Source organism: Clupea harengus, chromosome 22 (genome assembly GCF_900700415.2).
Source record: "Clupea harengus chromosome 22, Ch_v2.0.2, whole genome shotgun sequence".
Taxonomy (NCBI): domain Eukaryota; kingdom Metazoa; phylum Chordata; class Actinopteri; order Clupeiformes; family Clupeidae; genus Clupea; species Clupea harengus.
In genome coordinates, this window is record NC_045173.1 from 15,848,776 (window position 1) to 15,918,706 (window position 69,931).

A 69,931-nucleotide genomic window follows, 5' to 3' on the forward strand; every position below is an offset into this window, starting at 1 on the left:
TAGAAAGATTGACTACATATGTGTGAATATCTTTCCTCTTTTGCTTCACCTACTTCCTTTTGCAGCTTGTGAGAGGTCTTTTCAGTTCATTTTGTTTAGAGCAAAGACAACACAGAGAAGGTGGCCAAGTCTAGAGGAGTGAAAAAGGCCTATAGGCATACATCTATTCCTATTCTTTGTCCTGGTGTTCACAATGGCCGAAAAAATTTAATGGATTATAACTTATCACCTTTTCATCATCTGTGTATATGTTTTAGAGCATAGGTGTGTGGATGATGGAAGGATGTAGCACTACAGTTGTGAAATATTACTACTCAAGAGAACTGTGTTATATTTCTCTTTTATGGAAACACATAAGAAACATAATCCATTTTGCGGCAATGGGCTCTTTCACATATAAATTGTTGCAGTCCCTCTCCACTTTTCCAGTAAGAATCATCCTCCCCCCACCTCCCAAACCAATTGTCAATACAGAATTGGTTTAATGTATTATTTATCAGATTGCTGTAATGGATTGGATTCTGTAGTAAAACTGGCTTATCAAGCCATATGAATAATCAGCCAAGTAAATTACTGAATGAATAGAGAAAACAGATGGTCAGAAACGTGTGTCAGTCAGTCTTACACATCAGCCATTTACACAGCCCCTGAACTCACGCCTGCGATTAGCCCAACACCAAATTTAGAAGGTAATGAATGCAGGACGCATTACGCTGGTTGTGAATGATTCTTGATAAGTTGGCAATGTCTTAACACTACAAAGCCAGTGACCACAACAGCACTGTATCAACCCCTCTTCTAATGGTAACGAGACTACATCGTAGGCTATATGACGATCGTCAACAATCACTTTCAGCATATCGGAAGCATAGTCAAAACACTGTGTTGGCTGATTGCATAGCGGAAGTGTGATCGTAATTTTAAACCCCACGATATATTTTTTTTCCACAGTAAAACAGAAACCTAAGTTCACCTAGCTCACTCATCCTCGGTTAATGTTAAAATGCACTCGTCTCTTTTCGAAATGAATCTTTCAGACTGATCTTTCAGTTGGGATTGCTTCTTCTCAAATACTACAATCTAAAGATAAAATTATTACAGGGTGGAACTGAAACATAAACTCACCTCGCTCATCCTTAGGCAGTATCAAAATGCACCCTTCTTCTTGCAAGATGGATCGTAGAGGATAGATCTAGTTGGGATAGCTCCTGGTCACGTATTAAGACGGAAATACACAATATCCTTCAGCAGGTGCACCTTTGCTGGCCGTTGATCATTGAGATAAACCAAAACTTGTTTTTCTGCAGCGCGGGAGAGACTGGCTCCAAAGTTTGACCCAAATCAGAGTGATCTCTCTCTCTCTCTCTCTCTCTCTCTGGTGAGGCGGGTGCAAGAAGGTAGGCAGAAGGCGCTAGTGGCACGAGTGTAGCTGGACCATCTAAGATTTCACTGCTTGATCATCTATGAACTCATTTCGTGATTATGGTAAGGGATAATGTAGCCTAGTCCGCCGGTCATTCTTGAATTATAAATCCCGACAGGACGAACAGGACCCTGAGCACAACGGATTATCCACAGATGATTATCAACAGATTATCCCGTTTATTATACCGTTACTTGTCAAAACCATTAACAATTATCATTATCCAAAATATGTCTTTTTTTCAATGATTTGTGTCCACTGAGAAAAAAAGTCTTCATGCAAATAGAACTTTTACATTTTAGGTGAGAGGTTATAATTGCATTTCAGTTACGATACGTGAACGGACTACTTGCGAATGTAATGAAGATGCTAATCAGAAGTAGCGGTCATTAATGTCGTTCAGAGGTCAAGAAATATCAAGAATTATAAAACAATTGGGTTCTATTGAATTATTTAGCTGTTTCTGATTGGACGAGAGACGTTCCATGAGTTGGAATATCCCAGGACATCCCAACTCTGACTTTTCACAGCTAATAATAAATCACTCCGCGATGAAACATTCTATAGCACGTTGATACAATTAAGCGATAACCGTTAATTCAAAGTTCTTATAATTCCAAAAGACGTTGACAATGGAACTATTTTTTTGTTGCGGAGAAACAATGGCGAAATAAACATTTTTTAATCAATAACTTCGTGTTTAAATGTTAATTGGTTGACTATAAAATTGTTTTATAAAAGCAATATAGTACTCGTGCGAGTGGGGTAGGTAAGGGATATTCCCACGGGTGTTGTTGCCTGCGCCACTCGGCCTCCGGCCTCGTGGCTACGGCCGAACACCACCCGTGGGAATATCCCTTACCTACCCCACTCGCACTCGTACTATATTGCTTAAATATCGGTGGGGATGGCTCATTCAGTTCAATTGCAGCATTCTGATGAGCGAACAATGCATCGTTTTGATCATTGTGATGACGCACCTTGGCATAGCACTTTATTGATATTTCGGAGCTGTTGGTGTTTTAACCCAAATAAATCGATCAAATGTGTGTGTGTGTGTGTGTGTTGCCTCTACCTTTAGCTATCAATAAGCTACATGAAGCATACATGTAAGACCCCCTGTGTACAGGACTGGAATTACTTCTGCCTCCTCCTAAATCGTCTACTTGTGTGTAGTCTACGTTTATGCTTATTTGGCTCTGTGCAGGCTATGTTTGACTCTGTGTGTGAATGACTGGGCCATATATTGAATTTACAAAAGAAGATTCTTGAAATAGCCTAAAGGACTTCCTACGCAACACAACCTGCCTGTCGCTTCGAGAGACCAGTATTTGTGCAGTGCTAAAGCATATAGGCTATGCTATATGCCCATAAACGTCTTCCCCCTTCTCTGTAGATCTCTCTTTCTCAATAGATTTTCCTGTATTTTATATATACGTCAACTCAACTCAATACAATATAACGTATTGGGCAGGATTATGACATGATCATTATAAGGATAAGGATTATAAGGATATGCCTATTATAAGAATAGGGAGTACAGATTTTAAATGATAAAGTGTTACTTTAAAATGTTGCGCGTAGTATACAACACCCGTAATCCATACATTCACCCTGTCTGACCAAATAGTCCACTAGGGGAAAAACTGCACGTGGGATGTGGTGTGGGGCGCAATAACATGCATTGTTTGTTTGGGTTTTAATTTAGTCAGCTACTTCCGGAAAAAGCACCTCGCTCGCCGGAAAAGGAATAGAGAAAGAGTGAGAGAGCAGTCAAAACAGAACAGGCACGGCTGCAAGCTCTAGCCGTCAACTACTAGTTTTATTTTTTTGAAGCTTGTCGATGTACCTGTTCCTCGTGTCGTGCAATTTAATATTCAGGCCTTCCATTCGAGGTGCCTGATTTGCAGATTGAGGACCAAAATCTGCGCAGAGGATTACAGTGCGGAGTCTTCGGGCCTACAGCAAACAGAGGTAGCCAGCTAGCACAACAGTTAGCTGGGTGCTGACAATACCTAGCATTAGATGGCTAGAGAACACGAGCCAGTTTGTGCGCGCATATGTGTTCAGGTAGCAAACCACGCAGTTCATGTCTGTTTGCAAGATCACTCTTTCGAAAATACAACAAGCGAACTAAATCGTTGCCCTGCAGCACTGCACGATATAGGATGAGATAGTTTAGCTAACGTTAGCTTGAGTAGATACGCTATCTGAAATCTTTTTGGCACTTAACAGTAATGTTAGGAATATTAAAGCCACTCCCCCTCCATTAGCGAACTAGCCTACCATAAACTGCCCTCTGTTTGCTATTTTAGACAAATGTCACATTGTGATGCTAAGATTAGTTAGCTTCCCACATAACGTTACGTAGTGCCTGACCTACACATTTACCATCAACAAAAGAGGAGATATGTTATTTAAATGGAATTGACAGAAATGGATCGCTTGTTGTCTCCCTGGACATTAAACGTGAAGTTTTAATCGACAGCTGTAGCATAATATAAAATTAACATACCTGTCAAGCTAATCTAACTGCATAGTTAGGCAATAGGCATAGTTAACTTACAAAGTATGACGTTACTTGAACTGGAAGGTTTCTGCCATGTTTAAACTGTTATTGTTCACCAGTCTGGCGTTACATTTCTTTAAATAGTTATCGATGGTCGAATGGGCCTAAGCTTTCTAGCGATAGGTCATGTATATATATACCTATGCTGGTGGGTTACGTTGCTAGTGTTACTTTGACAGTTGCGTGAAACTCACCGTTCCGACCATTGCTAGTTTATGGCTTGATGCACTCACGTCGACTGTCTACACAGCAAACCAGGCATGCTGTAATCGACTACCTGCATCAACAATGGGCATCAGACGTTGAAAAATAGACATGGGAAAACCTAATAAAACAGTTTGAATGTTAAAATATTTTCCTCTGTTTCTCATTCTGTTAACTTTTTTTTCAAAGCCTCTCTTCTTTTGGAGGAGAGACTTTGAAGGGGCGATAGGATGGCAGATGCAGACAGCAAATCCAGTGTACCAAATGGTAAGCAAACAGTAACTTATAACCTAAGGAGCCTTAAACTCCCTGATGAAACATTGACATTAATGTGTGTGTATTAGGTGGCACAGAGGACCCAGAGTCTGCCGAGGATAGAGGGGGTGAGGGGGACTCATCCTCAACTGCAGAGGTCCAGGCATGCCCTGACACAGGTTTGTGTTCACCCATTTTGTGAAAGAAGAATTGTTTCCCCTTTAAATCATGAATTGACTGATAGTGTATTGTGTTACAGTTGTGGTAAATGTAGGCCTTGGAAACTGATTTTTCAGTTCAGTTTTAGTTACATGGGCCTCCATTCATGTAGGATGGTTTGGAATTTTCTGTGTCATCAAATTGATTCAGTAGCCTGCAACTCCAGGTTTCGCATTATACAATATGCATTGTGTAATAGATTTGTGAGATTATTCAGGTGTTTGAATTTTTGTTTTTATTTTGCAAATTTCTCTCAGCTGCAGCAGACTCTAGCCCTGCTACAGGTTCAGGGGAGGGGGGTGAGGACAGACCCATGCCCGAGGCAGAGCGCAACAAGGAGGACGAGGAGGAGGACACAGACAGCATGGACGGCAGCGGCCTGTACTCCCTGACTGAGGAAGGGGAGCTGGGGAGCGAGGAGGGAGGCAGGAGAGAGAGGGCCAAGGAAGAGGAGAGTGGTGGCACCAAACGGACGGCCAGGAAGAGAAACCGGCCCGGTGGCGGTGGTGGCGGGGGTGGTGGTGGTGCCAGCATGGGTCGCCACTCCTCCAGCTCGGACGAGGACGAGAATGAGGAGGAGGACGAGGAGCTGGAAGAGGATCATGATGAGCAGGCCATGGAGGAGTGGCTGGGTGCGGAGGTGCAGGAGCTGAGTGTGCCGGTGTGGCGGGCGGTGCCCTCGCTGCGGGCGCGCGAGATCGGCTGGGGCTCGGGGCAGTTTGTGCGGCATGTGTGTGGCGCCCGCGGCCTGGTGCAGCGCCTGGAACTGCAGGGCCGGCTGGAGAGGCACACGGGCTGCGTCAACACGCTGCACTTCAACCCCTCCGGCACACGACTGGCCTCAGGCAGCGACGACCTGCGCGTGGTCATCTGGGACTGGGCGCAGCTCCGTGCCGAGCTGGAGTTCGACAGCGGCCACAAGAGCAACGTGTTCCAGGTGAGAAGGAGGAGGGGGCAGATGGAGGGCCATATGCTGGTGATTGACTGATAGGAGGAGAGAATGCCAGTGATCTGGACAATAGACTACCAAATTCTCTTCCTGAGTCAACCCTGTTTCTGTCATAGGATTGCATTACAATGCAGAACAGATATTTTGTCCCAACACATTTTTATACAGATTGTGCTCCCAGTTTTTTTTTTGCTTAGGTCAGTTATTCCCCACCTACTCCCTTCCCCCAAAAGACATGAATTATTGACAGGTATGCAATGCTGATGCTATGTCAAATGTAAGTAACTAACTAACCAACCAACTGAGAAGTTCATAACTGGGCAAAAAAAGTTAAATGATCAAACTGTACTATTACTGAGGTACAATATTTTCATGCTAAAATGTCATGTGAGTGCACATAAAACCATGACGTTTTTTTAGGGTTCTGATCCAAGGGAGGCTTAACTAAAGATGCATTCATCTCTCCTGCCCTATACCAGGCTAAGTTCCTGCCACACAGTGGAGACTCCACCTTGGCCATGTGTGCCCGTGATGGCCAGATCCGTGTGGCAGAGCTCTCTGCCACTCAGCGCTGCAAGAACACCAAAAGAGTGGCACAGCACAAGGGGGCAGCGCACAAGGTAAGCCAATCTCATTGGAGCTGCCTGCTCAACCAAGGGGAGGTCTGTGGAGATGCCATAATGGTCGGAATCTTGCATGTCTCAACAAACAACTGTTGGTGTGCAGTTTTGATAGTCATTCTTGTTCTTTCTTTCTTTCTTTCTTTCTTTCTTTCTTTCAATCTCCACCCTTTGTGTATCTCTCCTTCTCCTTCTTTCTGTGCATCAGTTGGCGTTAGACCCAGACTCTCGCTGCTCCTTTCTCTCTGCCGGAGAGGATGCAGTCGTGTTTGGTATCGACCTTTGTCTCGACCGGCCTGCAAAGTGAGTCTCACTGAACCTTGCATAACCGAGTACTGTGAGTCAGAGACCAGGATAGAAAAGAACATTTAATTAAATCCAATACAATATAAAAGTCCTCCCAGGTGTTTTGTGCTAGATGTGGTTTTAGCTAATTTAGCACACTTTTTTCCAATCAAGAGGTTGAACGAGTCGGGTGGAGGCAGCTTGATCACTGCAAGCTGTGCCTGCAGCGAAAGGGTTGTCGTATGTTAACTTTGTGAACCAGATGTTTGGAATATCGCTGCATTGTGTCTGGGTTAGTCATGCCAGCTCTGACATGCACCATATTGTGATATAAACACTGGGTCTGTGTGGGTGCCTGGGACATGAATATAAATTGTAAGTTAGGAGCTTTCCAGCAGCTTCTTGCTTCTGTACACTGCTTTTGTTTGTGCAAGGAGTGTTTAACTAGCTGGCTTTGGAATTCGTTTTTCAGTACCCAGTGATCACGTGTGTGTGAAATGGCGCGTTTGAAACTCACTTTAATTTTCTCTCTCTACTCTTCTCTCTATCATTCTGTCCCTGCCTCCAACTCTCTCTCCTTCTCTCGCTCTCTCTCTCTCTGTTTCTCTTTCTCTATGTCAGTAAACTGGTGGTGGTCAAAGAAGGCGATAAGAAAGTGGGCTTGTACACCATCTTTGTGAACCCTGCCAACACACACCAATTTGCTGTTGGAGGAAGAGATCAGTATGTTAGGTGAGACAGACATGGTTTCGATGAACCACACATGACATAGGTCACTTGCATTGCTGAAATCTGAATACAAATGGTCTGTCCACTCTCTTCTGCTAGGATTTACGACCGGAGAAAGATAAACGAGAACAACAACAATGGCGTTATGAAGAAGTTCTGCCCGTCACACCTGGTGAACAGCGAGTCCAAAACAAACATCACCTGTCTGGTTTACAGTCATGATGGCACAGGTAACACACACACACTAACTTCTGATGGCATGGACATGTTACGTACTGTTGGTTTAAGGGGGCAAATCCATCATTCTTGTCATGGACAACAGAAATGCTTTGAGGCTTGCAACAGTAATTGTGAAGGCATACTTTAAAAATAAAAAAAGTGTTGTGAATTATTACTGGGTTTTGCATGCATCTTGTTCACCTCTCACTGGCCTTTTACGGCATTTGTTTACATTTCTTTCCCTTGAAAATATAAACAAATGCATAAACGGACCTAAAAACAAATGATCCAAGATGCATACAATGCACGGGAATACTGCCAAACATGTCATTGTTCCTTCTGAACTGTATAATCTGTGTTACACAGAATTATATAATCTGTGGTTGGTCTATAAAGATCTCAACAAACATGACATATTGCACCTGTTAGGGTGTTTTCGAAAAGTGTGTATTAGTATTACTGTATTGGTAGTGTAAACCAGTCCGTTATACGATTCATAATGCTGACTCTCCTGATTGTGCCAAGCAGATTTGTTGTCTTCAGTTAATGCAGAATTTCTGATGTGTTTTCCAGAGCTTCTAACGAGCTACAACGATGAAGACATTTACCTGTTCGACGCAAACCACAGTGACGGTGCCGATTACCGCAGGAAATACAAAGGCCACCGCAATAATGCCACAGGTACATTTCCGAAAGAACATAAGTTGGCAGCAAGTACGGCTGGAATTAAGCAAGTACTTTTTTTCCCAGCACAATCAGTATAGTCTGTAATTAACCAGGCCCTTAATAGGAAAGCATTGTGTTTGTAATCTGATTGTGAGCGTGAATCTTGCTGAAGCGGTGTACTGAGGTGCTCTCTGCTGGCCTTTGTGTCTCAGTGAAGGGGGTGAACTTCTACGGCCCCCGCAGCGAGTTTGTGGTCAGTGGCAGTGACTGTGGACACATCTACCTGTGGGACAAGAACTCCGCCCGCATTGTGCAGTTCATGGAGGGAGACAGAGGCGGCGTGGTAAGAACAGAAGTCATGACGCTAAATATGTTAATTTAGAAAAAGATGATATTTGATCGTTTTTCATTTTTTGAAATAATAATTTTGCCCTTGTTCACCTGAGTGGAAGTATGCAACTTATGAGGTGTACAACTCCTCATTATTTTTGCTTTGTCATCTGTTATTTCAGGCAAAGACATGCAACCCATATGAAGCGCATAACCTCATTATATTTGCTCCCCATCTGTCTCTCTCTCTCTCTGTCCTCTCCCTCTCCCTGTGTGCAGGTGAACTGTCTCGAGCCCCACCCCCACCTCCCCGGTCTGGCCACCAGTGGCCTGGACCACGACGTGAAGCTGTGGGCTCCCACGGCTGAAACACCCACTTCACTGAAGGGCCTCAAAGAGGTAAAGCCTGTTGAGACTAATGAGTTTGTTGTGTTGTGACTGTAATGACTTTAATGTGAGTTTGTCGAGTTCTAACTAATGAGTTTAATGTGAGTTTGTCGCATTGTTACGTCTTGTTGATTGTGGCTGTCGATATAGCTGTAGATATGGCTGTAGGGGTGTGTTGATTGGCTGACTGTCTGGAATGATACTGCTGGTGTTTGGTCGCTCAGGTGATGAAGAAGAACAAACGCGAACGAGACGAGGACAGTGTGCGCCACGGAGACCAGTATGACACACAGCTGCTGTGGTTCCTGATGAGGCACATGAGAAACCGCAGGCCTCAGAGGGTGAGTGGGCACACCACGTACCCCAGCTCAGAGCCAACGCCAGGCTGCCAGCTGCTGACGTTTTTAGGGATGTGAAATGTTTGTGTTGATATGGAAAGTGACAGTGTTTGAAAGAGACCCAGTACTACCAGAATACCTTACTGACCTAGTAGGGAAGGGTAGGAGAACAGTATCTCTGTGATCATAAATTTGCGCTTCTTTGTAGTAACTGGAATGGTAAGAAATGAGTTACCCCAGGAATTATGCCATTGTACTAACATTACATATAAAAATATATCTCTTTAATGTCAGTATGGGGAGTGTCTGGCTGTTGAAATGAAACAACCATTGAAATGAAATGACATGACTGAATGCATTCACCCTTCTCTTCAGGCCCGGCGTGGAGAGGGAGGGGAAGGGGACACGGACGAATCCTGGAGCTCACCAGACTCCTCTGATGAAGAGGACGGCGGTCCTGATCATGTCCAGTGCATGTCCTCCTGAGCCACACACACACACACACACACACACACACACACACACACACACACACACACACACACACACACACACACACACACACACACACACACACCTGCATACACGTTTCTTTTTGTTTGTTTTTTTATTTTCGTTTTTCACTAATCACTCAGATCTTGCTACATCCGCATACACGTACACCCCATAGCCCCATATTGAAGCACACAGACACTGGAAACCCACTAGTACATGTGGTTACACTAAGAAGCCAGCAGCAATTGATCAAACAGACACACACACACACACAATGGGGCATCTCTCTCTCACACAAACATACACACACACACACACACACACACACACACAAAGTGAGTGAGATAGAGGAGCACAGACTGAAGTCAGTGCTGACAAAAATCATACCAGGCTTTATACACAAACATGACCCACATTCACGAGCCACTCTGCAACAACATACTTACATACCATTTAACACACACATATATAAACACACACACACACAAACTCACATTCATCCACTGCTCCCTCCTTTGCACCCATACACAAACACTTATAAATACATCTCATCAGCACACGCACACACTCCCAGTCACTCATGAGCAGATCTGATCCAACGTTTCCGCTGCCTTTTTTTTTTTTTAAACGTCTTAGAAGATTAGCTCCAGTTCAGCAAGCACCCACGTCCAAGGAGTAGTCACAGAAGTATTCAAGTCATAGTTGAGGATTGAGTCTTGTTGGCTGTCGTAAAAATCTGTTCCTGTCTGTGCGCGCTCTCTCTCTCTCTCTCTCACTCACTCACACACACACACACACACACACACACACACACACACACACACACACACACACACACACACACACTCAACACCTTTGGCCAGGTTATACTTGAGGTGTCACACGTGAGGCGGTGTCTTCTCTTTGTAAGGCGACCGCTCTGTGTGGGTGCAGTGTTTCTTCCCAAACCAGCATTGCTATAGGCTCCTGCCTCCTCTTTACCTGTCTGAAACATCTGTGAATGAGTGCTCAGATGCTTTGTATGGATTGTGAATCTTGCTCTCCCTCTCCCCCACTCTACTCTTTTTTTGTTTTGTTTTTGTTCTTCTGGCCACTGATCAGATGGACTTGGATGGGGACGGCCTTGGGCAGGCTTGCCCGGACTCCCCCTCTTGACGTCTCCTCATGTTTTGGGTGCAGTTTCACCGGCTGTTGCCGACCTGCTAGTGGTGAGGCAAACCATGCCCTTCCCCACTGGAGGAGCTAACCACAGGTGCATGCAGGGCAAGCTGGGAGACTGCGCCTGTGTCCCCCGACCCCCTCCTTTATCCCTCCCCTCCCAATCTTGCTGTGCGCTCTCCTCTGGTTTTTTTCCCCATGCTACTGAGTGCACTTTAATCAGGGATCTGCTTAGTTTGAGTCTGTAAGACAAGTGTGTGCGCGTAGGGGGCATGCAATATTTTATGTATTCAACTTACTGAAAGTATGCTTTTTTTTCTTTTGTCTCTATGTCTCTGGCTTTTTCTTTATTTCTGTTTAGAGATGAACAATCTAAAACTTAGTTAAGACTTGTTAATCTGAAATGAAGATTTGGCACCAGCTCTGTAGTTTGGTATTTGCACTTGTCAGGAGCCTGAAGACAGGGACTTCTTGAGTAAAACATGGAGAATCCTCTCTCTCTCTGCTCCCCCAACCCTTTTCTCCTGATATGGACTACCACTGGGATATTGGCCTCTCCAAAATATCGTTCCTCTCGCCTGTGCTTCACCTGAGACACCTGAGACTAAGGTCAGGAGAGCTGGCCAGCACCTCTCTCTCTCTTTCATGGGGAACGTCGTCTTCAAGGAGCCCCCCTTTGCTAAAGGAAAGCGCATGAAATGCCAAGGCTGTAAGATGGCTCCACTCAGTTTGGGATTCTGCTCACTCAGTCCCATCCCTCTTTCTTTCTTTCTTTTTCTTTTTTTTACAAAAAAAAAGTATTATTTTTTTCCCCCAAGATTGTAAATTTGGATTTGGAATTGAGAATCTAGAGAAGAATGACTGTTCTGAACTGTTGATGCTTTACGGAGACACTTGTTAGGGATTGCAAAGGGATGACGGTGGGGCTCGAAGAAGGGGGAAGCTGGGGGGGATCGGGTTATTGGGTTCACAGGAAGAAGAGGGTGACCTATGCCTGTTTTTTGTTTTTCACGTGGGAGGAAAATTAGCTCCAGCTCTTCTCTTTTGTATAAGTGAAATAAGTTAAATAAATGTATATGTATATAACTATATATAAATATATATAAATATATACTAAAATAAACTGTAAAGAAATCATCTTGACCAAATAATCTTTGAAAGGATGTCAATTGGTATTAATGCAGAGGTTTATATTATCAAGATGACAAAGTACTTTTGAAATGAAAAGAACACCACAAAGCAAAATTCTAATAATTTCTGATTCATGAACCTGAAGTCTGACATCAGCATTCAAGGTTTAATGTTGTTTTAGGTTTATTTTCCTGTCATTTTACTGCTTATCTGTTTCCAAAGACACTCCCATGAAATCCCTTCTGATGGCAAATTCATTTCTGGTATAGGCTAAATGTTTAGGTCTATGGTCAATGATTATTTTTTCCCACTGCTGCCTACTGTGTTCTACCAGTTCAGTTACAAACATGTACAATTTGTGCAGTAAACAAGATGAAAGACTTCTGTGTTTTGTTTTTCACTAAGACTGCCCTTTACATAAAGACATGCCAGCATTATTACACACACATACAGACACACATACATACAAACGTACTGTATTTACACATTATATAGCAAAGTTATAAATGTTATGAATTTTTGAAGAAAGCCTTTGTACAGGAATAGTGTTCCTTTTACTTCCTCTGTGCACTGCATTTTCTCAGTTACATTCTTCAAGAAAGTTTTGGCTGAATAATATAGACAAGAGAACTGAACAGTCTTTGATGCCATCAACTAACTTGATAGTTTCATTTGTCTTACATTATGTCATGCTCCTCTCTCTCCCTAGTGCTGTTGGTAGAAACCCAGTGAGTTGTGAATGGCACACACTTAAAATGATGTACCTTCTGAAGACTCTTGCATATTTATTGGCTGTCAACTCAAGAAATCATCAACTCATCAAAAAAAATCAACTCCTCTTCAGAAGTGCACTCTCAGTACTGTTCAGTACTGAAAAGACAAATAATCACAGAGTGATTTCCTGGATTACCTTTCCAAAGTAATGACTGCGTCTTTCATACTTAGAAATTGAATTACTGTGCCTCCATTAGTCATGTACTATATTTGCTTTAACCTGATTCCATCTTTAAGATACACTGGGTTTTTACTTCAGGAGACTAGCTGTCTTGTGTATTTCTACATTCAAAACCAGTAATATTCAACCTCAGTACTTACTGCAGGTTATAAATCAATCAATACTAGACTTTTCATTTCATTTTTCAGTTTCTCTTGAAATAAAACGCTTTAAAAAGCAGTCTTCATAAATCTCATTCAAGGACAAAATGGTGTGGATGGCATGGGAAATAAATACTGGAGAAATCTGCGATGTGGAAACATTACACAGTAAAACTCCTAAGTGAGGAGATACAAGGCATACAAATAACAGGCTATATCTGCAACCAGTGAACCAAGTCTTCTTTTTGGTAGATGCGTAGACTGCGAGCCTACCACTTATGGTCGAACATCATAAGCTCTGCTAACGACTCAGTTGACAGTACAATTGTTAAAGCTACTGAGATCTAATACAAATAATATTTTTTCCTGCGCGAAAATAATACATTTACTGTAGAAAAGTTATTAAGGACTCAAGCACAGGCCTGTTGTTGGTGTAGTTTATTTGGGAAACGCCCATATTTGATGATTGTCTCCTAAAAAGACCAATCGCCAGCAAGGTCTTTGTCAAAAACGCCCGTGAAACCCTAAATAGACGTATATTTAAGCCATTCATGGACCAGTATTGCGTAGTTTTATTGGTAGAGTGACCAACCAGGCATCGACTTTGAGAGAAGGGGCGGAGATTAAAGGCCTGCCTGTGCGCTGTCCCTGCGCCATTTCGTAAAGGGAAAACGCATGGCGTTCATTTAATGTACAGAGTCGATACTTGTGCCCACTACATAATTTGTAGATCCTTCCGAAATATTCATTTTAAACTTTAAGATTTTGGTGAGTATTTTTATTCAAGGTTTTTACACATTTTTGTTTTTCTGGCTTGGCAATATCTTTGGGATCTTTTTATGCATTATTTTTAAGAATGTGAAGCTAGCTATCTACGTTAGCTACTATTAGCTATTCATATAATCCAATAAGCACGCTAGCCTGCACTACATTTGCAGGCTTGTTTTTGTTTGGTGTGATTTTTATACGTTTTTCGTGAGCTGGGACTGAGTTTTTTTTTTCTTTTTTAATCTTGAATGACTGATCAGTACGCATAGTTGTTGCATCTGGAAGCTATCGTTTTATAGCAAGCTGAAGAACGTTTTCCTATTTCATGTGCGGTGTTTTTGCATTTTAAAGTATTGTTCTTTATCAGTAGTGCTTTACTTTTGAGGAACCATACCTTGGACTGAACTGACTTTCTTGTTTTGTTCCACATGGGCGATTTTGTCCTACGTTTGACTGGTTGCAGATGGGTTTTTGGTGAGGGAAATGTTTTTCCATCAAGAGCATTTCTGGCTTTTCGAGGAACAATTTCTAACATAAACATGGACTCGAATTTACAGAGATATTTTATTGACCTCAATAAATTTACATGTTTCCAGTATACAGGAGCACGCTCAATTATTTAATTGCAGGCTGAATGTAACCTCTAACACTGTGCGATCTAAGGAAAGCGTGAACTGCATCCTGCAGGCGAGAGACGCTTGTCCTCCTTTGCTGTCCTTTCAAACAGTTCAGTGAAAACAAGTGGTTAGCTTTATATTCTGATGACAGAAATCCAGAGATGGGGCATAATTGATAGCCCTGCTTGTATCAACGTGACCCTCATGTTTGCTAAGTACCCCAGCCTTCACCTGGCATGGCACTAGTAGCAACATGGCTGTTTAGCATAGACTGTGCTAGATAATTGGCTTTAATCAGCTATTAGGCTATTTGTCAACGTTCTTCTTTGCGCATTTTCCTCTGGTATGCATCTGTTCAGTACAAATAATAATGTACTTAGTAATGGGAAAACTCCTACACTTGGTGTTGCTGGGTAGTATTATTAAAAAGGTTGGTGACCGTTGACCTTTTCTTAACACCCCTTGCATAAGTAAATTAGTGAGAAAGCTTTGTAATAACGTACCGTTATTGTGCATCTGCACGCATGAAATCTAAATTGGCATACTATTGAGGCTATTTGTTATCTAATGCTTTGTCTAGATGCTGACATTGTCCTAGATTTGTTTATCGAGACCTACATTATTTTGTGTTGGCTGAAGTATTAGGTGCCTCTTTGTCTTGCATGTAACAGTAGAGTACAGGGTCTGTTAAATAAGCAGCCTATATGTAAGGGGTATTAATAATAATATAGCTAAGTATTACATTTAAGTATGTACAGTAACCAGTGGTGTTGCAACATTCCACAGAGGTACTCAGAATGCTGTTTGAAAGCTTCAGAATTTCACACATCTACCTTTTGTTTGAGAGCTGCATATTGCCCAAAAAGCTAATGCCTTGGAGAAGGCATGTATAGAATGTTGAGCGAAAAGATGTATGGTTCCTGTTTTTGCTTATTGGCATTTATCTTCCAATGTGCCACTTCACTACTAGTTGGTAGGCTGTTAAAATAATAAAACATTACATAGCAATGGATGGATTTGGTTCCAGGACTTATATCAAAAGATGATGCCAATATGTACTAAATGTATGAGTAGTAGCTTCTTCAAATTAATTGGTGAATTTCACTAAACTTATTTTCACTGATCATCTAATGAAGATAGAAAATGAATGAGCCAAATCAAATATTTGTATCTCTTTGGGTGAACAAGGTAATCTTGTGATCACTGTTTTTTCGCCAGATGTTATGTCAGTGACCGGGTGAAGTTGGCAAGGATGGCCATGCCTGTATTACTATGACCACAGTCAACCACAATTCCCATGAGTGTCTTAATTCTCATACATACTACCTGAAGAAAATGAGAAGAGAAGAAATGGACTCAGGTCATGAGTCACAATCACAGCCAAGAATTAAATGACCTTAGTGTATTCAAATAATCTACATTTCTGCGGTGTGCCACCCATGAAACAATAATCAAAACTATGTTTGCCCATAGAATATTACACCAAAGGGAGAACAATCATCTGCAGCATGAGTGCAGGGGCAGTCTCAAGTATTACAACTGTTTGCTGTCTTCACATTAACAATGCTTTCCTTTTCAGATGGCAGATGATGCAGAAACACAGATTATAGGCCTTAACCTTTTTTAGCTAAAGGCTCCCCATTAAAGGCACACCCCACTGTGTAGTTTGTACTAGTGTAGAAATGCCTTTTTAAAAAAAAATTTTTTTTACCTGAGATATATACCAGTGTGTACATATATATATATATATATATATATATATACACACACACACACACACTCTAGTAGCTATTTGTTCAGTTGTGCTTAAAAAAAAAAGAAGAAAATATTTTGCAGAGAAGCCCGCATTATACTGGTATTTTTTTTGTCAATTTTTTTTTCCTGCCAAAAAGCCAGTCTGTTAACAAATTAGCAGCACCTTAAGGATAATTAGATATTCATAAGGAATTGAGTGGAGCTGTATTTGTTTTTTGTGGTAGGAACCTTTTTTTTATCTCCTTGTCAAAAGGCCAGTCAGTAAATATATTCAGCTGCAACCAAGAGATAGACATGTACGAGGAATTGGATGGCGCTGTATGAGTTTTTTTTTTTTTTTCTCTTCTGTGTTTTTGGCTGAAACGTGGGTGTGAAATGTTTGGGGTTTTTGTGAGAGCAACGTTTTGAAGAAAACGATCACGAGTTGCCTAACCCCATGTAGTTGTATTGAGGTGTCTTTTCTGTCGCCTCAGTGTAATTCGTGGGGGCCAAGAGCTGCTCTCTGAGAAGGTACTACTGGGAGTTGTAGTTTTGGCTGAGCACACCCCCAAGACCCCTGCCTGCATACACTGGTCCCGTCCTCAGTGACAAAGAACTTACAGGCAGGACAGACGACCTCCCTGCACACAGGCACTATGGAGTGAGTGATGGTTATTAAACCCCAAAGTTCTGTCAACATCTTAACCTTCTCTGACACCCCTGCTATGACCCTCACAGAGACTAAGAACACACACACTGGAAGTTATTTGCCCCCCCCTCCACACACACACACACACACACACACGCACACAGGGTTACTCTTGTCTCCCCCTAAAAACCCCTATTCCACAGTTAACATCCTCTGATGGCTATATTTAGCAGGCCAGTAAATGTATATGGAGCCGAGTTTAGAATAGGATCTAGAATGCACAATAGGAATAGGACGCACATAATCAGTGGTCTGTTATATTAATGTAGTTAATGGGTTGCTATGAGTCATGGTTCTCCCCCTTACTGGTCAGGCTTTAGTAATGTGAGTTTTGTTTAGGGAAGTGCCAGGCCAAGAGATGGACTTAGACCCACTGATGCCAAGGTTTGTTATATTTCTTTGAGGTGTCCTGCAAAGGTACAATTTGCTTGATTCCATGAGTTCATACTAGTGCTCTCAGGAGTCTACATATAAATACACAAGGCTTTAAAAATTGATGTTAACAAGGATCTAAAGGGGAATTTTGATTATTTAGGTCAAAGTTTGACTTAACAGCAGCTGTGATGTTAATTATGATTTAGTTGAAGGTAATTTCAGAATGAGAATGACAAGTGGGTGTCCTCCCTCATTCCTCCAGCTCCCCTTTTGACCTGCAGGAGAGGCCTTTACTCATGCCACCCCTGTATTCCCATCAGGGGCAGGGCTGTGTGTCTGGCTTGTGTAGTCCATGTTTGTAGGTGTCTGGGGGGGGGGGGGATGTGTGTCCTCTGTGGCTGACTAAACCCTTGGCTTGCGTCCCTTGTCCCCTCCGCTCCACCTATCCATCCAGTCGCTCGCCTTCCGTCAGCAGCCTGATGGCCAGCAACGTGACCAACAAGACGGACCAGCGCTCACTCAACTCGCGGGTCTTCATCGGCAACCTCAACACCATGCTGGTGACCAAGGCCGACGTGGAGGCCATCTTCAGCAAGTACGGCAAGATCGTGGGCTGCTCTGTGCACAAGGGCTACGCCTTCGTGCAGTTCGCCAACGAGAGGAACGCCCGGACCGCCGTGAATACTGAGGACGGCCGCATGGTCGTGGGGCAGGTGCTGGGTAAGGAGATGCAAGGGGGCGTGTGGTGACGTGCTGAATATGCAGTCAATAAAATGCAGTTAGCATCTAACCAGAAGTGCAACAGAAACAACTGTTTCTAGATAAACATATACATTTAAGTAGTTATGAAACATTATGAATATGAGAGAAATGTCTGTGTTTTCTGGGTGAATCAGAACCATGCCTGGATGACGAGACCTTTGGGGAATTGCATTTGTTGCAGATTCATTTGATTAGAACTGAAATGTTTTCAATACATTTTAACTTGGCTAGCATGACTAATGATGTAGGCCTATGTGTTTTGTTAAATTTTTTCCTCCAGATATTAACTTGGCAGGTGAGCCCAAACCACACCGGTCAAAGACCACAAAGCGTTCTGCAGGAGACATGTACAGGTGTGTGGAGAAAAAAAAGCAGTCAAGTGAAGCCCCCTTCTAGTCCATATCATACCACCAGGGTTTTGTTTGTCTTCTAACTGAATTTCTCTCTTTCTCTTTTTTTCTTTCTTTCTCACACACACATATGCAGTAGTCCAACATTTGAGTTGGACTATGACTTCCAGAGAGATTACTACGACAGGTAAGGCCCATGGGCCACCCACTTGGATTACATTGCACTGATATTTGTTCCCTCATGGTCCCGTTCAGGTTGTTTCTGTTTCGAACTCTCTACTCTCTGTTCTAAGGGTGTACTCGTACCCGTCCCGTGTGCCTCCCCCACCGCCGCCCCTCCCGCGCGCAGTCATCCCCTCCAAGCGGCCACGTGTTAGTATCAGCAGCGGGGGCACCCGCCGCACCAAGTCCAACTTCTCCTCCACGTCCAAGAGCAGCCAGAGGACTTCCTCACGCAACAGTCAGTAGGCCTACTCACCAGCCCGCATTACACACTCACTTCTATCCCCGATTTATAGACGACTTATCTCTATATGCATATGGATTAAAGTTTTCCGGCATTGTGCTGGAATTTTGGAATTAAATTATTATATTGTAGGCTATGTCTGGATTTTTTTTTTTTTTTAATACTGATGTGTAGCAAAAATATGTATTATGTTTCTACTGTTTGAATTTCTTTTGCTGGGTTTGGTATTCCTCCATCTGTCTACCCCTGTCTACACATTACTTGTGCTTATGTGAAAATTTGGTTTCTGCTTTATGGACTTCTTCTCTACTATGCTTTTCTATGATTTACTTGTATGTGTTTTTACACAAATACCTTACCTTACTTTTCTATTCTTTGTGTGTGCGTTGGCTCCTCATTATTATTATTTGTGTGTGTGTGATATGTGGAAGTTAAAACAAAAAAAGGTTTATGCTGTTCTGAACGTCCTTCCTCTGTTTTGTGTTATTTCCTCCCAGTGAAAGCAGATGATGTGCAGACCATCAAAAAAGAGCTGACGCAGATCAAACACAAGGTGGACTATCTGCTCGAGAGCCTGGACCGTATGGAGAAGGATCACGGCAAGAAGTCAGGTACACCACATTCCACTCATGACTGAGCAGAAATCCCCGTCAACCAAACATGCTCATTCAATCATGGCATACCAAAAAAGAGCGTGTTACACAGCACGACCTGTTGACACTTGTCACAAAAATAATAAATTATAAGATGCTAAAAGAATAGCACTACAATATTATTTTACAGGATGCAGCATTAGGCCTAAGAAACAAAAAAAGCATTGTGTGTTTGTTTTGTATTCATTTATTTATTTTCTGTGTCTGGGTGGAGCAGAAGGTAAGGGTGCCAAGGCGGAGGCAGGAGAGGTGTCCTCCCTGCAACACTCCAGCAGTAAGAAGGAGCGCGAGCCTCAGGAGCTCAACGACTCCGAGGAGGAGGGAAACCTGCTGGAGGAGGAAGAGGAGGAGGAGGAGGTGAGGATGTTATCTTACATAATTGGACACTGGACAGTTAAAATAACTTGGGGGGGGGGGGGGGTCACACTCCCCTCTATCTCTTATGCCTAAAGGCAAACAGCTAACACTGGCATAGTGTTCCTAGTAAATCATGGTGGAACATGGTGCTGACAACACCAAGGTCATAGGACTGATACATTGGGGGAACATATACTGATGACTATGTATGTCTATTCTGTAATTTTCTTTGGATAAAAGTGTCTGCTAAAATGAATGATTGATTGTAAAATGCCTCTTGTGTGGTGTTGTCTGTTAGTGTTTTGTCAACACCTGCTCTCCTTATCCCAGGTGAAAAGCCAAGGAAGAGAGAATGAGGAGGAAGAGGAGGAAGGCGAGGAGGTGGAGGAACAGGAGGAAGGGGAGGATGATGGAGACAGTGTCAATGGAGACGACTCCTAAAGCTACAGAAGGAGCGTGAACGAATACACACAGACACACACACAAACAAATTACAATTAAAGTGGAGTTTCACGATTCCTGTTTTATCATTAACACTAATGTAGTGCACATGCATGTTCTCTGACACACTCATACTCACTCACACACACACACACACACACACGCACACACACACCTACTCCTCAAGGTGACTTGAAGTCCTTGGAATGAATCTCTCCTGTCTTTCCCCATTCCATTTGCTTTTACATGTCTTGGCATCTCTCTACTGTCTTTTACTACCAGTAGGACTCACACTCGTTGGTTTGTGTGTGTGTGTGTGTGTGTGAGAGAGAGAGAGAGAGAGAGAATAATGGGAAGAACGTGTGTGAGCATGTTATTCTGTTTTTGACCAGCAGAGGGAATGAAAGTGGTTGTGTGCTGTGGAAACCGGAACTGGTCAGCAAGAGGCTTGTTCCTAGGCATATATTTTAATGGTGTAAAACAAAATCTCTGTTGTCAATGTCTTGAATGAAAATGCTATCCTGTTTCTTTTTTTTATGTTTGTGTTTTCAGAAAATGGTGCATAAGTTAGTGTCATCATAGCTTCATGTCTTTTTATATATTATCTGGTTTCACTTGTACTGTAAAGAAATATTTCAATAAAATGTCCAAAGTTTCCCTTCTGGATCTTAAAATGACTTGAAATAATTTTGAGCTAAAATTGATTATTAAGGAAATGAGTAATAAATGTGCATTTCTTTCTCTTCAATTAGTCTTAAGGAAATGAGGCCACGCTGTAAAACCAATGAAGGTCTGTCACTGATTTGTTATGCTGTGAGGTGTCATTCTACAATAACCGTCTGGCAGGTTTTGTAGAATCTGTATAGCCTGTCAAACCATTGTGCATGAAGTCTATTGTCAGTTTATAAACGGTGTCTGAAGTGAGGATGCTTTTGAGTTCAAATGAGATATGAAGATAACACTTGTTCCAGAACATTAAGAAACCTGCATAGATAATCTGGATAATGTTCCATTTCTCTCAATTTCACAGTTGTAATTAGTGTTCTTAAGTGTTTGTTCTGTCCATGTTCATTTCCAAGTAATACAACTCACCAGGAGACAAAGTGTAAATTATTACATGACTAAAACAATGGCTTTCTCTCCTCATGAGGGAAAGAGTAGGATGCCTGTGAAGCTGGTACAGCTCATGATGTCGTAGTAAAGCCAAGCGCCCTCCCACAGACAAGTGGGAATCTCATCGCCCGGCTCCAAAGTGTCGGCACAACGGCATTGGCAGTGTTGCCACTGGTCCAGGGTCTATCCGAATACACTGAACACTGCTTCTCGTTGTTCTTGAATAGAGTTACTGCAACTTTAGTACCAGAATGGAAGTGAGCATAGAACCTAATGAAGTAGGCTCCCTTTACTGGCGCTCTGAAAGTGCCTGTGCCAGCAAGAGAACACTCAAAGGCAGACGTTTAATTATTCTAGATTGTATAAAAACTATATTGATATTGACACGATTTTCGCTTGATGGGTGTATGCTGTACATGTTTCAGGATAGTAACATTCTCCAATGTTTGTGAAGACTTTTTTGTAGATAAGGGATTTGTCTAAATCAGTAACCCAAACCAGAGGGTGAAAAAGCCACTTTTCTCTCTGCGGGTGACAAACTGTTAAGGATACCATCCACTCCACTCACAAGCCTAGCCTTATATCATTAAGTAACACTCTTACAGTCCACAGACAATACGTTTAGAAACACTTGCATGCATTAGGTGACCCATATTTCCTCTGTGGTGTCTCAACACACTACAAATATTGTGCACAAAAACGTTGTGGTGCATTTTTTCTTATGGTTTGCACAAAAAGCATACATAAAATAAATTGTGCATGCCAAGACCTCCGGGCTTCTAGAGCAAAGATTTAGACTATTCGATACACATTCGTGCCCTGAAATTATAATCACTTATTTAGTGTATGAAATGCCTTCAGACAGCTTTACCTTGCTTAACACTACTGAGTCCGAGCCTGTTTTTCACTCTCTTAGGTAGTCTGCCATGCCTTGATATTTTAGTTTATTTCACCTAACTAAAAACATTGAGGCAAAAGTGGCATGTATGATTATATTCTAGAATACCTCAGCAATAATAACATGGGAATGAAAGGAATGTAGTAAAAAAAGATTGAATTTAAATCAAATCTAAACAAACCCTTCCAAAAACATACTTTCAGAGGTGCTCAGACTTTGTACAAAAAATACATTGTAAAGATTTTGGAGCAAGGCTTTTGAACTCTGAACTTTGTAAACATAAGTGTTAGTTTTACAAAGGTGAGTTTAGCATTTAGAAAGTGTGTGTGGTTTCACTACTATATATTTATAATTTTAGAGTGACCTGTACCTTTTCAAAACTAGTGTCCCTACAAATGCATATTGATGAGTTAGGTGTAAACACACCTGGGACACCTCAGACAAGAACAATGGCCCTTACCTAATGGCCCTGGAATGTCTTTGTGGCCCGTACCCCCCACAGGATTTCTTGACACACCATGGCCCAATAGAGATCACTGAATTACCATAACCTTATCATATGAATAGCTGTCATTTGCTAATGGGCGGGTCGTTAGGAGCTGAAACCTCACTCAGAGACTGAAAAGTGCAAGAGACTAGTCCTATTCTCCTTACAAAGTGCTTATTTATATATTTGTTTCAAACTGTGTAAATTTGAAAAGAAAAGGGTTCAAGGTTTCTGGGGGTGTAATTTCTATGTCTCTCCGACAAAAACTGGCTGAGCTTTAAAAGCAATTCCCCATAAAAACCACCATATCCCTGCACAGGGAGCGTGGACTTCAGAGGGTTAATTGACAACAGCTCTTCAGATTATTCCTCCAAAACTCTCATTCTAGTCATAATGTCTTCAAATGTACTCAGGACCATTTCGATATTTGAGTTTGCCGTGGGTGTGCTTCCTGTAACACTGCCCAAGAGAAACACACAGATGACAAGCACCCTCTTTGTCATTATAGGAATCTTTACTGAAATAGATATGGGATTGGTAGGGTCTCTGACCTACATAGGTTGCTGGCTCTGCAAACTCTCGTAAATAAATATCATATCCCTGGCAACCTGGATGTAGCAAAACAGTTTCAGAAGCCACCTAGTCAATGTGTCTTTTGCTATGGGTGTTTCTCTTGGTAGCCAGACATGTGAGATTGTAGGCCTTAAAGCACCAATATGTCAGTGTGCAGGAATAATTAGTCCAAAACTTGAATTCCATTGTGCAGTAGTCTGGATTGAACCTTCTTCACTGATGAATTGAGTGACCAGTCCCCATGTCACTGCATGTGAGACATTCCACATGCTAACAGACACACACATAGAAACAGGAAAGCATCATGCATTACGCTACAGCTCCAAACATCGACCCAAAAAAGTAGCATCATAGAATGATCCTAGGCTCCTTTGGTAAACCACACTAGACACAAACTGGTATTCTTGTTGCATTTTGATATTTGAGTCAGTCGCAGGTGTGCTGCTGTCTGTCTGCGCTCCTAACACACTGCCCAGGAGAACCACACCAGTGACAGGCACCATGCGCTCCTAACACACTGCCCAGGAGAACCACACAGGTGCCAGGCACCATCTTAATCATTATGGGAATCTTTACTCAAATGGATATAATGAAGTCAACATTAAGAAAGAATGGTGTTTTTGCTTTGAACAAGGGAAAAAAGGAAAAGGAGCACCATGCAAAGGGCACCCAGATTTGAGCTCTCAGATAACTTTTACCAAGGTCTCAGACCTTAATTCGTATGTTAGAGCCATGGTTTGTTAACTATCAATTAGGAGAGGTCAGGTGATGCAGCTTTATATATACCTTGATTCCTCAAACCTTGTCCCAACAAGCAGCAGCCATGGTATCCTCCAAACTGCTGTCTAGTACTCTGAAAATTTTAATAATTGATGCCCACAAAGCAGGAGATGGCTACAAAGGGGGGCGGGGTTGTGCATCCTGAGAGGACTACAGGGTCATGGAGGGAGAGGGGACAGAATTGTATTTCTTGTCGTAAAAATGTTGTTATTGAAAAAGGTCATAAAATAATTAGTGGTACTGGTTATTGAAACAGACTGTTAAACTGCATTGTGGACTTTTGTTAGTCTAGAATAATAGACTAATAATAGGCTGATTTGGCATCCAAGAGGAAACTGGCTCTGCAAACTCTTGCAAATAACTAAAAGAGGCTATGTACAATTTAAGGTTCATCAGTCTAGGTCCAGGTCCACACACACACACACACACACACACACACACACACACACACACACACACACACACACACACACACACACACACACACACACACACACACACACACACACACTCACACACACACACACACACATACACACACACACACACACAATCCATATGGAGTCGAACTGTCTAGCTGGGGTAACATACATAACTAGAACATGTATTTCCTGGAAATACCAGTGCATGCAATGCAAAAGTTAAGAATTTAAATACATTTCCTGAAGAAAATACCATAGTGATGGTTAACTGTAAGGGAGAAAATGTCAATAATAAACAGAATAAATTGAAACGAGTTGTGTGTTACAGATGATGTGTAATTCTGTTCAAACATGTGTAGGGGTGTGTGTGTGTGTGTGTGTGTGTGTGTGTGTGTGTGTGTGTGTGTGTGTGTGTGTGTGTGTGTGTGTGTGTGTGTGACTGACACTTCCAAATAAAATATATGAATATCAGGCCTAAATTTGGGGCGTTGGGGGTCCCTGCTCAGTGTCTCTCTCAGCCCAGGGGCCTTTGGGCTGAAAAAGGTTGAAGACCCCTGCTTTAAATGCAATACATTTACATTTACATTTAGTCATTTAGCAGACGCTTTTGTCCAAAGCGACGTACAAGGGAGAGAATATTCAAGCTACGAGCAATAGAACCTGGTGTAACAATAAATAAATACTACTTTACATAAGAAATATAACAAAATTAAATAAAAAAGAAAGAAAGAAGTGCAGAAATGTAACTGCTGTAATTGCAAGTTACGCACTAGTCGAAGTGCCAGTTAGGACGGGAAGTGCTCTCTGAAGAGTTGGGTCTTCAAAAGCTTCTTAAAGGTAGAGAGTGACGCCCCTGCTCTGGTAGTGCAATAATTTGTCACCAGACTGTGTACACTTGTCAGAGCCAATGTCACAATTGCTCAAGACTAGGAGTGTGATCCTCTTGTGGTTCTTCACTTAAAAAAAAACTCCAGTTGTATTAGAACAACACTCAAACCATAAACCCGCAGCGAGAGGCAAGTGAGAAAGGAGAATAAAAAAGAATAAAAAAGAAAAAATAGTATGTGTGAATGATGCGTAAGGGTTGATCAGAGTATGGCCTCGCTGACATGTTTACTCTGATTTTAAGTGAAGTGTACCGTCCTTCACCACTTGAGGGCTGTCTTGCCCTTCACATAAGACCCTGTCAACTTGGATGCAGCACGACAGTTGCCGAGGGCCCATAGTCAATGAATCTTAAGCTATAGGTGGTTGTGAGGTTCCAGGCAACATGCCATAATTTAGGCTGAAAACCCAGATGGGAGTGCTAATAATTGGAACAATTAGTATAACTTGTGCAGCAGTCTGGTTGAACCAACTTCACTGATTAATTGACTCCTCAGTCATACCTCAAGCACAATAATGTCAAAATGTCACTGCATATGCAAGGTATTTTTCACCTGGTCATTCCAAGTATTTCCCTCAATGAAATTTCAGTCACTTTCCAATCCACACATAAACACACATACGCACACACACACACACACACACACACAGACACATTATGCGCATAGAATCGATTAGGAGCGCAATAGAGTGATCTCACAACGAATACACACTGGTATGCTTGTTGGGTCAGCAGCTCCCTCTACGTCATCAACGGCAAATCTGCCTCTGATGACAAAATAGGCATTAACTCCACAGGACACTAAATAAAGAGGTAGGAGAAGATGCTGTAAGATCGCCTTTCAGACTTTTATTAATAACTCACCTCTCGACTTTCAATTTGAAAACTAATCTGGCAGCCGTTTAGCCGTTTAGCTAGCCACCACAGAAACACACATGGACACACACAGACACACACAGATGCACATACATACACGCACACACACACACACACACACTCATGGACACACACAGACACACAATCACAAATACACTGAATTAATCAAAGACTTGCATGTTCTTGTTTAGTGTACGAATATATACATATACCTTAAGATAAAACAGGGGACATGGATATATTGGAGTAGACTAACACGTAAATAATTATATTTTACCAATCAAAGAAGACTCTTCCTTTTCATTGTCATCCATTCAGAGATCAGAGATCGTTTGCTCACACACAGCCTGATCTGCAGCCCCCCCTGTCCCTGTGCGACCTAGTGCCACATTCTAGCACGTGCCTGTGCCAAAGCCAGCTAACTGGACACTAGGCCGGCCCCTCCTTGCACCCCACACACCGCCTTGTATTTTTAGCCTGAATCGGTGCATTTTGAAAACTTAACATGGAAGGGGAATCTCAGATGTCTACTTTCTAGGTGTGTTTTTTGTGCTAGCTTTAATCATTCACCTTTTGTTTCTTTTTTTTGTTGGCCTTTGCTCACTCTCTCTCTCTCTGTCAGTCAAAGAGGTGCCTTTCTTACGCCTCCATCACTGCCGTCTCTCCCCCTCGCCTTATAGTGGCAGAGGTGTCAGCTGCCAACCTTGCCCAGCCCACTTTGGGTCTTCACATGATCTCCCTCTCTCTCTTTCTGTCTCCCTCTCTAACTGCCCCTCTCTCTCTTACTCTCTCACTTGCTCTCTCTTTCCCCCTCTCTCTCTCTTACTCCCTCACTTGCTCTCTCTTTCCCCCACTTTAGGTTTATGTTTCTGTCTCTCTACCCCTCTCCCTTTCACTCTCCCACATTTTCATCATCCCTGTCTCTGCAACTGCCACCCACTCCCTCTCCCTCCCCCATCTTTCCCACACTCTCACACACACACTCTCATACACACACACACACACACACACACACACACACACACACACACACACCAAAACCCACCCCTTCAAGACCCCTCTGCTCCCTTACAACTTCTCTGTGTCTGTGTCTGGGGGACTTCACACGGGGGGCTCAGGACTTGCTCTGCTCTGGGTAGCGGGGGATCATTTCTTTCCTTCTTTCTTTCCACTTGTCTGTGGTATTTCAGTGGAACACTACTCTCGCTCCCCACCAAGACGTTCAGAATGAAGTGGGGTTGGGTGCTGCTGGGGCTCGTCGTGGCCTTCGGGCAGCTGTCTTGGGGCCAGAAGGGCTTGGACGTACCTGAGTACGATGGACGGGACCGCGTCCACGACCTCAACGTCAAAAATTTTAAGTCTGTGATGAAGAAATACGACGTGTTTGTGGTGTACTACCATGAGCATGTCGGGAACAACCGCATCGCCCAGAAACAGTTTGAGATCGAGGAGCAGGCCCTTGAGGTGGGTTGGCGGGACCTGATCAAAAAGGGGGGAGATGGGGAGGGGGGTGGATGGCTCATTGATTGAGCTGAGGCTTGGTGTACCAGTACACAACTGTAAAATACACATGTGCAGGATCTGGAAGTGAAGTGGCCAAACAGGAGATTGTAGAGAGATGCATTCAAACCAAACAGATACCTGAATGAGTTTTTTTTTACCTTGCACTTATTTGAAATGTTGTCGCTGCTAAAGTGGGAGTGATCTATATGGTTGAGATGTCTCTGTCTAGGAGAGGCCTCATGTCTCAAGTCACAATGTTTAAGTGTAGACTTTGTGGTTTTGACAACGCTATTACTAAGTATACTATGGAATACTGGTATAGATCAAAAACTGTGTAAGCCGTGTAAAACTATAGGGAATTATCTGGGCTCTGCACAATGACAATACATTTGAGCCTAATCTAGTATTAGGTGAATCAGTGACCTGATCCCCTAATAATATAAATGGAGATTTTTACACAGAAGCATTTAGGTTCCACTGTAGTTACCCCTTGCTTGAGTTACCTGGAGTTTAAGTCTGATGAGCATCATTTGAAGCAATCTTGGCATGAAGAATGTGTGAACATCTAGCTGCATGTCCTACTGCTGTCCACTACTGCTTACCCTCCAAGACACATAAGTCTTTATGTCTAGTCTATTCTTTATATTATATCTGCTCTGTTCATATATATATACACACACACATATATACATATATATAGTATATATTATATATCAGTTATAGCTGCTTTGTCACAATACTAGTTCTTGACGTTTGCCTTGCCAGGGTTTTATAACTCAGCATCCATCTTGTGTGAAGGCCATCTTTAGAATGTTGCTGCCATCTGGACCAGATATATAATGTATAATGTGTAATGTATAATGGTGCTACCGTGTTGACTGTTATTTCCATTAGAGTGTGTAAGACGTAGGTCAGTATTGGGCTATGAGAGGTAACAGCCAAATGGAAATGAGTGTGTTGAACTGACCCATGGACCCCAACGAAGAAGGTTTGCTCAGGGTGCAAGTGATGATGTTTTCAGGTCTGTGCTGAAATATGATAGGAATTCCTTTTAGTTTTGATGTGGGACCTTGTATGTATGTGTGTGTGTGTGTGTGTGTGTGTGTGTGTGTGTGTGTGTGTGTGTGTGTGGGTGTGTGTGTGTGTGAGAGAGAGAGAGAGAGAGAGAGAATTGCTGATTGTCAGGGTGTGTTTCATATCTGTTTCGCATCTCAGAGACTTCGTGGGTCTCTGTTACAGCATCACGCGTCACACACCTCAGTCCAACTGAACTGCCTGCCGTTGTGAGTGCTGAGTTGTGCAGACGTAAGATCCAAACTATCGCTCTGGCAAGCTGTCAACAATAGGGATACATCTTGCGTGTAAAACAGTCACAAGTCATACTCACACATGATGAAGACAGTTTTGAACCTTATGTTAAGTCATTAGGGTAAGCGTAATGTGTGCAGTACGTAGTGTTGACATAGGAGTAAAAAAACATGTAACCTTGTAGACTCATGATAAAACATGACAGTACTTATGAATCAATGTAAGGGATGAGCAAGGATTGTTCTTCATGGTTGTTCTTGATGGATATCAATTGGCATTTTCACTTGTGTCATGAAACAGGATTTGAACTCTGCCTAAAACTATATATGCCACTGTGCCATGCAAGGAGACCAGTTATTTTGGTAGAGGTGACGAGTCCTTGTTTGATGCTGGCACGGGTCAGGAATTTATTAAATCGCTCAGAGGAACTCCTGGATCGTGGCACCCATGGAGAAGATACTATGGACATTTCTCAAAATAAAATAAACCTGGAGGTCTACCAGGGTTTTGGGTGCTGTGAACAGTATTTTTAAGAGTCCCTCCCCAACATCTTGACCAACACAGAGCGGTAGAAACGTTTTTTTTGTTTTCTCTACCATTTTCCTTCTGCTCTGGTTTAGACTACCTGCCTTTCCCTGTAAAAAAAATCCTGCATGCCTGGAATGGATTGGGCAGTGTCGTACAATGTGTACAATTTTGCACATGTGCAGAATAGATTGGGCAGCGACTTGTGAAAGTTGAATAATGGACATGATTAACTTAATAACATTGAGTGGCAACGAGGAACATGTTGATGCTATGTACGTTTGTGTACTAGGTTTATGGTTAGAGGAAATTGCCATACTCAATACTACGTTTGCTCTCTGACCTAGACATGAGTTGACAGCCAACCTCTGATAATGGACCCCCGCCTCTTCATCAATGTCTCGTTCCGTCTCCCCCATTACCCTGTACACCACTCAGCTGTCGGCTTTTTCTCACTCGCCTGATTGATGGTAGAAAGGAGTGTCGTGTCAGAGAGGGGTGGAGGGTGGGGAGAGGAGAGTCACTTAACACCCAGGCTGCATTCCTGCTGGTCAGAAGGTTACGTAATCATTTGGCGACGCTGTCACCCTGTTTTTCAACAGTGGTCAAGCATCACGCTTTTAGCTGACCTAGGAGGTGTTTGGGCCCCTTTCCTCTTTGTCAGAATGGATCCAGCATCCCCAGAGCTGTCTGCGACTACTACACTGTATGCTGTGAACACCAGTAGAGAGATTAGCGGGACTTTGTGTCTTAATTTGCATTTATTAAGATAACACTTTAATTTCATTTAATTAACCTGTTTAGTACTTCAGAAAATGAGTTATGAGTGGCCTAAGGAAAGGGTATGATTGGAGAAGTAGGTGGTAATAACTGGGTAATTTACAAACATACAAATAGATTTACAAATACAAATAATGTATAACTACGATTTCTAATTCACTGTAATTGTAAACGTAATTCTAGGTTGCTTAAAATTACTTACAAGGGACATCCTAGAAATCGACTTTCGTTATAGGCTATGTAACAGGATAAGTAACTGTGAAGTAGGTCTACAGTGTAAGAAAAGATAAGTAAAGGGTACGATTGTGGAGCTAAGTGGTTAGTACCGGATAATTTACAATTAACAAGTATAAATGTTTTTGATTTCACCGCTTTCTAAAATTAAACCTAACGACATGTTACTTGAATTACTTACAAGGGGCATCCTATTACAACATGGCAAATACTTTTCCAATAGTGTAAGTAACAGGGTAAGTCACTGTGAAGTAAGATGTAACAAAAAAATAAGTACAAGGTATTACTGTAGAACTAAGGGATTAGTACTGGATAATTTACAAACATTTTACAACTGGGGAAGTATAAACGTTTTTGATTTCATTGTCTTTCTAAAAGTAGACCTTCATTTTACCTACAGGAACATCCTATTTTTAATATGGCAGAATACCTTCCTTTACAAGGTGTGAAGTACCGCTCAAGAACAAGATAATTAAAGAGTATGATTGTAGAATTAGGCGGTAATTAAGGGATACCTTGCACATTTTAAACATTTTAAAATAAGGAAAACATAAATTATTTTTAATTCATTGTACTTCTATAAGTAATTGGATATTAAAATTAGTACTGAAAATTAGGACTACTTAGGCCTCCTGTTAATAATAGCCTACAGTAAATCTTTTTTTTTTGTAGTAGTAGTAGTAGTAAAGCAGTTATGTAGCTTACAAGGATTTGTTCAGCTAAATAGAGTACACACGGAATATGTGATCTCCTCTGTCCCCCTTTCCCTGGGTTTACTGGAAACACATTTAGGAAAACCTCCCTAAGATTATTGCTGGGACTTGGAAAAGGTTCTGTAATCGCTCCGCAACAGTGACTTTGTTATCCATTAGCGAGCCATTGCATTAACCTAAGTCTCTTCCATATAATGCAGATGATTAGGTTAACATGTTGGCAACCGAGCCTTTTGAGGGTTTAGACTACTGTGCATCACGTTTTCTAATTAAAGTAATTTAGTTCACAGAAATATGTTGTGTCAACACTGCTTGTTATGTGAGCTTGAAGTCATTAAAGATTTTCTCTTCACACAGATGAACCCAATCAATCCAACCTGTATCCAGCAGCTAGATTAGATTCAGCCATAATAATTTGCTACCAACTGTGTTTACTGGATATCATAAATAATCAGTAAACAAGCTTTTTGGAAAATGTACTTACTCTATTTTTACTCTTTACTTTGTAGGTAGAACAGATAAGTTGAGGGTATTAAGCAAAAGTTCAATTTGCAGGCCACTTTGTCCGTACTAGACTGTACTTTGCAGAAAGTTGAGGTAAGTAGAGGATACTGAGCTAAACGTACACTATACACTATACTTAGCAGATAGTTACAAGAACGTAGAGGGTATGAAGCCTCTGCACTTACACTATACTTAGCCGATAGATACAGGAACGGAGAGGGTACTCAGTTACACTTCAAGTTTGCAGCCTGTACAGCCTATATTACTCTGTACTTGTTACAAGTGAGTACAGGGTATACTAAGCACACACAAGCTGTATTATACTATACTTTGGAGAAATTTTAGTGGACATTACTGGAAAGTGGAGGGTACTAAACTACTCTTAAGTGTATTCTATATATTTATTTTACACCATCCTACACATACCGGTGTGACAGTACCAGTTAAAGGGTTAAAAACCTACATTTAACTTAACTTCTGGGTTATTAAAAGCATCTCAAAGGAATAAAAGTAATGGAGAGGACCATTTGTGTGAAGTTGATGATCTAAAAGTAAGGCTTATGACTCGAGAAAGCAGGCAAATGGGGAACAACACTGTGACATTCCCTCAGTGGTGTAACGTAGTTACGACGGGCCCAGGTGCAGGCTATTATGACGGGCCCTAGTCAAGGCAGTGGTTCCCAAACATTTTACAGTCCCGTACCCCATGTTTGTAACCGCCGCCACGCCCCCTTCCCCCTGCGCAGATATTCAGCCTACAACACTTAAAACTGTGAAATTGTCAGGGTATGTCACTAACCGCCGCCGCCACGCCCCCTCCCCCGCGACTTGGCTATTCAGACTATTTAGATTGACATAAATGTGTCTATGGGCCCCGGCTATGGGCCCCCAAGACCCACGGGCCCAGGTGCAGCCGCACCTGCTGCACCCCCTATAGTTAGCATTCCCTCCAGTACCCATGTGAGCAGATGACATTTTCATGTTTTTATTAACCTGTTTGTCAGCTATGTAGAATGTCTCATTGTAGGCCATACATAATCTGTCTAATCAGTCTGTAAAATATCCACAAAGTACTCTGTAGTTATTAGTCTGGTCTGTCACAGTATGGGTAAGCACTAAGAAGTATAATGGAGAAAAACACATTTCTACTTTCCTTATTTGTAAAACGTTTAAAATATTTTGTAATTACCACATACATTTACAATCATACCCTATAAGAAAAGTATTTGGCCATGTTGTAATAGGATGCCCCTTGTACGTAACATAATTAAGTATAATTTTAGAAAGTGGTGAAATCAAAAACATTTATACTTTCTACATTCAGGGAATCAAGACTCAGCAGTTTCTTCTAACTCAGACACACACCGTTGTGCTGACTTAATGCTGCCATCAAGAATTTATATTTAATAATGATGATTTTGGAAAGTTAAGTTTAATGTGCATTCACCAAATCCCATAAGTGCATCTTATTCTCTGATTTAATGGGGTGGAACTCATATATTGGCAGCTGAATTTTTTGATCATGCAGAACATACTTGGCAAGATTCGCCTGACTAACAGATGTCTTCCAGTCTCATTTGTCGTGCAGACTCACACTTGTACATATGTACAACATCTACGTGTGTGTGAGAGCTTCTTTGCACCAGCAGGGTCCATAAATTAAGTTGTGTGCATTCCTGTATGAGATCATTTTGCTCCCTGCCCCCTTGCCCCTCCACTCTTGCTCTAATGCACCTTTCGGGGGGCAGTTGGGCCCAGTCCCGGGGCCTGGCAGCAGGGCTGAGAGCCTCTGGCTGGAAGCCTCTGGCTGAATTCTGTCCTTGTGGGTGGAGGCAGGTGACGGATGGGTGCAGTACTGTACCTGTCAGCAGATCCCAGGGACTCCACCACCTGGCCAAAATAGTCCTGGGTCAGTGTCTGCTCCCACTCTGGGGGCTAAATATAGCAAGCAACTCCACTGTGGTTGTTTGTGCTTCTCAAGATGTTAAGTAGCCCCCAGTAGATCATCTTTCTTCCCTTATAGATACATTTGCAGGGGTGTGGGGGCGCGGCTATCAACTGGTGCTCTCTAACTGTACTGCACATGTCTTGTTCTTCATCATTTTCACAAGCCGGAGTAAACCTGTTTTTATTTTCTTTATCTCCATCGAAATGAGAAAAAGGTGTGGAATTGCACGACAGTTTATCTCCATCCATGAAAAAAATCTAAAAAGAAAAAAATGTTTTGGCAATGTAAAATGTGCGTAAGGCACAGACATGAATTGGAGCCTGAATGGGACACAGATGAGTTGCGTTGACATGATAAGAACAGGTTTAATGCATGCTGCGTTGTGAAGGAAATGTATCTTCAACTGGGCCAGCAAGATTACAGGATATGGGGCCCTTGCCACCAGATTGACAGTTAGATCAGGGTCTTTAGGGTTCAGGGTCTCCCAAATCACACAAAGCATCTCGCCACTCTGAGGTCAGAGACATTCCTCTGGGTTTAGCACAACCCCTGACCCTATTCTTCAGTCCATGGCTCACTGAAGAGGGCCAAACACTGCCCCACCTGGAGAGGGGTGAGCTGGCCACTGAGAGCTGGTTGCTGGTAGCAGTTTCCCTGTGAGGTAGCGAGTGATAGAGAGAGAGATAGAGAGAGAGATGAGAAGGGTGAGGACTTGTGTAAGCCGGTTTGGATCAAGTGTCCCGTCTTCCTTCCCTCCTTCCCTCCCGAAGCTGTCAGGCCTTCATGGCAAATATTTCCCTCTCTTGTCGACTCATGGCTTTTGTCGGGCTACCTTATATAGCTGTGGCCTTTTTGGCTTAAAGCCTTCGAGCTGAGTTTAGCACACAAACTGTTTAGCAGACAGAGGTGAGCCTCGACCCCCATTAAATACCTTTTCATATTAATACCCACTTTAGAACATCCGTGGTGGAGATTTTAGGGGGGGCGGGGGGTAGAATGGGTTGATTTGATTTAAAAAACATTGTGAAGATCAATGTTAGCCAGATCACCAGTTACACAGAAGTCTTTTTGAATCATTCATGGATACAGTTTGCCTCTTCTACACACCATTTTCCCCCAAACAAAGAGAGAGAGAGGGAGGAAGAGAGAGAGAGAGGGAGGAAAACAGAGAGAGAGGAAAAGAAAGACAGAGAAGACGAGAGTAAATGAAACAGATGAATGAGAGAGAGAGTAAATATATAGAATCCAGGAAGCCCCATGATGTACACAGGGTGAGGTCATTGATATCTCAGACATTGGCTGGCAGACAGAGAGACACATCAGCATCACTCCATTCCCAGAGGGCACATAGCATTTCATGACAGAAGCAGGTAGTGGGTCCGGCATCCAGTCAATCACAGTTCAGAGTCAGAAAGTTAGGGCAGGAACATAATTGCAGAGAAAAGATATCAAATAGGACCAAATACAAATCTAAAAAGTTATTTGGCAAACCCTGATTAACCCTCATGTACCAGACTGCTTCATTGTATCCATCAGATGTTGTGCAACAGGTACACTGCAGAACAGAATATAATTTCTCCAAGTTGAATGTGCATTGGTGAACACTACATATAAAGCGATATAAATTAATATCCAATGCAATCTGCCAATGAAACAGACCATTCAAATAGCAGTGCTTCTTGCAATTTGCAAAAAAAGACAGGTATTGTACAACCAATTACATTTGCTTAGTGTTTGCACTGTCAAATGCATTTCATAAATAATGAAAAAAGCATTCAATAATGAAATCCTGATACAATTGAAGCACTATGGTTCTGTGTTGGCAAGGTGGTCATTTATATACAATCTAAAAGGCAGTTTATAGTATGGAATGAATGACTGAAAATGTGTGAGAAAGAGTGCAATTAACAGGAAGAGAGAGAGGGGTGGAGACAAAATCAAGAGAGAGAGAGGGAGCAAGCATTTCCTTGCAAGATGCATCTCCTTACACTGCAGTGCACCTGTCGCCGCCCTAGAACCCTATTACTCTAACTCAGTTGGCACATAGCCTCTATCTCCTAATGCCAGGCTTCCACGAATGCCATACTGCCATTGGTGGACGCTGCTGTCCATCATTTGGGTCAAGTTTCACTCGGATTTAGAAAGTGCAGGGGCAGCGGTCTTTGTACCGGGCTTTTATGGTGTGGAGGCTTCATCTGGACCAGCTACAGTGCTTACAGCATACTCACAAATATGTGTGGTGGGGGGAAAACAAAATAATTGGCCCTGACAACATGTGCACAAGAAGGGGTCACTATGAAGTCTAAATTAACACTTGTTCAGATGAAATCACGCTCTGGGGTCATTCCAGAAAAGTAATGGAAAAAACGTAAAGATTTCTAAGGACATACTGTAAATATTTTGTACCTTATATTTTTTTTGTAACAGTGCATATTATAAAATCACAATGGCTTGGAGCAGTCTACCACTCCGATGAAACAATCACAAGACTGATTGTAACTCTTTTTCCTGACAGCTTGCAGCCCAAGTCCTGGATGATCTAGATGATGAAGATATAGGATTTGGCCTGCTTGATGAGAAGAAGGACAGCGCTGTTGCCAAGAAACTAGGTACCCTGCCTCTTTAATAGCATACAGTGCAGACCATGTTCCATATTCTCTTTTTATTTCCTGTTCATAATGCATTTGTACCAGCTGGTTTTCAAGCACCGTTATGAAGAGACTGCCAAAAGCTTTCAAGCTCTAAGCCCTCAGTGATGGAATGGGAATGTGAACTCATTAGTACATTTACTCTCCAAGCTTTAAATGTGTCCTGCCAGGCCACAGGCAAACTGAGCACAAACACGCCTCCTAGTGGTGTCGTCCTTAAGTGTCTATCTGTGCTTCTGCTGAGATCTGTCCTTCTCACGACTCACAGGTTTGGATGAGGAAGACAGTATCTATGTCTTCGCTGACGACGAGGTCATTGAGTATGATGGAGAACTTGCTGCAGACACACTGGTGGAATTCATCTATGATGTATGTGAGAAGAAAGCATGCCACTGGCATCTTCATCCTTGTCATGATTTATACCCTTCTGTTCTTCCTCATCACAATTTCAAATATCCCTTTTCTTGTAATTTCTGTATGCTGGTTGATTATACTATGTGTAATACACATTGTTAACAGTAATAATGTCTTACCTAAAAGTATGTATTCTCCCTTGTTTTAAGTTATATAAAATTAGGCCTGTCTCACTGTGGTGTACAACATTCGTTGAAGGCAACATTTTATTATTTCAGTCACACCAAATTAGTTAGATTCTCTCAGATTACATCCAGCTCTCTCCATTTCTTCCTAGCTGCTGGAAGATCCCGTGGAAATCATCGACAACAGGCATGAGCTGAAAGGTTTCTTCAACCTTGAGGAGGACATCAAACTGGTGGGCTACTTCAAGAATGAGAAATCTGACCGTATGTACTAAGGCCATGTCCCACTAACAAAGAGAACATGCTCTCATTCTTACTCTTCACACAATCCTGTATGTGGTTTGGTTTGTATAGAGAGTGCAGTGAGCATAGGTGATGTGTGTTGTGAAAGACCCTCATGCGGTCACTGATGAACTTGATGACCTTCTGTCACACAGATTTTGATGCCTATGAGGATGCAGCTGAAGAATTCCACCCTCATATCAAGTTCTTCGCTACCTTCGACCCCAAGGTATACAGTGCAACCTTCCTCTTTACAGTATTTAACTTGTGTTACTGCATTTTTATGGAAATATTATGCATGGAAATAAAATGATTGCATTTTTCATGGAGGTCACATTTGTCATACCCGACTGAGAATTAGTGTAAGGGTCTTTGGAAATGATGAAGCGCCCGCAACTCTTACATTGATATTGTCCACGTCAAAACCTTTCCACACCACAGATGTATCCCAACCGGCTAAAAGCTAAAAGGCTAAGGCTAAAAGTGTTCATGTGTTCTGTACCTACCAACCACACCACTGAAAAGTGTCAATGTGTGATGTTTCCTGCTTCATCATAAGCCTTTGACATGATAATGATTTACTATCATTTTACAAATTCATATCTCCAAATAAAACATTATTCCCTCTTTCTCTAATGCTCACCTCACAGGTTGCAAAGAGTCTCGACCTCGGAATGAATGAAGTTGACTTTTATGAGCCCTTCATGGATGACCCCGTCACCATCCCTGGAAAACCCTACTCAGAGGATGAGCTTGTTGACTTCATTGAGGACAACGACAGGTGTGTGTCTGTGTGTCCATTTGTGTTGAAATGTGTGTGTGTGTATTTAAATGGAGATAATCAAATCTGACGAATGTCTTGTTTGATGTTTTAATCGATGTGTAAATAATCTATCTTGCCTCTATTCTGTCTCAGACCAACTCTGAGGAAACTGCAACCTCACAACATGTATGAGATCTGGGTAAGTACAGCAAGACATCCGTAAATCATCAGCATTTTCATTTTATAACTTCCTCCTCTTGATTAGCTATTTTCTTACGTTGTACCTCACTTATCAGCCCCATGCCATGTTTTAGAAAAGCATTACCAACTGAATAAGCATAAATGTCAGTGTAAATATATGCATTACACCCAGATATGTAAGACAATTTCAAAACTGTACAAATACTTATCATGTCTCAGGAGGATGACATCGATGGCGAGCACATCATCGCATTCGCAGAGGAGAGTGACCCAGGTATGGGCCCTTTAGGGAACTACATGTGTTCAGCAGGAGTGAGCGTGTATCTATTTTAGGAGCTTAATTCTGCGACACATGCTGTTCTGCAGGGGTATAATTTCCCTAACCCACTGCTCTGCATTTGACAGTTATTTCAACACATCTCCCTCCTCCCCAGAAAGGTCACATAAAACTTGCAGAGAGGAAACACGTGAGGAGAGATTAGCGTCCCATAAGGATTCATGTATCATGATGATAAGACCTTTAGAAGTTCTCTACATTTTGTTATGAGAATCATCTTAAAAAATGATTGCATTTTTTTTTCATTAATCTGCACACACTACTCCACAAAGACAATAACTCACAGTGACAAGACCAGAGGATTACTTCTCATAGCGTGAGAGCCATCCAGCTACCTTTGAGCAAACTGTCACATGACTTTTGGCTTCCGTGTAGCCACCCTGACATAAACGCCTTATTGGTAATGTTGCACTCTTGGGTGTCCTTTTGTGCCATCAAGTTGTAGGGTCATTTCATGGACCACTGACAGAAACAGGAGGAATCAGAGCTCAGTTGCAAGTGTCATAACATAATGGTAATACCAGTTCTAACCATAATGGTCCGAATACTTGTGTAAATGGGATATTTCAGATTGCAGGTTTATTTTGTATTTTTGCTCTGTGGTTGTGGAGTCTTGTTTGTACATTAACAGGAAAATTGAATGCATTTTATGCAGTCTACTAAATGTGGAAAACTGTGAAGGGATCTGAAAACATTCCATATTTTCATATACCATAGACTGATCCATGTTCTTCTGTTATTGTACAAATTTGTACAGATTTCCTTAATGGTCTTAATTAACCAGCAAACAAAACAGCTGCAGACTAATCACCTCATATTTGAGCCCTTCAAGATAACATTTACTGAATTTTAGGAAAGCATTGACATGACCTGTTGACTTCCTCTAGATGGCTTTGAATTCCTGGAGATCTTGAAGGAGGTTGCAGAGGATAACACAAACAACCCTGACCTCAGCATTGTATGGATTGACCCTGATGACTTCCCACTGGTAAGAGTCCAGCTTGGCTTGAGTCAAGAGTGAAGGTAACTTAAAGCATTCGAAAATTCACCTGGACCCAGCAAAGCTGTAATTTCAACATACATCATACTTTCTTGAAAAATATCACCTTGTCGTGTGTTTTTTGGTGATGGTTATAATAACTAACTAAGGGTGTTTTTATTCCCTTAACATGTGACTATGGGGTCTTAAATTTACACACCCAGTATATTATTAAAGGCACAGCATCAGATTCATTCTGCTTTTTTATACTTTAAAGTAAATAACTAATAGGTAATTATATGACCTGTATTTAACTAAATTCTGACTCACTTTTTTCTTTACAGCTTGTCCCGTATTGGGAGAAGATATTCCATATCGACCTTTCCTCCCCCCAGATTGGTGTAGTGGAGGTTGATGACGTAAGTGATTTGGCTGACTTGATAAAGTGACATAGTGCGAGAAAAAAGAAGCTCCACAAAACCTAATGTGTGTTGTGTGTCTGTTGTGTAGGCGGATAGCGTGTGGTTGGATATGGACGATGAGGATGACATGCCTACTGCTGACGAACTGGAGGACTGGATCGAGGATGTGCTGGATGGTGATATAGATCCAGATGACGATGACGACGATGATGATGATGATGATGACGACGACGACGACGATGACGACGACGACGACGACGACGACGATGACGACGACGACGACGACGACGACGACGACGACGATGATGACGACGACGATGACGATGATGATGATGACGACGATGATGACGATGATGACGATGATGACGATGATGACGACGATGATGATGACGACGATGATGACGACGATGATGACGACGATGATGACGACGATTATTAAAATCTTGCCATCATATTCAGCATTACCAATACAGTTACTTAATTAATTTTGCTGTATCAGTTACGATCAACATCTTCAGAATCTCTTTCTTTTTTGTCCTAAGTCATGTTGTCAGGTCATGTTTTATTCATGTAGTATAATGTCCTAATAATGTCCTCCCTCATAACAGATTTTAATGAACAAACAGGCAATGTCATCCAGTGTCCGAATTAATTACAGAAAGAGTACTGAGTCTATAGTCTAATATTATAGGCCTTTCAAACCTTCTATCATATCAACATTATGAGTCTCCACTAAATTTCAGTAAAGTATCAATTCCCACAATTCTAAACACAAATACAGTCATTAAATATCAAATATCACAAGAGGGAGTAATAGCTGATTGTTCCTTTGTCCTCTGTAAATGTGTATTGAACTGAATGTGTATTCGTGTCATTTCCTGGATGGATATGTTTGCCCTGTCCTTCTCTGATTGAGCCTGAGGATGCTGGCAAGCATTTCTTCCAAGTCACAGGCCTAAGCAACTTCCTTTCTTAAATCATTGTGACGGGTTTTGAAGAAAGAAAAAGAAATGGCGCACCATGCCCTACTTGTTTTTTGAGCAGAAGTGCTGTAAATCATCTAAATGTTTTCTACTGATGAAAAAAAAAAAAATGACAACAGTATTCTATTTTTTTGTAAACAAAGAGAACTTACTGTGAAGTCTTAAAATAAATAACAGCGTGGGAAGAGATGAAAAGAACTCTGATCATTTTGTGAAAAAGAATAAAAACTGGACGCCTATACACATAGGCCAGACACACACACTAATGCACGTACGTATGTACACACACACAGAAGTGGGCCTTTTCTGTATGTGGTCACAATACTGCAATGGATATGATCTGTATCAAAAAGTGAAACAAATTGGAAAGGATCTATCTATCTATCAATAATAAATAACAGTATCTATCTATCTATCTATCTATCTATCTATCCACACACACATAGTACTGATCACATCAGTGATGTGAAGAGAAGTATGGCCTGCACTGAAGACGCACGACGCAAACGCGGAAATCACTTGGCGTGGTACGTACTCAAACGTAGTAGAGTTTTTTTTTTTCAGAACACGCCCCTTCTTAGACTGCTTCCTACCAAAGTCTTCACAGGCCTGGCAATGGCTCTGTTCCTACTGACCATGTGGTCACAATAAACGAAAACGAAAACACTGCAGTAGGACACGTCTATCCTGAAACCTGTCATCAAAACAAGCCGTACCACCTGAAACGATTGAACATCCATCAAAATGTCGGAATCTGTGTCTGACTTCCAGGTGCAGGTTGCGTCTATAATAGATGTGTTGATGAAGGTGGCTGTGAAGGAAATAACCAAACTTTTCGAAGAACGATCCATCGCTCCTGGGAGATCCAAGGCGGAAACAGTGGAAAATTCCCGGGGGGAATCGATTTTTCTTTCCAACGTCCGAACTGACTTGAAAAATGCATTTAAACATTCTGGAGATACATATGTATGCAGTGTCGGTGTGCAAGTTGGAGATGAATGGATGTCACAGGAGGAAGGTAATGTTTTGATTTGTTGTTATTAAGCCTCGCCAGCTAGCAAGTTATGCTAGATTAAGTATCACATCATGCTTCCGTGCAAACAGTGCCTCCAAACTTTACATCTTCATTCCCAACTGCGAACAAAAGTGAAGTCAAAGCGTTTAAATGTCAAACGTCATCTGTATACTGCAGTGCATTATGCTTATGCGTGTAGTTGTGGAATGTATGTTGCACAGCTATGCGTAGCGTTACCCTTGCAAGTCATAAATCTTATTTTTTGGGGTTGATCTAACGTAGCAGAAATGCTTCTATTGCCTCGTACTCCCATCAGTTAACAATTTCAGAACTGTTAGAGTCTTGCTCTGAATCTGGTGAAATGTGTTAGTTCACTCGTTAGAGTGTATCAAAGCTAAATTGAGACAGTTGAAATAATGAAACTTGTATGCACACACTTGAGTTGCAGAACTTGTGCATTGTTCATTTCCGATTCTTGCATCGAGCTCTTCCTGCATCTCTCCACTCAGTTCAAGAATGTGATTGTTCCATGTCCACAGCGATGCCCCCTCCACAGACCAACCCCCACCCTCACACCCTGTGTAGTTCACATCAATACCCCCAGAAAGAAGGAGGGAGGGCCTCTCAGGAGGAATCCGTGTTTAAGGAGGATGTGGACTCCACAGACCATGCTTCACGGGAGGAGGCCTTGGAAGCCGTTGACCTGCACTGCACCGTTGACCTTCCTTGCACAGTACTCAAAGACAGGGTTAGTATGTGACAGATCTTGTTTGTCCAGCTGGAAGATACGCTATTTCTGTGAGTAGAAAAAAAACAGTAACTGCAAACTAAATCATTAATTCAACCTTAGTCACGCTCCACCAGCAGTACTCCCATGAATGGCTTCACAGGAATCATCATCAGCTGAAGGCCGTCAAATGCAGGCCCCCATTGACCTATCCGGTGTTCAATGTAAATCCTATGTCCTATGTGAAAACCTCCTGTGGCTCATCTCTGTAGGGCTTAAAACATGGAGGATTAGCTCTTAAGATCTAGTTAAACTGGGGTAACACTTGAATGGTTAACAAAACTACAACTGCACTACAAACAGTGATTGCACATTATGTTTCATGGCCACTAAAATGTGGTCTACATTTTTCTGTGTTAGGATGTGGAATGTGGAAATAGCCAGGCAAATAACCTGTCTGGAAAACAGCAGACTGAACAGCCTGGTGCTACAGATGGTAAGTGTGTTTGTGTTTGAGCGTAATGATACTCTTGGGGGGGGGGGAGTCAAATATTGAGTTTTCCAAGTAGTTTATGGTAAAATAAATTAAAAACAAAAGTTGGGTCAGTGGAAGTCAGCGGGTTACTATGGTGACTGGAGTGTAGTCAACACAGTAACCCACATTCAACAGTCAACGCATTTGTATATAAGTAAAGATATTTCATGAATGTTGCCAATATAATTATAATGCAGTGTTCCTGTACTGTTCATGAATGCATCGCGTTATTGCAAAGCGTTACTAAACATTCTTATTTTCAGCTGCACCGACTGTGTTTGGCATTTTTGTAAATATTTGCAAATTGTTAGTTAATTTAAAAGCAGTGGCTTATGCCATTTGTTGTGGGAAAATATTTCCTGGTACTCTGTGTACCTTCATGACCAGCAGGGGGCCGGACTGTTTACTGTGACCTTGTGAGGTGCAAAGTGAGTCTGTCTGGTGTCTTTTGTTTCTTGTAAAAACTGTCTGGGTGAACCGTGCAAAAATTCCTGTGTAGGTGCACATCTGTATCTGTACAAATGGCTACTAAATTGATCTTGAGTTATATAAGTAGACATTTAGCAATGCCACAGACTAGCTTATTTATATTGGACGTTGCCCGGTCTTATGTGATATGATACTGGTCAAGTCATGATCTGGTTTGAACTGTGAAGACTGGGTCCAGTTATGTTTACATTGGTCATTTGTACTGGTTATTTCTTTTTCAGACACCATGGAGCTTGACTGTCTTTTTGACTCCCTGAAAAAGTCCTTGGCATGGCCGGAGCCCCAGCAGTCAGCAACTGTCTCAGAGGCCACATGCAGCAAGAAAGATCAACCAGCGCAAAGTGTGTATCCCCTTGCCGGTGAGAAATCCACTTCACAGGCCAGCAACCAGCCAGAGACGCTCACCACCACCACCCCCACCCCCACAAGCCAAGGCACCAACAGTTACGTCAGCCACTCCATACTGCCTGGGCAGGTGGTAGTGCCAGAGCCTCCACCTCACTTAAAAAAAAAGACTGTGCACTTTCAGCTCGGGGTGAACCACCAGGACTGGAAGCTGCTGCAGCCTTGCTCGGTGCAGCTGGTCAACGTGCGGCTTCTGACGGGCTCCAGCAGACAGAGGGTTGGCCCGGTGGGCCCCAAAGGCTTCCCCCGGCCCAAGGACCTGCGTGCCCACCAAGGCCTCCACACGGGCCGCCGGCTGTGCTGCTTCAGCGACTGTGGCAATGGCGTGTGGCGGCTGCATCGCGTCCCGTCTTCGGTGCCCGGCAGCCCGATGGCCTGCAAGATCTGCGGCAAGAACTTTAAGCGGCGCAAGATCCTGCGGCGGCACGAGCGCTTCCACACCGGCGAGCAGCCGTACCCGTGCGCCCTCTGCGACAAGGCCTTCACGCTGCGCAAGAGCCTCCGCAGGCACCTGCGCTTCCACACGGGCGAGAGGCCGCACGGATGCCCGCACTGCGGCAAGTGCTTCCGGCTCAAGGACAACCTGAAGACCCACCTGCGCTTCCACACCGGGGAAAGGCCCTACGCCTGCACACTGTGCCCGAAGAGCTACAGGACCCTCAAGAATCTGGAGAGGCATAGACTTAGTCACTGAAACTGGTTGTTGTTGTTGGGGCGTCTCAAACTGGAGGGGCTTCCTGTTTCAAGCGCAGTGTTCAGAAGAACATGTGTTGCCATGGGCATTTGTATATGTGTGCATTTTGGAAGAATTATTCCAAACAGACTATGGTTTGTAAATATATGAGGGATGATGATCAACATGGAAAATAATCAGATGTACACTTTTTTTAGAAGAGCTGACAGTGTTAAACTTTACATAGGCATGTATGCTTACGCAAGTATATTTTTTTTTGAGGGAGTTACCTCAATACTCAGGTCGTCTTGAGAGGTATATTGTAAAAAGTGTCTAACCCTATGAGACTATATCACTTCCATTCCATGTCAACCACATTATGCCGTAACCATATAACCATACCTGTCCCCTTTGTTGGGAGCTGTGCCTCTAAGACAGGTTAGTTACAAAGCCTGGAGAAAAACCCGACCTAATCAGGATATCTGATGTTACCATTGTTATATGCTGCACTGGCATCGCTTCTTGCTGGAACTACAAGAGTTTAACTTTTCAGGCTTGAATGGCTAGTTGGTTAGGCCTGGAAAAAATGGGTTGGTAGAGGTTTGATAAAGTAAAGGTTCAAGACTAATCCCGAATAAGCTGTAGACTAAAGGTCACTGTCAGGTTCCACCAGTGGTGAGATGTGGTGACTGTGTCATGTAGGTTTTCTCAGACCCACACTCTAATTGCTGAGTTTGATGATTAAGATGATTTTGTAGAGGTTTAAGTGCAGTCTTTGTGTTTTGAATCAATCAGGCCAAAAATCAACAGAGTTTAACTCTATATCAAAACTTTTGATATAGAGTTAAACTCTGTTGATTCTTGACCTGATTGTCTCCCCCTGGCACTCATTTATTATACTACAGGTGCCATATGCAGTCTTTACTGTCTATGGTCTATGCCTACCATAACAGTGTATTCTGTAACACGGAGGCTGATTTGCTAATGTCCCTGTAGTCTTTGTGTTAATGCAGTTTTTCAGGACATGAAAATATGTGAAGAAAAGGCAATGAAAGGCCTGTCACAAGAAAGCTGTGTGCTTGAAAAGCACGTGAATATTGGCTAGCTGTGTATTTTGATTGTTTCCTCAGATAAAGCCTGCATAGACACCCAGAAATCATGGGCGTCTTACTAAACATGCTATCCACTGTCAAATCAAGTAGCATTTGTATTTCATTTTCATTTATGAGTTTATTATGTGTACACCTCTGTTTGTCCGCTGAATGTTAAAACTTCAAATTAAACTAACACTGGAGTCAATGTAGTGCTTATCTTTGATGGGTTGTTTATGGAAAAACTAAGAAGCTGAGAACTGTAGAATATATAACAGAAAACCTTTTGTATATATTACTTTTTTTACGGTATCCAATTGTCTGCTTTTTCTTTTGTACAAACCTTAAAAAAAATGTATAAATGGGACTTGTTTTTGTATTTTCATTTTGCCCCCAAAGGGATTGTTCAGTCTCCCCATTAAAGATGTTTTTGTACTCTAACACGTGTGGAACTGTTCATGTTATTGAAGTTACTGTTGAATCACATCCTGGCAAAGCAATGAAATCTATACCCTAACCAGAAGCCCAGCAAAACCAGTGACAAACAAATGGTGATGGATGGATGACCAAAATGATTATTAAAAAATATAAAAATAAAACTGTGAAAACTTAAGTGAAGTAGAACACACTGATAAACACAAATATGAAATTTTAATTAAAAAAGTTAAAAGTTAATTAAAAGTTTTCCCCCACTTCCTCAAACCCTCATACCTAATGATTCATCATGACTTTTGCGAGGTGGAAAAGCATATTTTGAATAGACCATGTGCTCAGTTGATGTTACCGCTGCATATGCAACATACACATATTTCCACATTTCCATTGTCCACTTTATATAATATCCATTTTACTCACTTTGCTTTAAAAAAATTAACCTTACAACTTAGTTAACAAAATACATATAATTATTAGGCTGGTACAGGTATGCCGTTGTGGTAGTGTGTAGTTTTTTTTGATAGTTTGATAGTTGCTTAGTATGACAATCATCCATGTTTAAAAGTGTCTTTTATAATGCAGGGATATTTGAATGAAACCAATATCAAAGGAGCCATTTAATTTTTTTTATGTTAAATGGATTATGGTATTATTTGTATTTTGTGGCCTTGCCTCACTGTGGCTCATTATTTAAGGCCTTCACCATAGAAACCTCCAGTGTCTCACTCCACAGACATTTTTTTCTTTCTGTCATGTGAAACGTGTGAAACTGTTGTGGTGTCCTGCCCAACTGAAAGAAGGAAATGCGGGTTTTCCAGTAACCCATCAAAAAGTATGTACACATAACAGCGGGGAAATACCAGTAATAAACTGTTACCTCAGCAACCTTATTCATAAACAGTTTAGTGTTCCATTCCATATCAGCTGATGTTTGTTCTGTCCTGATTAGCTTTCCCATTCTAAAGATAAGAAGGCTAGATAGACATATCTTGAATTTCTTTGCTCTCTTGGTATGTCCAAGCACCTCTCCTACCTTTCCCAGTGCCACCTTCTTAAAAACTTTCTTTCACTTTCTTTTTTAATGACATGATCATAATCACATTGAAAAAACATGACCTACAACAGAAAGCTTTGTTATTCACAGGACTAGGTGTGCAGTGTGGCAGGCTTCAAATTCATCAATCAGCTTTGGCAACTCCATAAAATCCACGGAATTGTTTAACTATTACTTCATCTTATCTTTTTTTCCACTCACTACTTTTCCCTGAGTGGCATTTGAGGATGGCACGTTGTATGGTTAGCTGGCTTCCCCAGAAAAGCCAGTTAAAGCAGCTGCTGACGTGCCCGGTCTGCCAGGACATCTTTGAGGACCCGCGCCAGCTGCCCTGCGGTCACAGCCTCTGCATGAGGTGCCTCGACGGCATGTTGAAGTCCCGGTCCTTGGGTCAGCCTTTCTCTTGCCCCAACTGCAGGGCGTGCTTTGGGCCTCTGATTGGCGTGCACAAGAGTTACACTTTACACAGCATCGTGGAGGACTTCAATGCAGCGTCACACCAGGTCAGTATCGTATTCGACTGTATACAAAATTAGTGGTGTCAATGTTCATAATCTTTGTGACACTGCCTTTCTCTTGTGCTGTGCTTCATTGATGGGGTCAGCTCTGATTAGTTTCGTTCATCTGTGTTCACCATTAGGAAGAAAAAAAACCGAGAGAACAGTCTGATCATGTCAACTATAACAGAGTCCTGTTTCTACTGCTGGCCGTCACAATTATCTGTATTTGCAATGGTATCGTATTAATCCAATGTACTAATATACTATGCATATAGACATATGTAAGGCCTACATTATGTTTTATTGTATCCTCCTGGAACAGCTTTCCTGTGCTCTGTGGAGAACCACACTCTTACTGAAACAGTACAGAGGCAACACACTTTACTTCTGAGGTATCATCCAGAGATAACTGGTGAGTTGAATTGAGAATGGATACAAACACTATGATCCTGAATTACTAAAGGTATACAGGTACAATTTTGAAATCAGCAAAATAGTATGTTCAAGAATATAGACATGGCAAAGACATTTTTATTTTTCTCAACTGAAAGTCAGTCTTTACTACACCTTGATTTGCATTGGTTTTGTTTTTTATGAGGGTGTGTGATTTCAGCTTTGCATCTGACTGTAAACATAATTCAGGGCTTATGTGTGTTGTTGCAGACCAGACCAGCACTTTCTCAAACAGAAACATCTCTGAATAATTATTTCATCTATCCTTCAGATCTTACCCTGAACAAAGACACTGCCAGCCCCTATCTGGTTATGTCACAAGACCTTCTGACAGTACAGCGGGTCAATGACGAACAGCTCTACCCCCCACATCCTGCACGCTTCACTGAGGCGCCCCAGGTCCTGTCCACCCAGTGTGTGTCCAGTGGCAGCCACTACTGGGAACTGGAGGCTGAGGGCTACTGGGACATTGCAGTGGCCTACGAGAGCATCAGCAGGAAGACAAGATTTGGTTCCTTCGGAAATAATCAGGAATCTTGGAGTCTCACGCATGACAGAAAAGGGCGACTCTTTGCCTACCATGAGGGGGTTAAGGTGAAGATCTCCAAGTCCCTGATGCACAACAGAGTTGGGGTGGTCGTGGATTTCCAGAAAGGCGCCATCACGTTCAATGAGGTGGGGGCCATGTGGAACCACCTGCACACATTTAAAGCCAGTCTCAATCAGCCCGTGTGCCTCGGACTTGGTCTGTACAAGGCAGGCCTCCATACCAGGATCTCTGTAAAAAAAAACCTGTAGTCCGGACACCAGACACCTACCCAGACTCAATGCTCAAGCGGGTTGCCAGGTTGAGTACACTAAATCTACACGAACGAGCGCAAGACGAGCTCAACATTAAACTTTGACAATGGCAATCAACGACGAGTCCTACACTATAAGTAGATCAGCTAATGTATACATTTGCAGTGTAATTAGCAGCAGTAATTAAAAGAGAGAAATATAATTAAGTTTAGAGATCAATAATTGGCAAATGAAAATTGAAAGTACTCTTTGCAAACCATGCACAGCATGATCCCGTGGTCTGTGGGTACAGTGTGAACCCCAAACAATGAGCTGAGCCTATGTTCGCTTAAAAGGGGAAAAATGTGTTGTTTTCATTTACAATTATTCTTTTAGCACTTTCATCCAAACATCTTGCCGTACATATGCATGTTTTTTCTTCTTTTTAACAGTGTGTGTGCACCACAGGCTACCAAATCTATGACCTTGGTGCTGTTAGCACCTTACTCTACCAGTTGAGCTACAGTAGTACTTTTGAATTAAACTACAGGACAGTCTCTAGTCATGAATCTCAGGTATTGAATGAAGTACAGCTGTTAAATGATGCTTGATTTTTGTTCTTAGTTGAAACTCTCATTTTTGTTGTAGCAATAAAATGTATATTCTTTCATAAGTCCCTGAATAAAACTAATGAAATGAGAAATGGTCCATTTTTCTAATTCTGAATGAAAAAAATTAACATGAAAGTCAGTGTGAAAAGACAAAATTTGCCGCTTTGCAATAAATATTAATCTGAGGTAAGAGGATAGGTCACATATAAGACAGTGCTCTTATCTTTTTGTTATTGACACAAACCTTTAAAACACTGAAAACACAGTTTTGAGGGTAGCAAGTTGCCACACTGCATAACATTTTGTAGATGTCATCAATGTGGTCTCAATGGTGGAAAGTCCCTGATCCATGACCCTGGTTACTTTAACTCACAACAGCAATATTCCCCTAGAAATCCCCGACTCAAGTGCCATAATAGTCACAGTACTACTGAATGGGTATTTGAAACTGATCTGTTGAATGGCATAATCTCTTGTGAACCTGTCCGATAACCTCTCCTGTCAAGAGGGTGACGCCTGGCATCACATGAATTACCGTACCATTGTTAAAGAAATTGCACAGTCTGTTTCTCAATGGACAATCGTAATTTCATTAGGTCATCAGGTCTAGTCTGAGCACCTTCCCATAAATACTGTAATGAATGTTTCCGTACAAGAAGACACAAGATAAGCTGATACGCAGCTGGGCTGTCATCAGATGGACTTGGAAAAGTAGAGCACAGGGCAGAGCCACGCCCATGTGGAACCTGTTTTAAGCCCATTTTTCTCAGCTGCAGTCAGATTTTCACTTTCATTTCTCACAAGTGTCAGAGTCAGGAGAGAGCCCTCCGAGGAGCAATGGTAAAGATCTACAGTCTTGCTTTGCATTTCTTCATATTTGCTGAAAAAGGGGTCTGGAAGTACAAAAGTGACTCATGCTTTTAGATAATTAAGAAGAGTGACGATTGTGTATTTTTATTCATGTCATGTTCAGTTGCCTATAATGAAGTAAAGTAGTTGTAACATAATGTAGGCTAAGTTTTATGCAACATATTGTTGCAGTGAACTGACATTAGCCCTAACCATATCCTAATGACAACCACACATCTTATCACAAAATAAAAGTTACACTGTGTTAATCATTTAATTAATTAGGGGTTACATATATCGTGCACAAAGCTGCCTGAAACACAGTGCTCCCTTTCTTTACATTTCTACATGATTTTATTTAATCAAGGTTAAAGCTTCATTGGCAAAACTCTCTGTAAATATAAATTGGTGGTGTTGAAATTGAATCTCCGTGAGAAACCAATTGTGTGTCATTTTCTCACAGGTCAAAGACAGTGAGAGAAAGCAGCAGCCTGGTAAGACTGGTTCCAGTTTGAATTGCTATGTTGCACTGCCATCAGTCATCCTGTTCTCAGCCTTGGCTTGTGAGTACTGACTCATGTCATTTGTACAGGACATCAAAGCTTTTTCTAATACAACAAAGCTTTTAAAAACAAATTGATATCACTTTGCCATTGCCAACCCATCAAGATTTAAAATATGTCTGTTGACTTATATTGTTACAGTGTACGCCTCTTGGCATAACGAACCACGTTACAAGGAGCAACAAACTGAAAACTTCAACCCCCACATACCCTGTGGGTATTCAATTAATTTCAATACCTTTTTACATAATATAAACAAATTTTGAAAAATTAAAATAAAAAATATACGAAACTAGACTATCAGGCACCTCTTTAGGTTTAGCATGCTTTTCAAATAATGACTTTTCTCTGATTTTGAAATGTAATGATTTGAAGACCACTAATAAATGGTGCTCTATAATATTCTTCATGGGTCATATTTTTTTCTCTTTCACACAGACCTGAACCTTAGCAGAGATACTGCAAGCCCCCTTGTCAATGTGTCGGATGACTTGTTGTCCGCTGAGAGAGTCAAAGATAAACTCCCCTACCCTCCGCATCCTGCACGCTTCCTCCATAGGCCCCAGGTCCTGTCCACCCAGTGTGTGTCCAGGGGCAGCCACTACTGGCAGCTGGAGGCTGAGGGCTACTGGGACATTGCAGTGGCCTACGAGAGCATCTACAGGACTGGAAATTCCGAGAGTTCGTTCGGCATGAACAAGGAGTCTTGGAGCCTGACGCATAAAGATGGTAAACTGTTTGCCTTCCACGATGGTCAGAAGACAGAGCTGTCTAAATCCCTGCGATATCAGCGCGTGGCTGTGACTGTGGGTGTTCAGGAGGGAACTGTTATTTTCTATGAGGTGGGAACAAAGCTGAAGCAATTGCACATGTTTACCCCCCAGCTAAGCAGACCCATTTGTTTAGGTTTTGGGCTCTACCGCTCCTCCAAGGTAACCATTGTAAAGACCTATGAAGTACACAAAGTGTGATAAATATCACTGTGTTTAAGCAAGACCTATGAAGTACACAAAGTATGATTAATATCACTGTGTTTATGCTATGTTCCCACATAAGAGTGTAGTCACAGAGTGTAGTCAGAAAAGTGCATGATGCATTAAGGAAGCACATTCAGCAAGAAAATGCCAATGGCCTTTTTTTCCTACTGGAGCACACAATTTTGGGTATTGTTACTCTGTTGACAAGCAAGTCTGATGCAATGTGCTATGCATAACTTGATTGTGCAACACCCTCACAGCAATGGCAATAAGCCCATAGAGCGCTTAATGTAGCTCAGCCTCTTTTAGTCAGTGATGACACCAAGAGAGGTGGAGGATGGGAACCGCCAGTGTACTGCAACCCTCTTGTTTCTCTGAAATGGTCTCCATATTGTCTGTGGATCTGAGGATCATCTTAAGTTGTTTTTTTTAAAAGATTTTTTTGAAAGATAACATATCTATATGTTTTTAAGTGCAAATGTGGTTATCTACAATATGTGCTGACCTTAACCATAACACAAGATTTAAAATTTGTCTTGTTTAACCAGTGAATAACAAATTATAAAAACTGATATAATAAAACATTTTTAACTAAGGAGATTATTGATAAACTGTGTGTGTATGCACTGATATTTTTTACTTATTATCAAGTGACTTGCATGTGCAAATTTAGAGTGTACAGAATCTCTCAGATCTCTAACTATGTGGTGGAACCCATCGGTGTTGTGCAGTTGTGTCAGAGTATTTTCGCCCTGAAATTTTCACCATTGTTAAATGACTCATACAATTGGGTTGTAAATTAGGGTTAGACTTAGCAACACACACATAGAAAATGTATAAGCAATTATCTATGGTTAGTGTTAGTTTCACTTATGCTATCTATGCTGTTGGCTATCCAGAGCATGTCAAATCATAACATTTTATCTATCAACATTCGTCATGTGAAGGCTGTTTGGTACAGGCTGTGACCACACCTTCAGATGTATTAACTATAAAGAGGCTGATGCTTGCTTTATCACTTTTGTCACTGACTGAGGATACTTCAAACTTCCTGATTTAAGGACCATATTTTTGTCTTATACTTGCTAACAAGATTTTTTAAAGATTTTACATACGGTTGCAGTTAACAGGAATACAGGGCTGATATTCCACTGAATATGCATTGTATAAATTCTGTTACACACCTTCAGGTGAGTTTCTTTCTATATGTATAACTATGTATACAGTCTAGATACGTGTACTTCAAAAAAAATAAACACTTTCATGTTATACTGCAATGTGAAATTTTGGTCTTTGGAAGCATTAGTCTATTAGGGCACCTTATCTGTGATGGGTTTGATAGGCGTTATTTGAATGAATGCCTTCTTCTAGGACTCAGAGTTCCCTCGAGACCTAGGAAGAGATGGAGGCTGTGCACCATCCAGAGGACTACCTCAGCACCTATCACCTATGCAACAGGTTTGCCATATTGTATCATTTATAGTTTCATAATGTACTCTACCTCATCAATAACATATTCAAATCTTAAATATACCCTTGAGGTTTAATTCTTTTTCACATGTATAGATGCACTGTACATGACTATGGACTACAAATGTTGGTGTCACTGAAAACGCACTGATTGTCAATCAGATTATTACAGTTGCAAGGAGGTTTCTTTCAGATGAGGTCATTTGACAAATTAAACCTGTTTCATTACTTTAGGATGACTGCAATCCAAGTTTTTATTGCAGCCAATTTGGATTTCTGTAAATTGGTGATCTAAAATTGTTTACCCATAATGCCTTCTTACTGGCATTCATATCACTCCTGCACAGGCAACCTATTGCATTGATAAAAGATTATGAAGCTTTATGATGTGTTCTAAGGCTCTGTATTGATTAGGTCTAAACTACGTTTGTACAGGTCAAATTCTTCTGCTTTTAAATGCGCTATATAAAGATTACGGCACCATGCTTACAAATATACAACTGCAAATCATCCTTATTGCAATACTTCACTGAAGTGTAAAACTTGTCATTTAGACTGATCAGGTGAACCAGTGGAATTTGAAAAGGTTCGAGAGATGATGAGAATGATTTGAATGAAATGCTTCATTTTATGTCTCAAACTTGCCTGGTGTGTCCTAGGAGGAGCCAGAGATTGTGCGCCACCGTGTTAGGCGCCACCCTGTGGACAACTTCTGGAATGGGCACGAGGTTTGTCTTTTTGGTGACATCTTAATAACAGGCTGCAATAAATTGCGAAAGGATAGATACTTGTAAAATGCCATACTCAAATAATTCTGGAATTGTTGAATTCTTTGCAAATGCAGTCTTTGGTAATCCTTAAGTGACATTTCGATGAATTTCTCAGAGGATGTGATTCAAGTTAATATCTTTACACACTGTTAAAGGTCATCTCAAAGGATGAGTTTAGTTGTCTTGTTTCTTCATCATCACTTCATTGATGTTTCTGTTTAGCCGCAGGAACCAAGAGATTATTCTACATTCTATGCCATTATAATCACCCTGGGTCTCATATTCATTTACATCTTTGGTAAGTCCAGACATTAGTATTAGCATGATATCTTTAAAATGTAACAATAATATTTACCCTTCCCTTTGAATTCTGCAGCCCCCCCTTCAAACTCTGCAGCCGTTGGAATCACTCTGGATATGGACACAGTAAACCCTCTCCTCAAAGTGAACAACGACCACTGCTGTCCGGGTCTCAGTCGATCAGCGCTACCCTTCACACCCCTCCCGATTTGATGATATCCCCCAGGCCCTGACTACGGAGTGCATCTCCACTGGGAAGCACAGCTGGTTAGTGGAAACACAGGGCTACTGGGACATCGGTGTGGCCTACAAAAGCATCAGCAGGAAAGGAACGCTTGGCATCAGACTTGGAACTAATGAGTCTTGGGGCCTCCGACACAATAAGATGGGTCACCTTCTCGCCCTCCACAACAATGAACGGAGGAAGATCCAAAAATCCCTGAATAGCAATATGATACAGATAATAAAGGTCTGTAAGGGGTACCATCAGTTTTGCTGAGAAGGGACGCAGGTTGGAGAATCTCTATGGTTTCAAAGCCTCCTTCAATCAGCCTGTTTGTGTTGGACTTGGCCTGTACAGTGTGGAGCCCCAAAGCACAGTCTCTATTACCAAACTACTGTAGAGGAAAAGGTTGAATTTTCAATCTCATCAGTGGACCTCATTGGTAAAGTGCACTATACAGGGAATTCATACTGGTTTGTCTTACATTTCCATTTCGCTATTTACAATTAAACTTTGCTTGTCATGTATAGGTTCAGAACTCATACAGATCATATAATCTCATCTCTGTTTTGATGGTATATATTAATTGTACACAGCAATTAATTGTACAGTGCTTTTGTACATTTCTGAATGTACGTATACCTATTTATTGCATTTTGCATACTTGACCATCTCTCTACTCTTTAAAATAAATCACTCAGTTCATAAACTCATTATGGTGTCTAGTTTCTTTATCTGGCTGATTCATCATCTCACTCTAACACAAGTTAAGCCAGACTCAGTTGTAGCCCAACAAATTATTTTAGAGAATGGACTTAGGTAAAAAATTCACTCAAGTTACCTCAGGACTCCGGAGATGCATATAAGTATATTTATTAAACCACAACAAGCTTGTTGGGCTCCCCGGCTCCCTCGTCCCGGCAGGTGAGAGAGAGAGAGAGAGAGAGAGAGAGAGAGAGAGAGAGAGAGAGAGACACACACACAGGCCCTCTCTCAGAGTCTGCAGCAGACTGTCAGGATTTCAAAAGAGGACCCAATCCCAGATCGATGAAAGTAGGATTTATTCCACAAAAAACAGAGGATCAAAAAGGCAAACACAAAAACAGGGCACACGACCACTGTAGGCTTCCACGCCGAAAAACACAAAAAGCTTCTGTAAGCTAACAGTTCAAAAAAGTATTCCTTCAAGGAGACTTAAGCAGGAAAAGTTACTTTCCAAAAAACACAGACAACTCACGGAACAGGGTAGCACAACAGTTGCGCCAATCCGACAGGGAACTACCACAACAAAAACACATGTCAAAACAGAAACAGAGTCCAAATACTGACAGTACCCTCCCCTCAACGTGCGCCTCTTGGCGCCAGAGCGGGATGGTTGGGGTGCTGACGGCGGAAAGGTACGAGAAGGTACCCAGGAGCGCTCCTCTGGACCGTAGCCCTCCCAGTCGACCAAAAACTGGAGCCCTCGTCCCCGGCGCCGGACATCCAGCAACTTCCTGACTGTAAAGGCAGGAGCCCCGTCGATGATAAGGGGGGGAGGGGGGCCACAGCCGGTGGAGAAAGGGGGCTGTGGCGGACAGGCTTGATCTTTGAGACGTGGAAGGTTGGATGTATCCGGCGAAGGGATGAAGGTAGTCTCAGCCGGACTGCGGAAGGACCGAGGACCCGTTCGACCAGATAAGGTCCGATGAACCGAGGGGCCAGCTTCCGGGACTCTACCTTCAGCGGCAGGTCCTTGGTGGAGAGCCAGACTCTCTGCCCCCTCCGGTAGTGAGGTGCCTTGACTCTTCGTCGATCTGCCCCCCGCTTGACCTGGGAACCTGAGTGCAGCAACGCGGCCCGGGCTCGTCTCCAAGTGGATTTGCAGCGTCGGATGAAGGCCTGGACAGAGGGAACAGAGGCCTCTGACTCCTGGGAAGAAAACAGAGGAGGTTGGTAGCCCAATGAGCATTGGAAAGGCGACAAACCAGTGGCAGCAACAGGTAGCGAGTTATGGGCATACTCAGCCCATGCCAAATGTCGACACCAAGAAGTTGGATTCTGGGATGACAGACACCTCAGGACCCGCTCCAAGTCCTGGTTAGCCCGCTCGGTCTGGCCATTGGTTTGTGGGTGGAAACCAGATGAGGCTAGTGGTGGCTCCAAGGCATCTGCAAAACTCTCTCCAGAAGACAGAGACAAACTGAGGGCCCCGATCTGACACAACATCACATGGAAGGCCATGAATCTTAAAAACGTGATTCATTACCAGAACAGCAGTCTCTTTGGCCGAGGGGAGCTTTGGCAGAGGGATAAAATGCATTGACATTGAGAACATGTCAACTATGGTAAGCACAGTTGTGTTACCATCAGAAGGGGGAAGTCCACTCACGAAATCCAGGGCGATGTGGGACCATGGTCGTTTGGGAACCGGCAGAGGTTGAAGGAGACCCACAGGTGGTTGGTTGGAGGTCTTATTACATGCGCAGGTTGAGCAGGCCGCAATGAAGGAGCGGACATCATCCACCATCTTAGGCCACCAGAAGCGTTGGCGAAGGCACGCCATCGTCCTCCTGATCCCAGCATGACACGCCAAGCTGGAAGAGTGACCCCACTGCAGGACTTCAGAGCGAACAGACCTCGGAACAAACAGACAGTTAGTAGGACAATCCTCCGGACTGGACTCCTTCTGCAGTGCCCTCTGGACCCTCCTCTCAATCCCCCAAGACACAGCCCCTACCAGACACCTAGTGGGCAGAATGGTTTCAGCCGCACAACACCTCAGGAGCACAGAACTGGCGGGAGAGAGCGTCTGGCTTTCCGTTTTTGGAACCTGGGCGAAAAGACAGAGTGAAGTTAAAACGGTTAAAAAAAAACAAGGACCACCTGGCCTGACAGGCATTTAGCCGTTTTGCAGACTTCATGTACTCCAAGTTCCTATGGTCTGTCCAGATGAGGAATGGGAGTTCTGCACCCTCCAGCCAGTGACGCCACTCCTGTAGAGCCATCTTCACAGCAAGGAGATCTCCAACGTCATAATTCCGTTCAGACGGAGACAGTCTATAGGAGTAGAAGGCACAGGGGTGTACTTTACCATCCTTAGCTGACCTTTGAGACAGGACCGCTCCAATTCCACTATCCGAGGCATCCACCTCAACAATGAATTGGCGGGATGGATCAGGCGTGGTCAGAATAGGAGCAGAGGTAAAACGTGACTTCAGCTCCTGAAAGGCCTTCTCCGCTGACTCACCCCAGAGGAACCTTACCAATGAAGAGGTCAGAGAAGCTGCTACTACACTCAGTGTGTTTACATGATGGTATAATTCGAATCTTTGCTTAGTCGGACTATGCTTTCTTTCGAGGGTAGGTGCTATTATCCCAATGTACATGGCAGTGAATAAATCGAATCATTGGCCGAAAGCATGTCATATCCGATACGATAGGTGGCGCTGTTTTTATTACAACTAGTGGTGATACAGCCCTTTCCGCTTGACCTCTTCACCACTACCAATAACAACAACAGTTGATTGAGCATGAATCGCGTCTGTTCATCGGTCCAGAAATGCGTGTTGCCTCTTGGGTTGTTTGTTTGTTTGTTTGTTTCTGCCAGGCCGATGTGTTTATAAGTTACATTATTCAAAGGTGAAAGATAAAAGGCGAGAGAAACGCATGCACATTCACACACACACACGCGCGCAAATAATGGGTTACAGCCAAAACGCATTGCCCTTCTGCCAGTTGCATCAAATTGTTTAAGTACTTCTTCGCTGTCGATTTCCAAATCTGTGTGAATATTCATAAGAGCAAGTCCAGTCAGTCTTTTGTCAGTCGTCGTACTTCGTAAGATATGTCTTAAGACGCCCCATTGTACTGAATGACCGCTCAGCAGACGCTGTGGAAACGGGCAAATGTGCCGAACTTTCCAGGGCTTGATAAAGCTCACTGCATTTGGGCTGTAGCTCATTTAGCTGTTTCCAGCTCTATATCTGCATCGTCAACGCTGGGCATTAGTTGTCCGTACTCCGATTTTATAGTTTCCCCATCGTAATAAATATGCATTCATGATATTTTTCTATGACCGAGTTTGACAGGTATTGGTCAGGTAATAGTCGAGTGACAGCTGATTTCACAAGCATTAACTTTAAACCAGAATATTATAACGTGTCGGCATAGTCGCCCCGTAATGCCGTGCAGCGGGCGCATACTGTTATACTTTATGTTATGCATGACGTTCCCTAGGCTATATGTTCCTTACCGTTCTAATTACATGTCGTTGTTCTGTGTTGGGACAGAGCTTATACAGGTGGGTGACGGTAGCACAGTCTGTTCGTGGGCATAAAGCCCGTGCCATTGTGACAGTGTGTTGTGTTTAATAAAAAGCCATAACAAATATACCACGCTTCCGTGATTTGTTACAATATAATGGTCTTGCTTCTATAATGTATAAACACGTAGGTTACAGGGTGGGTGTGGCAGAGAGAGAGAGGGAGAGCGATGATGCACACGGATATATCAGATTTAGCGACCGGAGCAAAGTTATGTTGCTGTAACGTTGAACTCTTTGCAATCAATAAATACAGTACTTAATAGGCTAATTGATACAATATCTCCTCGTTTGAGTGTGGTTGTTTGAGTGCAATGGGAGTGTATGATCGTTATTGTCTATAAAGCAGTGTTTCTCAAACTTTTTCAGACCAAGGACCACTTAGCCAATAAAAATTCGCGGACCATTTAACTAAATATCCCCGGAACAACATGCCTCCTACCCAAGACCTGGCGCCAGACAATTGTTAGCGCACACATGATTTTCGCGGGCTCTCCTTTTGTACGTACCAGTAGGCTAGTTATAGATATGACAATGCGCAAGGCAAAGCATCTGGAACCCTGCTCCATGCGTGACTTGGTTAAGTTACAAACTATAGTTCGCTCACAGCCTCATACTCCCATCACACACTCAGACAGACATCACAAAACACAACGATGCGCATACTGACCTCAGTATTTCACTACCAACAGTAGGCTAGCCCACTGGCATTAATACAGCCATCCTAGTAGTCAACTTTTCATAATTAAAAGCTGTCATTATCCAACGTCACACAACACAGAATATAGCCTAGTTATCATCTTGCTGTCTTAGCGGGAGAAAAACACAGTGTTTTGAATGCAACTCCGCGACGAGATAATGCCCTATGAGGCTGAACCACTTTCTCCTTGTCTATGTTTGAGGCTTTCTCATTTAATTTTCTTTTCATAGTTCCTGTCTTAAGCCACCAATCCATGACCTTGTTAATAGATTAGACAACTCTTTATTAGATTAGGCTACTACTGGCTGTGTTCTCTTCGTTCTGAGTTGTATGTTAGAAATGTCGCAATAATTTACTTGTGGCCGTCGCGGACCACACTTCATCATATTTGATAGAATGAAGAACAAATTAGTTGTGAATACTATCACCGAGTTTGAAAGGTATTTGGTCAGCTAACAGCCCTTTAACAGCTGATTTGCTTTCTGATTTGACAGTACTGCTGTGTGTTTTAAGCAAATAAAATGTGGACTGTTTACAAGCGGGCACCTGCTATCGTTGATTATACAGTAAATACGTTGTGAAATGAAACAAAAACACATCACAGTTAAAGATGTATTAGTATTGATTGATTCACATCGATATGAATGGATGACATGACTAACAAGTGGTGGGAAATGAATATGAAAGTATTTGTTCGGTGAATTAGCGCGCTCTGTCCAAACAGTCGCAGTCAACGTTTTTGTCAACACTGGCACCACATAAGTATCGTAATTTGAACGTCCTTATACGTTTTTAAGGAGGGGTTGTAAAGGTACTCATATCTTCGGACCTCTTCTGTTATGTTTGTTCATAGTCAACAAGAATAAGCTTGTGAGACAGTCTGCAGGATATTCATAAATAAACGTGTCATTAGTATGAACAGCTGAGACAACGTATCGTCTCTTTAGTCTTCCGGGTCACGACCTGGCAGGGAGGGAGGGAGGATGGCGGCGGGATCTCAAGCATGCGCAAAGACGCAAAGTCCAGTTCCTTATCCAATTCACCGTTACATGCCGCAATAGTCGAACTATCAACTGGATCGGATCGAGTTATCCAGGGGTGTTAGTCCGACTATGTGCGGTCCGACTACGATCCGACTAAGGTGCTTACATGAAACGGATAATGCGATTTCAGTCCGACTAAGGCAGTTATTCGAATCCATGTAACCACGGTCACTGTTTTATGTTCAATTTATGTTTCAGAGTTCACTTACTGTTATTGTTTTTATGTTAAGGTCTGGATTGCAATATTACAACCACAGAAATGATAGAGAATAACATTAAGATACTGTCATTGAATGTTAATGGCCTTAATAATCCCATTAAGCGTAAAAAGGTAATGACCAAATTGAAAAAAGACAAAGCTCAAATTATATACCTACAGGAAACACACTTGTCTGGGCAGGAAAGTGAGAAACTTAAGAAGTTTGGCTATACCAATACATTTCATAGTTCCTTCCGTCAGGGTGGTAGAAGAGGAGTAATCATACTAATATCAAATTCAGTCAAATTTGAATGTATCAAAATAATTAGTGACAAAAAGGGAAGATTTATTATTGTAAAGGGAAAATTAGAGAATGAAATAGTGACACTGGTTAATGTTTATGCCCCACCTGACAGTGGAAAGCATTTCTTTAAATCTTTGCTCAACAACATAATATTGGAAGCAGAAGGAATATTAGTTTGTGGGGGCGACTTCAATATTGTGATGAATAATAAACTAGATACAACAAACAAAAAGAAAAAAGCCAACCAAGTCACTTCAATGGTCAAAACTACATTCAAAGAATTTGGTATAGCTGATCTCTGGAGGGAATTCCACCCCTCTAAGAGGGACTATACACACTACTCTGCCCCGCATGATAGCTATGCCAGAATTGACTACTTTTTTATTAACAAAAAGGACCTGTACAGAGTAAAGGAGTGTGAAATTGAAGGAGCTGATGTCTCTGACCACTGTACAGTGTATCTGAAAATCCAACTAAAACCACAAGAGAAAAGAAAATTGTGGAGACTAAATGTTGGCATTTTAAATGATAAAGTACTTGTCGAGGAAATAAAAGAAGAGATTAAAACATATCTAACTGAAAATGACAATGGAGAGGTTAGCCCTGTTATTTTGTGGGATGCTCTTAAAGCAGTCTTAAGAGGGAGGCTAATAGCTAAGACAGCGTCTATTAAAAAAGCTAAAGAGGAAACCTACAGGAGAGAAAAGGAGAAACTGACTGAGATTGAACATCTACATAAGAGAACAGGCAACCCTTCACTACTTCCTCAAATTAAAGAAGCTAGGAATAGTATAGATAAACTATTAAATATAGAAATTGAAAAGAAGACAAGATTCTTAAAACAATCTTATTATGAAGTGGGGCCTAAGGCCACTAGATTACTAGCAAAAAGATTTAAAAAAACAACAGGCTGATAGGACGATCCATAAGATAAGGGATATAACCACAAATAAAATTACCTATGAGCCTAAGGAGATTGAAACTCATTTTAGGAACTATTATAAGAATCTCTATAGCCAACCTCCATCGGCTAATATTGAGCAAATTAAGGCATTTCTACAGACACTGGACTTGCCAACAATTGGGGAGCAACAGAATGGTCTTTTGACTTCTCCAATTACAAGAGCAGAAATAGAAAAAGCAATGGGTAGACTAAAGGCAAATACATCTCCCGGCAGTGATGGTCTACCGTCACAATGGTACAAAACATTCAATGAACAACTTGTACCACTACTTGAGGCATCTTTCAATCACACACTTGAGAATGGGGTATTACCTCCATCCTGGAAAGAAGCTGTGATATCAGTGATCTCTAAGGGAAATAACAATGAATCCTGCTCAGGTTACAGACCTATATCAATACTCAATGTAGATGATAAACTATATACCTCAATTATTACAAAAAGATTTGATCACTTTATGAATGACATTATAGATGAAGACCAGACAGGCTTTATTAAGGGTCGTCAAACCCATGATAATATAAGAAGAACACTACATATTCTTGAGCATGTTGGACACAACAACATCAGTGCAGCCTTAATAAGCCTTGACGCTGAAAAGGCTTTTGACTGTGTAAACTGGGAATTTCTTTATCAGGTCCTCAAAAAATTTGGATTGAACAAGAAGGCCATTCAATGCATTAAAACACTTTATCAAAAACCAACTGCAAGGATTAAAATTAATGGCAGCCTGACAGAGAGCATACAATTAGAGAGATCTACCAGGCAAGGTTGTTGCCTATCACCAACACTTTTTGCCATTTTTATAGAACCGCTGGCGCAAGCAATTAGACAGAATGAGGATCTTAAAGGTATTAAGGTTGGGAATGAAGACCACACCATTGGGCTTTTTGCTGATGATGTGATCTGCTACCTAAAAGACCCAGACACATGTCTTCCTGTACTAATTAACCAACTTGAGATCTTTGGTTTTTACTCTGGTTATAAGTTGAACTTGGCGAAAACTCAGATATTAACATTGAACTATTCCCCATCCAAAACTATACAACAAAACTACAAACTAAACTGGAAATCAACAACAATGAAATACCTTGGGGTAACTATAACAAGGGGGATGGATGACTTATATGAAGCCAATTTTGTTAAAATAGACAAAACTATCAAGAATGATATAAACAGGTGGGCTGTCTTGTCCCTGGACTTTAGTTCACGAATAGAGACCATAAAGATGAATATTCTCCCGCGACTCCTCTACCTCTTTCAGGCTCTTCCCATTGAGATACCTGAAAAACAATTTAGAGCATGGGACAAAATTATCTCAAGGTTCATATGGAATGGACAAAGACCGAGAATCAGATTTGAGACTCTTCAACTTGGGAAACATAAAGGGGGAATGGCGTTGCCAAACCTCAAGGAATATTTTCATGCTGCACAGATTAGACCTATAGTTTGCTGGTGTGATGAACGCTATGAGGCTAAATGGAAAAGCCTTGAACAATATGTACAAGGAAGGGAAATCCAAAGTCTCATTGGGGGTGGTAAGGACGCTAAAGATTTAATTAAACAGATGGACAGAATCACCCAATTTACATTCAAAGTGTGGTATGACACCACACGTAAATATAAATTAGAGGGTGATCTCAGACTACTTAGGTGGGCAGCCTATGACAAACAATTCATTCCAAACACTCTTGACCAGAGATTCAAACAATGGATACCAAATGGAATAACAGCACTGTGTACAGTAACAAAAGATGGTAATTTCATGAGTTTTCAGCAGATGAAAGAAAAGTTTGCATTGTATAACCAGGATCACTTCAGATATTTGCAACTAAGGGACTACTTTGAGAGGGAGGTAAAACCAAATACAAACCAGGACAAAAATGGTGTAATTTCAATTGTAATAGGAACATACAACTCAGGGAGGTACAGAATAATATCTGCATTGTATCAGCAATTAATGGAGAGTAAAGGGAATTCAACCCTATATGTCAAGCAGAAATGGGAAAAAGAGTTGGGTGTGAATATTTCTGAGGATGATTGGCTGCATATATGGAGAACCCAGCAATCTACTGCATCATCACGTACATGGAGAGAACACTGTTGGAAGAATATAATAAGATTTTTTATCACTCCCAAACTTAGGAGCAAATTTGTATCAGTGTCCCAACCATGTTGGAGAGAATGTGGTGCTGTAAATGTGAATCATGCTCATGTCTTCTGGCTCTGCCCAGACATTGTTCAGTTTTGGGAAGATGTGCACTTGATTTTGGCCAACATCCTGGGTTACGAAGTACCTAATTCATGTATAGTACTGTATTTTGGTAATATGGCTGGAAATATTGTGGCAAGAACAGACAGATACTTGTTCAAAATCAAAATCCCCCAACTCGAGATGAATGGCTGAAAATTGTGAGTGAGATGTATGTGATGGAACAACTAACACACAGATTAAGAGTACAGGCAGAGCAATGTGAAGAGAAATGGGTGAAATGGACTCTATTTAAATGTCAATGACAGGTTGATGTTTGAAAACTGTATATGTCTCAGGATCACTTTGTGGAATCAATGCAATCCAGCATGTTCATGGTTGATTTTTGTTTTTTGTTTTTGTATTATTTTCTGTCAGTCTTGTGTGTTTGTTTACTTTTCTGTTCCTCTGTATCTGTGAAAAAACTTTGTAAAAAATAAAGTGTCAAAAAAAAAATAGTATGTCAAACTAAATAAATGGCATGCAAAGCTTGGACACCAATATTAAGATTGTGATAAAGATTACGGTTCAGATAGTTTCAAGATCACATCTGGTGTTCAGTCATCATTCCATGTGAATGTTGTGCAGCACCGGGATTGTAGCCTCACCTTCAACCATCGCTGTCGAATCTGGCTTGAACTTTGGCTGTGTATGAAAAGGTTGTTTCCTTCACTTGAGATGTCACAGACACACACACACCTGACTTGGGATTCCATTTAAATTTCATTCTTACTGACAGGTTTTTCAAATGGGTCACTCTTGTGGCAAATTAGAGAAGCCATATGTAGAAGTCGAGTATTCAACTGTTTTTCTTCTTGCCAAAAGGATAAAGGTTGAAACGGCAGAGAAGCGCCCCTGGAGGAGATGAAGCAACTGCTGATTCTGTCGGGATGTCTTCGATGATCTCCATCAGATTTTGCGTGGACTCTCCTTCTGCTTGGGATGTATTAGAAACCTTGTCATGCCAACACAATTGTATCCATGTTTCAAGTGTCCAATCTACAGGTTTTCTTTCTGGTTAGTAATGTGTACTTTCAACACGTCCACACTCAATGGGATTGTGGGCTACTTTAAGAATGGGCCTATACCTTTCTAACGTGTCTTGCATGAGGTTTGCCTTTTTGTGCTGTGACATCTGTAGACACACTTGCAGATGCAGATGCTCTCTAGAACACCAGCACAAACACATTATAATGCAACACAGGTCACATTTTTGGTTCAACGATTTTTGTTTTCAAGATGTGTAAACTAGACAACATTATGGACTGGAAATGAACTGAAGTTTGTTCTTTCGCGTCTATGAATACACAATGAGCAGCACACCTCAAAGAGAAAGCAACACAAACAGTCTGTCACAATTAGTACTGGGATGGTACAATTATGATAAACCTGTTTGACCTAAACATTATGGTACTATCAAGTTTCAACATCTTCAAGTATCAATAATAATAATACTACTAATAATAGGCACTTTGAGAAATATCATCTTTCTGTTGAGGTTTTCTACTATTGAATTCTAATTTTGAGCATTAGTTTAATGGTGCATTTCATAGTTAGTAACACAGTTAGTAAGCCATCTATGTATATGTTTAAAACAATTATTGTAACGAAATGTTAATTGTAATAACTTCATTTACACCAAAATACATATCATCACACTACAACCTATGTTCTGTTTCATTTTTATTCAGAGGGGATGTGATTTGCATGAATACTTTCATGAGCACTTTCCTGTGGAGCCCCGACCAGGAAACCAACTGAAAGTCTGAGTCAGACAAATGTCGCATCACATATGCCATAGTCTGTTGCATCCTAGGTTGAGGCAGACACTTTCAACCATGTGAACCAACTCATGACCATCCAAATGGTTTATGTTCCTTGTGTATTTCACATAATCATACACATATAGGTTAATACAGAGGTCAATTTGTGATAGATTTCATAGTGGATGCAATTTGAAAGCATGACATTGTGTGTGGTATTCAGAACAACCTGCTTTGGTATCCCAGGAACCTGAGGCAACACACATCAGAAACCATTGTGAGGTGTCATGAATTATTTGTTGTACTTTATATACACTGTATGTTGCAAATATACCGTGCAAGTTGAAGGCAATTTCCTAATGTAGTCCAACCAAAACCCTTACATTTTTTTTTGCATTTTGAGTTTATATCCATTATATGCTATATTAATTTGTTATTGCTTTAAGCAAATAAAGTCATAACTGTAGATTTCTTTAAATGATTTACTATTGCTGTGGTATACTGTAATTTTAGTGCATGACCTTGTATGCCGTACACTAAACAAGCTGCTTTGGTACCTGGGGAGTCTGAGGCCACACACAGCAGGGTCTGCAGTGAGGTTTGTCATGGATGATTTGTTGTACTTATACACTGCAAGTTGTAAATATACAATGCATGTTGATGGCAATTTCATAAATGTCCCACTTGTATCTAAACAAAAGCATGCATGCATGCATAATGAATCCATCTATTTTATGCATTTTGAGTTTTATATCCATTAGATACAAATGTAAAGCTACAGCCTAACAGCAGAATTTTTTATAATTCAACTTCAAAATCAGTGAGCTCAATTGGCATGACAAATAATCACATTTGTATTGCCAAATGAAAAAAAAATTGCCTCCCTACTGCTGTGGTACATTACACATGCTACATACACAGTAAAATGCTGTTCTATTGTTTATTCAGACACGCCAACAAAACAAGGATGAGTCAATCTTATGCTGGATAAAATTTGCCATACTGCTTGCCGTAATTATTGAGTGTGAGTGTGTGTGTGTGTTTTAGATGTCAGTGCAGCTAAAGATATTGGGCTCCTATCAATAGAACCCTGTTTATGACACTTATTTCTTTTGAAATGTATGTTGAAGCACCTACGAGAATCGCTCGGTGAAGCGCTGTGATTGTTGATTTTGACGAAGGGGTCATTGCTGGAAAGGGACACACACTCAGCACATTTGCCTAACTGTTTGTCTATACAGCGTGGATCCCCGAGTTCAATATCTATTATCAGGTGTCACAGGCAGTGAATTTGTAGACCACATCTGAGTGGCTTCACATCGCTATTTGCAGCAATTTTCAAGTGAGCTTTACTTACTTTCTTTCTGTTAAAGTGCGAAACACTGTTAAAGTTTCACTGATAAAAATCAATTTACTTAACAAAAGTATTAAATACAAACCCACCTGGTTTTGTTTATATGCCTTTGTCCATTTATTCATTATGGATAGTTATCTACAAGTTTCCAAATAAAACAAAAATGTAAATAAATCACTATGTACCACCTGAGACAAAAAAAAAAAAAAACAGAAAAAGACATCAATGGGCCTTTAAGGACACATAAGCATCAATGGCCTTTAAGGCCCCATTCTCCATTAGAGGATATAATAAAAAAAAAAAGAAATAATAATACAAAAAAAATGTTTCGCATTTCACTGTAGGAGTAAGGAAATTAGGCAATGTATACACACGTAGAAGGCCAAAAAAAAGCATGGTACACATGCTTCATGTACATCCCATCTTCTCCACTTTCCCAGCCTGATCTGACGTGTGTCTTAGAAAAGAAATGAAGAGACAGCTTCGTGACGAGGTCCTGTTGCAGGTTGGGATCAAATGGGCAGAGTGAAATGAAGGATGTGCTAACAACATCACTGACCTCCTACTTCTCCCAATCCCTTTATGATGCCATTGTTATGCCTCAGGAGAAAGATAATCAGAAGCAGCAGCTTTATGGCTTCAAAGAGTACAAAAGTAAACACTACCCTCGAGTTCCATTTTTACTTACTCATGATTTACATTTTTCTAATGATGGCACGGGAAAGGGGGGGGGGGGTGCTGTGAATATGATGGAATGTAGCATTTCAGGAAACAAAGAACCGGGTCCTAAGAGTTTAGAGTTCAGCTGACTAGAGGTACCCCAACGTCTTCACAGAGCTAAAAGGCACCTGAACCACAGAATGTTTAACTGTCCGTGCATTCTGGTGTTGATCTGTGTACCTTTGCTCCTCCCTATTACTATTTACAAATAATTACGCTTCCTCTTTTTGGAGGTACAAAAAAAAAAACGGGAACGGGGGAAAAAAAATCAAACTAATCCTCTCGTCCTCTACATAATGTTTTGCTCAATGTCTCTCTTCATCCTCCAAGTTTTGCATTTCTGTTCATTCGTTCCTGCCTTGTCCTGCCTTTTTTCACTTGACAGCTGTCGAGTTTTGGCCCCTGATGGAGCACCAGGCCATGAAGATGTCCCTGTGAAAGTGAGAATAAGAGACGACATTTGTATTAGTTACAGTTAGACAACATCCAGATGTCACTAAGTAACGACATCTACTTCTATGTGTTGGAATAAAAATGAGTACTTTGATTTTCTCATGGAAGAAATGCTACCAATAGTAGCCATCTCATTGCTTCTGCACTGCACTATGAATCACATCCAGGCTTGCCACCATGTAGGTCATGGTACTTTGCTGTTGCCCCATGTTCCGCTCACCTGCAGTGTGTGGCCACACACTCGTTGCTGCAGTACTCCTTATCCCAGTCCCTGCTCTCTACGGCTGGGTTGTTGCAGCCTGAGCGCACACACAAGTTGGGCCCCCGTGTGTCAGCTGCCACTGGGGACACGTTAAACTCCACCTCCATCTGGGGGGGACACCAAAAAAGTTCAATCTAATGTGGCTCTTTTAACAGACAAAACACCTAATGATGAAAATCAGAGAACTTAAAGAGACAGTATGCAACAATTTGCCACTTTGTTATGTTTTCATGAGTAAATAGTACTGGTTTCATCTTCAAATACATTTTCATAGCATTTGACCATGTGAAGGACAGATAAACACACTCGTTTTTACATGAAAATGTAAGAAAAGCATTCACAGCACGACATTGGCAACTATATCGCCAAAAGGCACAAGTTAGCACGCTAGCATGCATTTTATCATTGCCAACTGTGCTGTTGTTGGTGTTTTTGTATGCCTTTCCAGATTGCTAGTTTTCAACCAAAACTCCTTACTGCTGCTTTAATACCACTGTGTACAACTACATAATGGCAGCTTTTGGATAAACCACACATTGGCGGTGGTCAAAATCCCTCACAATGCTCATGAAGGCACTTTAAGCAGTATTCATGTACCTGAAGTATTCATAGATTAGCAATTTAAGCAGTGATCTTATAGATGGAGTATTGATATGTGAGCAATTAACCAGTATTTATATAGTTGAAGT

At 41.7% G+C, this 69,931-nt stretch overlaps 8 protein-coding genes across 12 annotated transcripts in view; 6 read left to right on the forward strand and 2 right to left on the reverse strand.

Annotated features, from left to right (window-relative positions):
- The first annotated feature begins 3,072 nt into the window (after positions 1-3,072).
- Positions 3,073-12,358, forward strand: dcaf8 (DDB1 and CUL4 associated factor 8). The gene is made up of 13 exons (XM_012815355.3): positions 3,073-3,397; positions 4,386-4,463; positions 4,541-4,630; positions 4,928-5,607; positions 6,099-6,239; positions 6,448-6,542; positions 7,146-7,256; positions 7,353-7,483; positions 8,046-8,153; positions 8,351-8,481; positions 8,748-8,867; positions 9,080-9,196; positions 9,569-12,358. Exons 2-13 carry the CDS (start codon positions 4,427-4,429, stop codon positions 9,677-9,679), a joined length of 1,872 nt encoding a protein of 623 aa, XP_012670809.1. The 5' UTR covers positions 3,073-3,397; positions 4,386-4,426; the 3' UTR covers positions 9,680-12,358.
- A 1,356-nt stretch (positions 12,359-13,714) lies between these two features.
- LOC105889520 (heterogeneous nuclear ribonucleoprotein C) lies at positions 13,715-20,959 on the forward strand. Of its 2 annotated transcripts, XM_031560047.2 has the most exons (10): positions 13,716-13,840; positions 16,686-16,852; positions 17,240-17,284; positions 17,730-17,995; positions 18,318-18,390; positions 18,524-18,574; positions 18,681-18,847; positions 19,351-19,464; positions 19,724-19,863; positions 20,194-20,959. In XM_031560047.2, the coding sequence occupies exons 2-10, from the start codon at positions 16,848-16,850 to the stop codon at positions 20,302-20,304; spliced, it is 972 nt and encodes a 323-aa protein (XP_031415907.1). In that variant the 5' UTR covers positions 13,716-13,840; positions 16,686-16,847; the 3' UTR covers positions 20,305-20,959. The 2 variants fall into 2 exon arrangements, with proteins under 2 accessions (XP_031415908.1, XP_031415907.1); XM_031560048.2 differs by lacking the exon at positions 17,240-17,284 and having other exon boundaries at positions 13,715-13,840.
- Positions 20,960-27,307: 6,348 nt separating this feature from the next.
- On the forward strand, positions 27,308-41,197 carry casq1a (calsequestrin 1a). The gene is made up of 11 exons (XM_031560261.2): positions 27,308-27,803; positions 36,370-36,463; positions 36,771-36,871; positions 37,194-37,305; positions 37,479-37,552; positions 37,974-38,104; positions 38,240-38,285; positions 38,507-38,561; positions 39,512-39,612; positions 39,948-40,022; positions 40,114-41,197. Exons 1-11 carry the CDS (start codon positions 27,567-27,569, stop codon positions 40,462-40,464), a joined length of 1,377 nt encoding a protein of 458 aa, XP_031416121.1. The 5' UTR covers positions 27,308-27,566; the 3' UTR covers positions 40,465-41,197.
- Positions 41,198-41,579: 382 nt separating this feature from the next.
- Positions 41,580-46,384, forward strand: si:rp71-1g18.1 (uncharacterized protein LOC559922 homolog). The gene is made up of 4 exons (XM_031560267.1): positions 41,580-42,026; positions 42,563-42,771; positions 43,171-43,246; positions 43,996-46,384. The coding sequence occupies exons 1-4, from the start codon at positions 41,753-41,755 to the stop codon at positions 44,871-44,873; spliced, it is 1,437 nt and encodes a 478-aa protein (XP_031416127.1). The 5' UTR covers positions 41,580-41,752; the 3' UTR covers positions 44,874-46,384.
- A 965-nt stretch (positions 46,385-47,349) lies between these two features.
- Positions 47,350-49,844, forward strand: LOC116218426 (tripartite motif-containing protein 14-like). The gene is made up of 4 exons (XM_031560084.1): positions 47,350-47,935; positions 48,073-48,166; positions 48,255-48,344; positions 48,657-49,844. Exons 1-4 carry the CDS (start codon positions 47,660-47,662, stop codon positions 49,181-49,183), a joined length of 987 nt encoding a protein of 328 aa, XP_031415944.1. The 5' UTR covers positions 47,350-47,659; the 3' UTR covers positions 49,184-49,844.
- A 648-nt stretch (positions 49,845-50,492) lies between these two features.
- Positions 50,493-55,641, forward strand: LOC116218383 (E3 ubiquitin-protein ligase TRIM7-like). Its single transcript, XM_031559882.1, has 8 exons — positions 50,493-50,616; positions 51,089-51,188; positions 51,330-51,401; positions 51,627-52,030; positions 53,537-53,623; positions 54,295-54,363; positions 54,628-54,703; positions 54,782-55,641. Exons 1-8 carry the CDS (start codon positions 50,614-50,616, stop codon positions 54,916-54,918), a joined length of 948 nt encoding a protein of 315 aa, XP_031415742.1. The 5' UTR covers positions 50,493-50,613; the 3' UTR covers positions 54,919-55,641.
- Positions 55,642-55,911: 270 nt separating this feature from the next.
- LOC116218392 lies at positions 55,912-58,200 on the reverse strand. Its single transcript, XM_031559957.2, has 2 exons — positions 57,300-58,200; positions 55,912-56,839 (listed from the first exon to the last, which is right to left on the reverse strand). Exons 1-2 carry the CDS (start codon positions 57,807-57,809, stop codon positions 56,270-56,272), a joined length of 1,080 nt encoding a protein of 359 aa, XP_031415817.1. The 5' UTR covers positions 57,810-58,200; the 3' UTR covers positions 55,912-56,269.
- A 9,179-nt stretch (positions 58,201-67,379) lies between these two features.
- tox4a (TOX high mobility group box family member 4 a) overlaps positions 67,380-69,931 on the reverse strand; it is a 7,627-nt gene continuing 5,075 nt past the window's right edge. For all 4 annotated transcript variants that reach the window (XM_031559293.2, XM_031559292.2, XM_012835303.3 and 1 more), the window contains exons 8-9: positions 69,201-69,349; positions 67,380-68,959 (exon numbers count right to left, since the gene is read on the reverse strand). In XM_031559293.2, the coding sequence (XP_031415153.1) occupies positions 68,902-68,959; positions 69,201-69,349 (207 nt within the window). In that variant the 3' untranslated portion in view covers positions 67,380-68,901. The remainder of the gene's footprint in view (positions 68,960-69,200; positions 69,350-69,931) is intronic.

Bases quoted from the DNA above. Each gene is read 5' to 3' on its own strand.
- dcaf8 (XM_012815355.3), top strand. From the start codon at position 4,427: ATGGCAGATGCAGACAGCAAATCCAGTGTACCAAATG. The intron at 4,631-4,927 runs GTTTGTGTTCAC...AATTTCTCTCAG, and splicing joins CCAGGCATGCCCTGACACAG to CTGCAGCAGACTCTAGCCCT. The intron at 5,608-6,098 runs GTGAGAAGGAGG...GCCCTATACCAG, and splicing joins ACAAGAGCAACGTGTTCCAG to GCTAAGTTCCTGCCACACAG.
- LOC105889520 (XM_031560047.2), top strand. The intron at 18,848-19,350 runs GTCAGTAGGCCT...ATTTCCTCCCAG, and splicing joins GAGGACTTCCTCACGCAACA to TGAAAGCAGATGATGTGCAG. The intron at 19,864-20,193 runs GTGAGGATGTTA...TCCTTATCCCAG, and splicing joins AGGAAGAGGAGGAGGAGGAG to GTGAAAAGCCAAGGAAGAGA.
- casq1a (XM_031560261.2), top strand. From the start codon at position 27,567: ATGAAGTGGGGTTGGGTGCTGCTGGGGCTCGTCGTGGCCTTCGGGCAG. The intron at 36,464-36,770 runs GTACCCTGCCTC...CACGACTCACAG, and splicing joins CGCTGTTGCCAAGAAACTAG to GTTTGGATGAGGAAGACAGT. The intron at 38,562-39,511 runs GTATGGGCCCTT...GACTTCCTCTAG, and splicing joins CGCAGAGGAGAGTGACCCAG to ATGGCTTTGAATTCCTGGAG.
- si:rp71-1g18.1 (XM_031560267.1), top strand. From the start codon at position 41,753: ATGTCGGAATCTGTGTCTGACTTCCAGGTGCAGGTTGCGTCTATAATA. The intron at 42,027-42,562 runs GTAATGTTTTGA...CCATGTCCACAG, and splicing joins ATGGATGTCACAGGAGGAAG to CGATGCCCCCTCCACAGACC. The intron at 42,772-43,170 runs GTTAGTATGTGA...TTTCTGTGTTAG, and splicing joins GCACAGTACTCAAAGACAGG to GATGTGGAATGTGGAAATAG.
- LOC116218426 (XM_031560084.1), top strand. From the start codon at position 47,660: ATGGCACGTTGTATGGTTAGCTGGCTTCCCCAGAAAAGCCAGTTAAAG. The intron at 48,167-48,254 runs GTATCGTATTAA...CTCCTGGAACAG, and splicing joins AATTATCTGTATTTGCAATG to CTTTCCTGTGCTCTGTGGAG. The intron at 48,345-48,656 runs GTGAGTTGAATT...TCTATCCTTCAG, and splicing joins GTATCATCCAGAGATAACTG to ATCTTACCCTGAACAAAGAC.
- LOC116218383 (XM_031559882.1), top strand. The intron at 52,031-53,536 runs GTGGGAACAAAG...GCCTTCTTCTAG, and splicing joins GAACTGTTATTTTCTATGAG to GACTCAGAGTTCCCTCGAGA. The intron at 54,364-54,627 runs GTTTGTCTTTTT...GTTTCTGTTTAG, and splicing joins ACTTCTGGAATGGGCACGAG to CCGCAGGAACCAAGAGATTA.
- LOC116218392 (XM_031559957.2), bottom strand. From the start codon at position 57,809: ATGCCTGTCAGGCCAGGTGGTCCTTGTTTTTTTTTAACCGTTTTAACT. The intron at 56,840-57,299 runs GTGAGTGGACTT...TTTTCTTCCCAG, and splicing joins CCCACATCGCCCTGGATTTC to GAGTCAGAGGCCTCTGTTCC.